General features: G+C 42.4%; 4 protein-coding genes, 1 long non-coding RNA gene and 1 pseudogene across 8 annotated transcripts in view; 3 read left to right on the plus strand and 3 right to left on the minus strand.

The window, feature by feature from the left end:
• The window catches only part of LOC143876973 (BolA-like family protein), a 13,407-nt gene extending 5,710 nt beyond the window's left edge, over positions 1-7,697 (plus strand). Inside the window, exons 2-3 of the mRNA XM_077378657.1 lie at positions 5,119-5,186; positions 7,256-7,697. Of these exons, the coding sequence (XP_077234772.1) occupies positions 5,119-5,186; positions 7,256-7,406 (219 nt within the window). The 3' untranslated portion in view covers positions 7,407-7,697. The remainder of the gene's footprint in view (positions 1-5,118; positions 5,187-7,255) is intronic.
• Positions 7,698-16,188: 8,491 nt separating this feature from the next.
• Positions 16,189-17,979, plus strand: LOC143876875 (uncharacterized). The gene is made up of 5 exons (XM_077378558.1): positions 16,189-16,633; positions 16,781-16,906; positions 16,964-17,174; positions 17,254-17,611; positions 17,713-17,979. The coding sequence occupies exons 1-5, from the start codon at positions 16,189-16,191 to the stop codon at positions 17,977-17,979; spliced, it is 1,407 nt and encodes a 468-aa protein (XP_077234673.1).
• An 18,047-nt stretch (positions 17,980-36,026) lies between these two features.
• LOC143876974 (abscisic acid 8'-hydroxylase CYP707A2-like) lies at positions 36,027-38,906 on the minus strand. Of its 2 annotated transcripts, XR_013250500.1 has the most exons (8): positions 38,627-38,906; positions 38,187-38,505; positions 37,552-37,938; positions 37,270-37,447; positions 37,016-37,122; positions 36,773-36,891; positions 36,238-36,637; positions 36,027-36,207 (listed from the first exon to the last, which is right to left on the minus strand). XR_013250500.1 is itself a non-coding variant. In XM_077378658.1 (7 exons), exons 1-7 carry the CDS (start codon positions 38,818-38,820, stop codon positions 36,544-36,546), a joined length of 1,398 nt encoding a protein of 465 aa, XP_077234773.1. In that variant the 5' UTR covers positions 38,821-38,906; the 3' UTR covers positions 36,027-36,543. The 2 variants fall into 2 exon arrangements, 1 of the variants encoding a protein (XP_077234773.1); XM_077378658.1 differs by having other exon boundaries at positions 36,027-36,637.
• A 9,393-nt stretch (positions 38,907-48,299) lies between these two features.
• Positions 48,300-58,299, plus strand: LOC143876976 (uncharacterized). Of its 2 annotated transcripts, XR_013250502.1 has the most exons (5): positions 48,300-48,457; positions 53,136-53,384; positions 54,139-54,281; positions 54,365-54,542; positions 55,363-58,299. It is a non-coding gene; the product is annotated as an uncharacterized LOC143876976 (long non-coding RNA). The 2 variants fall into 2 exon arrangements; XR_013250501.1 differs by lacking the exon at positions 55,363-58,299 and having other exon boundaries at positions 48,301-48,457; positions 54,365-55,100.
• LOC143876975 (chitin synthase, putative (DUF1218)) lies at positions 56,464-58,230 on the minus strand. The gene is made up of 3 exons (XM_077378660.1): positions 57,746-58,230; positions 57,422-57,627; positions 56,464-57,222 (listed from the first exon to the last, which is right to left on the minus strand). The coding sequence occupies exons 1-3, from the start codon at positions 57,842-57,844 to the stop codon at positions 56,976-56,978; spliced, it is 552 nt and encodes a 183-aa protein (XP_077234775.1). The 5' UTR covers positions 57,845-58,230; the 3' UTR covers positions 56,464-56,975.
• Positions 58,300-61,278: 2,979 nt separating the features above from the next.
• LOC143876877 (protein SAWADEE HOMEODOMAIN HOMOLOG 2-like) overlaps positions 61,279-70,732 on the minus strand; it is a 13,367-nt pseudogene continuing 3,913 nt past the window's right edge. Inside the window, exons 7-10 of the transcript XR_013250490.1 lie at positions 69,753-69,819; positions 62,601-62,744; positions 62,365-62,484; positions 61,279-61,733 (exon numbers count right to left, since the gene is read on the minus strand). The product of XR_013250490.1 is annotated as a protein SAWADEE HOMEODOMAIN HOMOLOG 2-like (transcript). The remainder of the gene's footprint in view (positions 61,734-62,364; positions 62,485-62,600; positions 62,745-69,752; positions 69,820-70,732) is intronic.

Here is a 70,732-nt window from a genome sequence, read left to right on the forward strand (position 1 = left end):
AATCAAGTCCTCCAAGTTGGTCTCTTCTGGAGGTGCAATCAAGGTCAAGCTGATGAAGAGCTATTTTTCCCTGGATGCTCCATGGACTCGGGTTTGTTCTTCTAGATTTGAATCAAGTCCTCCAGGTTGGTCACTTCTAGAGGTGCAATCAAAACTTCGAAGGAGTCAAGCTGATGAAGAGCTATTTTCCCTGGATGCTCCATGTTCGAGTCAACCGGGCTTCGAGAATCTGAATCGTTCCAGTCCAACGATCTGTTATTTTCTCCCTTTCCTTGTTTATCCCACAATGTCAGAATACTGCCAAATTTCCTCCTTTAACTGATTCTGAAATCCAACCTTCTTCTATTCAACCCTCTTTTGAATCTACCTTCAACTCTCCCATCTATCTCTAAAGCGCGAGCTGGGCCGCATTGTGTCATAAAAATGTTCAGGATTGAACTACTTCATGTGGTCGAGGGCCGCTAGGTTGTGTCACAAAAATGTTCAGGATCGAAGGTAAGGGAATGCAGAGTTATGTTGATGGCTCAATTCCATATCCAACTGATGTTGGGAGAGATTTTGAAGCCCCTATTAGTTAAGCCGTTGCGCGCCAGGCCCCGCTTTAGCCATCTTATTATAGTCAGTTTTTCAGTTGCTTGCAGGTCTCCAAACAAAACAACATTGGAATTTGACATAAGAAAGAAAGCTCAAAGTAGCCGGGGACCCAAAATGAGTTATCATCCAAGTTATTGGAGAATGGAAGGTAGGCAAAAGATGAAATTGTATTTGAAAACTAGGATAGATTGTAAACAAAAACCTCCAGAATCTTCAATCAACAGGACTTGTGGGCAATGCATTAGGTTCGGTCTCCTACTGCTGACATTAGGGGTGTAAACGGATCGAATTCGGAGCGGATATGGCTATATTCGAATTTGATTACAGTATACACTATCCGAATTCAGATTCGACGGATATTTAATATCTATTACCGAATTCGTATCCGTCGGATATTGTTCGAATTCGGATATTATCCGTATCCGTTTATCCTGTAAATTCGAACATTTTATTGCAGCACTTTATCTTTTTTCTCCTACTTAGTGCGTGTTTGGCGTACCGTTTAAAACACCGTTTGGCGTTTGAAACACCGTTTTGGGGCCAAATGGCCGTTTGGGAGTGTTTGGGTGCGCAGCCACCGTTTGAAACGCCGTTTGAAACACCGTTTTAAACCCTCAAAACGGCGTTTTGCAAACGGAGGGGGGGGGGAGGTCCGTTTGCAAAACGCCGTTTTGAACTGAGTTTTTGGGCTGTGAGTTTTTACTTGTTTGCCCTCACCAAAACCCATTTTTACGTATATGCTTGCGATTTTATGCGTTACGTCAAATACCAAAAAAGTGGGGGTGTTAATATCATTCTTGAGGACACAAATTTATTAAATTGTTAATATTTAATTCAAAACAAGGGGCTGCTGATATCATTATATGATCACTTAATTTTGATTTTTTAAAGACAAAAGAATTAAAAGAAACCCTAGTTTCTTACTTTCTTCATCTACTTTGTAAAGTTGCAAACCCTCTCACGCCTCAGCGCCTCCACTTGTCCATCAAATCCGGCAAATCCAGCTGTTAAGAAGAAGAAGGAGAAGAACCCCAAAGGTATAACCATTTTTTTTTTTTTTGTGGCAATGATTTAATTTTAGAAGTGTTTGAATGAGATCCTAATGACCTTTTAATATTGGGCTTAATGAGAGAGTAGTTGAGTTACATTGAGGCCAACCAAACAATGCCCTTTTTGGTCATTTTACCACTAAAACTCTGTTTTGGGGCATTTGCAACCAAACACACAATACCTCCGTTTGCCGTTTTGATCTGGCCAACCAAACATGAAAACGCCATTTGGCAAAACACTGTTTTGAACTAAAACACCGTTTTACAAAACGGCGTTTTAAACTCTATTTCAAACGGTACGCCAAACACACCCTTACTCGAATGAATTTTCCAAACCCTAAAACTAGACCTCTACATTCTCTTCACAAAATTAACTCTCAAACCCTAAAATATATGAGATCCTCTTCTTCCTTTTAAAACAAAGGCAGAGAGAGAGGGAGGGAGGCGATGGGGATGGGGATGGATGATAGTGTTGGTAGTGGTCTTTGGGTTTTTCCTTTTTTTTTGTATATGATGGAATGGGTTTGGGCTATTTTTGTTTTTATTTTTATTTTTCTAAAAAGAATATTCACTTTTCTTATAGAAACAAAAGATAGTGTGTCATTACTAAAAATAAATATTAATGATATTATTAATAATAAATAAAAAGGATTTACTTCTCGGATTCGGATGTTAAACGGATCGGATATACCATTTACCAGATTCGCATCCGCTAAGAGTCGGATATCTCATAAACGGATTCGAATAATATCCGCTTTAAACGGATTCGGATAATATTCGCTTTAAACGGATTCGGATGCGGACGGTAATCGAATTTCCGAATATCCATTTACACCCCTAGCTGACATCTGCCAACCAGCACTTACGAGGAGGGTCCATCGGCTCGGGGAGCGGCTTTCGCAAGAGACGGCCAGGAATTTGGAAGGGTTTGTTGGGAAAAGTCTGGTCTAACTGGACCAGATATTCCCACAATGCCAACCTGTAGTGCAACACTTGATGTTGATGTATGGCATCGAAGGCACTGTCAGTCTCCCATCTCTCCATCCCATCTCTCCTTTTCTCTTCTCGTATCTCTTAACCTCTTTGCTACGAACCACCTCCCAATTAGCATCTTCTTCTGCTCTGGATTCTTCTTCTCGTTTGGTCTCTTCGTCACTTGTAGTAGCTTCTCTTGTTTTCCTCATTCTTGCCATTCTCTTCATAGAACTAGTCTGATTTATTTATTTTTGTTACGTTCAGGTTTCTATCTGGAAAAAAATCTAAAAAAATTAAAATTAAAATATTTAATAGTTATAAAATTAAGAACAAAATTAGGACAACAAATAATATTGTGAGTTTATCGTATTATAATTCTAAATTTATGTACAATTATCATATGACAAACTCTTCTAATGTGTGTTATATGTATAGAGAAATTATATGATGTCTGACTGCAATAATAAAGGGCGGAGAGAGACAAAACCTCTCTCCCTTGATTTTAAATCCAAGAGAAAGCCCCGTTTTGACTTTTCCTTGGTTCAAAAACCAAGGCAGCAGGTTTTGTCTCCTTCCGCCCTTTACATTCTCATGGTCGGGCATCATATAATTTCTCATATGTATATATGTATACTAGTAAGACAACCGGTGCGATTCATGACGCAAGAAAAAAAAAATCTATGCTTTGAAATTGTTTAAAAAAGGCGCAAAAGATGGAATTTGGAAATGCAGCTTGTGCCTAAAACCATGGGAAAAAGGCAGTTCTTATAAAATAAATGGAGATTCGTCCCTTCAGTTTGTGAACTTAAGCATCCACCTACTTGTAACCCGATATGACCCTACTCATTGAATAAACAACAACCAAATGAAATTTAATCAAACTGGAGAAGAGAAGCAAAGGTGTGAGGAAGGGTTAAGGACAAGAAGAAGTAGACCAGAGATAAGAAGGAAGAGCAAAAGGCCAACTATCAAACACTAAAAATACTTGGTGACCTTGGTTAACGATTCCGTTTCGTTTTGGGCAGTGGAACGAATTACAAAAAATTGGAACAACATGGTCATCCTATGCAACCCAATCCATCATCACATCAAGTTTGTAAAGATCCAACATTTGCTTATCACTATCAGCTGAAATGCCTGTGTTGATCAGTGCCCAGCCAGATGAAAAAAGTTTTTAGAGACCAACTTATGGCTTTTTTACCAGAATTTTGGTATTTAATAATGTTTAGACTTGATAGAATTTATGAATTTTTAAAATTGGAAAATATCCCATCGTTTGGAAGTTAAGGTTTTGACCCAGGCCGAAAACGGTCGAATTTTGTACTAGAACTGGAAAGTTGACTTTTTATCTGACTTTTTATCCTTGTTTTGTGTGTGTGTGTTTTTCCCGGGGGGGGGGGTAGGTATTCTCCTATTTGCATGTAAATCATGAGGAAATGGAAAAAAAATCAAAAGGGTGTTTGGGTGAAACAAGTCGAATTAGGGTGGAATGATATTGGGGAGTGTTAACGAAACGAAATTGATAACTATGATGGTAACATATGGTAAAGAAAATTTCAATCATAATTTCCAGAACCCAACGGAACCCAATGCCCGAATTCAACTAAATCGAAGACCTCAAAAAATACTCAATAATAAATTATACTTCCTCCAGTTTATGAACATAAGCATCCACCTTCTGGTAATCTGTAACAGTTTGGTCCTTGCACGTAGAATAAACAACAATCAAATGAATCTTAATTAAATAGAGAAGAGAAGAAAAGGAGTTAAGCAGGGTTAAGGAGGGAAAGCATAAGTAGAACATATATAAGAAGGAAGAACAGACTGCCAAGTATCAAACATTGATAGTAAATGATGACATACGGTAAAGAAAATTCCATCCCTAATTTGCAAAACCTAGCATAACACAATGCCCAAATTCAAGTAAATGCAAGACCCCAAAAATCCTCAAGCACGGAAGAAGACAATTTGTAAACCCATTCGCAGCTCTAACTTGCCAAGGGCAACTAAAACCAATGCCTAAACTCATTTGCAAAGAGGGAGAAGCGGGGATTCGCAGACAATGGTTGGAACATTGAGAGAGAAGATGGGTTTTAGGGCCAAGCTCAGACTAGGCAGATAACTAAGCAAAGGTATAACTGAGTCAACTCGGGCGAGTCAGTGATTGCCTCGGCGAGTTTTTAAACAATGCAACCAAGGAAGTCTTTACCACCATGCATACCATTCCTGCTTGATAGCTGACTGCCATGCTAGTATCACATAGCGTGGGATTCAAGTCTTCTTGTTTGACAGCCATCAAGGTTCAGCCCTTTCGACCACAGGTTTGGTTGATAGTCCCTACACACGTCTGAGCTTCTGATATAAAAGATTTAGTGATCATGTATCTCTTCTATAATTTTCTTAGCACCTAGTACCTTTTTTTCCTAATTTTCCTGATTTCTTGAATCCATGTAAACCATAGGGTTCCTGTGCCTGATATCTTGCTTTCACCCTCCAACAGATCAAGGAGCAGTTAAATGCCGATGAAGTCACTGTTACTGATGCATATGGAGATGGTCGGCATGTCAGGTGAAATCAGGATTACCTACTTTACTGAAAACAGTTAAATCCCAAAAGGATGCAAAACAAGCTGGTTCTTGATATGCAAATCTCAGTGTCTTCAGCTTTCTGAGTTTCTTATTCTAATTTATACTCCAGAATCTTAGGGTATTGCACTTGCCCTGCATTGTTTCCTATTTCCTAGGAACAGTTGATTCAATGCTACTCTTTCCTTTTACTATTTAGAAACATATTGCTTTTTTACTTATTAGTAACATGTTCTATACAGTCACGTTCCTATAAAAATGGAGTGATCTTATTTCCTAGAATAGGGTAATCAAAGTGAATATAAATTTTGGGTGATGATAAATTCGCACCCCTTGTAGGATGATTCACACCCCTTTAATGTGAATTGACGTTAAAAAAGTGTTAAAGTCTGACACGTTTTGACATGTTTTGACGTCAGTTCACATTAAAAGGGGTGTGAATCATCCTATAGGGGCCCTAAATTTTATACTTCAAACTAAATTTGTAACTCTACTACTAGTTATGCTAGGTCAGCGAGGAACATAACACCAATACCCCATTCAAATGTATAAAAAAATTGTTCTAAAATAAAACCAAATCCTGAATCTATGATGTAAATCTGGAACATTCCATTTTAGTCTATCAGAGGAAACTTGATTTATCAAACCAAACAATCTGAATGAACTGATTAAGCATGCTTCACCTAGCTGTGTAAGTTCACTGTTACCAAGCCACATACCTGCTCCTGGTGTTCGAGATAGAAGCATCTTATTCAAGATTTGAGGAAGGCAGGCGTGGATGGGGGTGATCACGGGGACAAACGAGTTTGCGACCCACAACCCAAAGCCAATATGGGAAACTTACACAGGTTGCAAACCCTCATTTTAATTTGTTCCTCTCCCCCTACCCTCTTATTCTTCTTCTCCATTAGAATATCTTCGCTGAGAGAAACACAGGACTGCCAAAACTCATGCCCCCAAGCTGCCATCTCAAACCTAAGTAAACAAGTTGTGTGTGTGTGTGTGTGTGTGTGGAGGGCTAGATGTACGCAGGGTGGTCACGTCTAAGGTTGCTCCATTGTGACCTGGCAGTCACGGGTTCGAGTCACAGAAACAGCCTCTATGCAAAGCAAGGGTAAGGGTGCGTACATCTAGCCCTGCCCATACCCCGCAATGGCAGGAGCCTCGTGCACTGGGCCGCCCTGAGTATCTCAAGGGTCATCATTAAAAAGAAAATATTAAATAGGTGGTATTTAATCTAATACGAATTTTAATTTGTTTGTTTTGGATTTGTGTTGATATATAATAACGATGAAACAGGTTATGTATGTGTTTGATGTAGAAAATTCTTCTGTCTACGTAGTTACTGGGTCCGGTGCAGTGTTATGTGTGAAAGCACACAAATTAAGTTGAATGGTTTGTGCTTTTTGTATTTAATCCAATAGAGGCTGCTGATTTTGTTAGCTATTTCATTTCCCTAGCATTTTTTTTATTTGTGTTGATATTTAATAATGATGAAACGAGTTGTGGATCAGAATCAATGTTTAGGGTGGGGTCCACCATTTTACCCCTAATGCTATGGATGAGGTGGGGTCCACCGTCTCCATCCAAACCTATGCATTATGGTGTGGCCCACCATCTTACACCACATGTTTTGGGAAGTTATATATTCACCTCTTTTTTTATTTGGGATAGCCCCCTCTACTGTATTTATGGCTACTTTTTTACACTAGAGGGGGCTGTCCTAATAAAAAAAGGGTGTGTGTGTGTGTTTCATTTCAGCCCAAAAGGAGAAGACTATATACGACTGGGTGTTTTGTGTATGTAAATTCCATTTCACATTTCAGCAATTGTTGGCACATGTGGATCTGTACATGCATGAATCGATATGCCTAAGCATCATATATACTGTTCAGAGCATGTTGTCAGTTTTCATTGCCACGTCACATATGGCTTCCACTTCCAAGAAGTTTGTCTTCTTATAATTTGAACTTTCATGCTACGATATCATAATTTCTTACTCTCCATCCAAGATTTTATTACGTTCATTCATTTTTTTGGCATGTATGGCAGCATTGATGTCATCTCCTCAGCCTTTGAGGGGCAATCTGCTGTGAACAGGCAGAGGTTGGTGTACAAAGCTATATGGGAGGAGCTCCAAAGCACTGTCCATGCGGTTGACCAAATGACTACTCGAACTCCGGCTGAAGCTGCTGAAAAGTGATAAAAACAGGAGGGAAAAAGCTTTCCTGTCCATCTCTTGTGAGGGAAAAAGTTTTCTCGTCCATCTCTTTTGAGAAAGTACTACTCAGTTTGCATCTCTTTGTTTAATCCTTAGTGCACTTGGCTCTAGACAGGTATGCACCACTCACATATTTATATGAACCAATAAGTGACTTGGCCCAATGCATCATTGGTTTTGCTTCCTTTCCGGTGATAGAATTCTACTACTAAGACAAATTCTCTGTTGCAACAATTTTCGGCACTGGTCCGATCTATATCTTTAGTATGACCACATCATTCTTTGCATATCAAAACACCATAACCATCTGTAGTATACATCAAAGGGGATTGAAAGGGTATGGAAATTAATTGCTTCCCTTATCTTCCCACACCCATCCTGCTCGTATGAGCTAGTATGAAATTAGTATCTCTTGCCGCTGCTATATAGTCCTGACTTTTTTTGTTCTTTTTGAGAAAGTACTGTAGGCCCGACTTAGACTAGATTGTTGCTTATTTTCTTGGAGCTAGTAGCACATATGATTTCTTTTGCAATAGGGGAAAGTTTCGTACGCTGCTGGTTGCGACAACTGACAGGGAAGTTGAATTATCAGTTTTCGTTATCTTCTAAATTGGCTGACTAGTGGTATCAACTGTGGCATACGAATAGAGATGTAGGAGGCATGACTAGTACAAATTAAACATATACTAGCAACGAAAGAGATTGGAAAAGTGAACTACTTCCAGGGCTACAGGATAAATGATGCAATTGGGCAAAAGTTGTTTGCATGAGGATGGGCCCAGATGATATCTCATACTGAACTGCTTTCTTTGTGTAAGCAAAGCACCTTCACGTCTTCTAAAGCACTTTTTTGTGTTAGAAAGTAAGACGGAAGAATAGGCCTTGTAACTCTCTGCAGACCATCCTTTCAATCTGTCAAGAAGAAGTGGAATGGTTGGAGTTTGGTTTTGCATGTGCCGTGTTGGCGGCGTTTCCTTCAGATCCATTCCCCGACATAGTGTGCCCGGAGGAGGAAATGCATTTTGGATGTCATGTTAAACATACACTTCCAAACTTCTTATGCATCCTGAACGAGAAGAGAAAAAGAAAGAGGCAAAGGTGGTAGACGGGAAAAGAAAACGATGTGAAAGCCAGGTTCAGTTAGGTAAAGTGATACTAGGTGGGTGGATTACTAATGCGAATGAATCCCTCTGAACTTTTGGAGCTTAACAGGTTAATTTTCCCATAAAATAGTACAAATCAGTGACAAAGGCTGGGTCACATTAATTATGGAAGTACAATGACTTGAGTGAAGCTTTTTGTCATGAGAAATGATATTTTCACGACAACAGAAAAATGATAAGGCGGGCAATTGTTCCTAGCATGGTATTATTAAATGATAAGGCGGGCACTTCAATAGTGTCCATCGTATAAGGCATTTCACAGATGGTCTGTTGCATCTGACAGCAGCCACAGAGTAAATGAAGACAAAATCTGCTGAAAAGTAAGCCTATGTGGCTGCTGTCAGATGCAACAGACAATCCCCGGAATGCCTTTTGCGTTGGATGCTAGCAAATCCCATATTTCATATAGCATATCTTGTGAGATGAATATTTGTGCATGTGCTATCTATTGTTCTCTAATGTGGATGAGTCAGGGCCCGCCCCCTTCTTGAGGCACAAAATCTGTTTGGGTGGGACTAAAACACATCACCATCATTCAATCATGATATAATTTCTGGTGACTAACAAAAGAAATGATAAAACGCATGGGTCTTTTGAGAGAATATCTTACTAATTACGATCATGAATCATGCCCATCACATCAAGAAGTTAGGCATGTTCAACTCCAACTGTTCCAATCACGGATTGTTAAGGTCTGACTGATTATCCCAAGGACGTTCTAACTTGTTAGGCAATAGGCCTTCCTTTAATTATACATATTATACCGGCGTTGATAGGCAATTTGGCATAAAGCCATTTTGCAACTCACTTTTTTCAAGAGAGAACAGCCACCTCGTAGCAGATTTTGTCTTATTTATTTAATTCATCTAAGGTGGCTGGTTCATTCCTCAAAAAGTGAGCTGTGAAATGGCTTTCCGCAAAATTGCCTAGCGAATCCCATATTATACAGACATGGACCAATTACCAATGGGGGACAAACATTAGGCAGAATTATCAACTGGACACAGGCTTTTCAGAAATTACCAATGGGGGACAAAATCTGTCTTTTCAGTAAAAGCTGGGAAAATACCCTTTGGCATATAAAACACGTTTTGACTTTGGAAGGAGGTTTTCAAGTCTCTACGATTGGGGTTATTAGGTATCAAAATGGGGTTACCAATTTTAGAATGGGGTTTTCAAGTCTCTACGATTGGGGTTATTGGTAACCCCATTTTGATACTTGATAACCCCAATCCTAGAGATTTGAAAACCCCATTCCAAAACTCCAATACCCTCGGCCAATTTTCAAGGACTTGATAAGCCCATTCAGAAATTGGTAACCCCATTTTTTATACTAGATAACCCCATTCCTAAAGACTTGAAAACCCTCTTCCAAAACTCCAGAACTCTCGGTCAATTTTCAAGGACTTGAAAACCCCGTTCTGAAATTGGTAACCCCATTTTGATACCTAATAACCCCAATCGTAGAGACTTGAAAACCCCCTTCCAAAGTCAAAACGTGTTTTATATGCCAAAGGGTATTTTCGTCCAGCTTTTACTGAAAAGACAGATTTTGTCCCCCATTGGTAATTTCTGAAAAGCCTGGGTCCAGTTGATAATTCTGCCTAATGTTTGTCCCCCATTGGTAATTTTCCCTACAGACGTTAATAATAGCTACTGATTTTGGAACTTCCATGCTTTGATAATGGGCCGAACTCAACTTGTCATTTCTTCTTAATTTGGCTGCTGAGAGCATTTTGGGAATTGTAATAGCTTTTGACAGCTGGTTCAATAATAAAAGGCAGTGAGTTCAGCTGATTATAAAATATGCTAATGCCAATATCAGTAGCCTTAATATGTATTATCTAAATTCTAGTTTAAATTTTCTTTGCCTTTTCTTATTAGTTTCTTTTATTTGTTGGTGGTTATTTGTGTGCTTGATACAGAATTTAGCAAAGAGCTAAGGGCCTGTCTGGATACCTCAGATTTTGTATTTGGATTTGGAATTGACTTTTCAGTACAAAATGAATAGATCTACCAGCTCATGTTTTTTTTTTTTTTTTTTTTGATTAGTAATCGGGGTTAGGCAGACCCCAAAACCAGATAACAGAAAGGCGACGAAATTACAGTCTAAAGTAGAGAGTTCCTTCATCATCCTCTTTAACATAGTCAATGAGAGGATGAGGAAGGGACAACCCCAGCAAACAGGAACCCTTTAAAGGGCAGTCAGCTTTTGAAAGGAAATCTGCTGGACGGTTTGCTTCTCTCCAAATGTGGGACACCCTCCATGATTCAAATCTAGAGAGGGTATTTTGAAGATGAGCTAGAGCTTGCCTCCTTCTCCACGGACAAGGGAATATGCCTTTGATAACATTTACCGCCAAGAGTGAGTCGGATTCAATCCAAAGATGCTTGATGTCGAAGGAGGAGGAGGCCAATGAGACACCATGAAAGATGGCCTCAAGCTCCAATTCCTGGATTGCCATTAAATCCATATCCTTTGAGAATAAGGCTAGAACAGAGCTTTCTGAGTTACGAAGAAGTCCACCAATGGAGGCTAAGGAATTCGCCAAAGAAGCATCACAGTTGAGTTTGATACACCATGGCGGTGGACGCTCCCACCTACAGCTCCTGGCGGGCTTTTTAGTGTTGAACAGGGGAAGATCAAAAGCCTTCGAGAAGGCCAAATCTCTGCAACTATTATAGCTATCAAGCCCAAGGAAAATGCACCTGCTTCTGATGATATGCTGGATATTATTGAGAATCACTTGCTTATGCATATTGGCACCTCCATATATCCTGTTATTTCTCTCTAGCCAAATATGATAAATTGAGGAAGTAAAAGCTACTCGGATAGCAGTTGAGAGTTGATTTGAACCAGGGTGAGTGGTTCTCATCCATTCCTCTTCAACCAGGAGCTTTCTTTTTGGGTTTCTTCTGTGATTGAATTGCCTCAGCACATTTCTCCATATCCAGGCCGAGAAAGAACAGTTGAAGAACAAATGATCAATACTTTCAGGTTCAGCAGAACACAATGGGCATCTGGTTGCTCTAGCTGGGCCAAGGAAGGATAGCCTATCACGAGTGCTGAGTTTTTGATGGAGGGCTAACCAAGATATAAAACTCATTTTGGGGATGTGCCCCTTGAACCAGATGGAAGAGGTCCAAACTAATTTAGTTCGGTGCTCTCTAATGCCATTCCAGGCACTTTTCAAAGAGAAAGAACCATCAGAGGTATCTTTCCAAATGGGTTCATCTTCAATATTTGGAATAATCAGGGCTTTCTCGAGGATCCGGTTGATGGAGGGGAGCCTATGCAACATGATAGGATCCCAGGTTCCTTTGTGGAGAACTTGATGAACTGAAGTCCGAGGATGAATAGCGTTTAGCTCTATTCCTTCAGGGTACTGATCTAAGATAGGTCCATCTGGGTGCCAGGGCTGAGTCCAGAAATCAATACCCTGTCCTTCGCCAATGATATAACAGATGGACTTCTTTGCTGCCTCTCTGCAATTAAAAACTATCCGAGCTCCCCAAGACATTTTGCTGGGATAGTTAATTGTCCAGAAATTCCTCTTCTTTACATACTTATGATGGAACCAAGAAACCCAGAGGGAATTCTTCTTCTTGATTAAGCTCCATATCTGCTTCATATTGGCAGCTTGATTTAGGTCCTTTAACTTGCGTAACCCCAATCCTCCTTCAGCCTTTGGGGAGCAGATTGTGTCCCAAGCAATTGGGTGATATGATTTTTGAAGGGAAGGACCAGCCCATATGAAATTTCTGAAATTTTTTTCAATCTTCTCCAGAATACCAGCAGGAAGGTGAAAAGATGCTGCCCAAAAAAGGTGAAAAGAGTTTAGAATGGATTTAGTGAGCTCGACTCTTCCAGCTCTAGATAGGAGTTTGTTGGACCAAGCAGCAATTCTCTTATGGATCTTGCTAATGAGGGGAGCACAATCAGCTGCAGTGAGCCTTGAAGTGATGAGAGGAAGGCCTAAATATTTGATGGGGAGATGGCCTTGAGGTATGTTGAGAGAGTCTTTGATGGCCCCCCTACTGCTGATATCTCCTTCAGAGAAGAAAACCTCACTTTTGTTTAAATTTACTTCCAAACCAGAGCACTGCTTGAAACGATTGAAACAATCCTTGATTCCCTTCGCCGAACTAGCAGAAGCATCTGCAAACAAGAGAACATCATCTGCAAATAACAGGTGAGTGATGGAAAGGTTACCTTTAGAAAAGGGAGACTTGATCAAGTTCTGGGTAGCAGCTTCTTCGATAATGACTGAAAGCATTTCCATACATATACAGAATAAAAGAGGGGACAAAGGATCCCCTTGCCTTATACCATTTGAGGAGGTGAAGTACCCACAGGGTGAACCATTCACTAGAACCGAAAAGGAAGCTGTCTGGATGCATTGTTCGATCCACCCGCACCAAATTTGGTTGAAACCAATCTTCCTCATGAATTGTATAAGAGCTTGATGGTTAACATTATCAAAAGCTTTTTTAATATCCATTTTGAGACACATGACAGGAGCTTTGGATTTCAGATGAAAGTTGTGAACCAGATCTTGAGCAAGAAGAATGTTGTCCTGAATGGCTCTGTTTTTTTTATGAAAGCTGATTGATGAGGACTGACTATATTATCCATTGAGGGAGATATAGAGGGAAGCGGTTAATTCCTACTGCAGGGGAGAGGTTGAGGAGCCAAGAGGGTGAAGGAAACTGCCAGTCTGTGGATTTCCAATTTTTTATTTGGAAATCTGATTTTTTTCACTGGCAGTCACTGATTTGGAAATTCTAGGATTCGATCGGGATCCAAATGTCAACGCAAAAAGGGCTGCAAATATGAGAATTTCAAATCAAAATCTCCTCGGAATCCAAATGGGCCCTAAGAGATTGTAAAAATCCAAGGAACTGAGCTGATAAATATTTCATTTACAATAGATCAAGATTATTGTCATGAGTTCATGCACGTAATTAAATAATTAATTTTTTGAACATTGAGGTGAAGTGTGCAACCCAATTTGTACTCCACCAGAAACAACATAACAAGTCCATACGATTTTACGGAAGGGAGTTTACATCAAATGCTTCCAATCAGTAAGTGTTTAAAGGAAGCTTCAACCACCGTGAATCTTTTCCTAATTTAGGGGGTTCTAGTTCAGTCCCTGTGAATCTTTTCACGAAGCACAAATTTAAAAAAAAAAAAATTAAAAAAAAAAATTAAAAAATTAAAATCAAATGAAGCTTTCAACCATTTCCGTGAATCTGTAATCAGACTCAAAAGTATTACAAAAGTAAAAAGAGGGTCCTAGTTATCTTCGCAAGCATATATAATATGAAAATAACCAATTCATAGGTACATATACTTAATATATAAGGGGTCCGGAGAGGATCTCTACAATTCTATATAGTCATGGGGAGATGGGTCGACGAGTGGTGGTGGTGGAAAGGTTGAACATATCATGTTGCTTGGACGGAGCGGATGGCGGGATTGGGACGCCTTTGGGGAGGGAACTGAAAGTTGGAAAACGGTGGACGTTAGCCGCCACTGCATGATTGTTATCCACACCCTTTGATGGGATTCTGTATATTGCAGCAGTGCATGTCAAAGGGTTGATGAGGATGAAAAGGAAGACAGAGATGAGAGAGAGATGTCTTGAAGCCATGGGGAGTGGTAAGATTTTCCTCTCTTTTGGGTTTCCTTTTGACTGATATATTGTTTCTGTTTGGTACAAGTCAAATAGGTAGGGTCCTTTTCCTTGGGGTTTGTTTGACAAGAGGTGGTAGTGATCCAGCGCAATTTCTCTTCCCTGATAGGCTAATAGCTGTTGAAAGCGTCAAAAGCTTGCAGAGTAACGTATGAGAGAAAGATGGGGACCGAGTGAGTGAGTTATTAGGGAGAAGCGGGTTTTGTACACCCGTGCAAATTTGGTAACAAAGTGAGAGTCGAGAATTAAAAGTAATTGTCTTGAATTATGACTTGTGTTAGAGATATTCCTGTTTAGACTTTCACTTGCGTCGGATTGGGCGACTTCTCTCCGTCATTTAAACCCCCCCAATTTCGTATTAATCCAAAAGAGGGATTGCTGCTAAATTAAGGACTTCGTGTTTTCTATAGCTTTAGCAATAACCGGAATTCATATGTTTTACAGGATATAAGTAATTTAAGTATTCAACGACACATACAGAGAATAACAAGTCAACAATTCAAGGGGCTAAAGGAAAACCTGAGGTTTAAAATTTGAATATTATGTGATATAAAACAAAAGAGAGGGATGATAGAGGCAAGGGCGCCTTTGCATAAAGAGCCGGCAAAGGGCCCTTGAATTGATCCATGTCATTCACTGTAACTGATTTTACTTTCTCAACCAATTTTATAAATAACCAAAAGTGACGTGGATCCAAGCAACGGGCCTTTCATGCAAGGGCGTCCTTGCCTCTACCATTCCTCAACAAAAGAGAGATGTGGTTTAGGGGCACTCCATGGAATTTAAATGTACTTATTTACATATGTTAAGTCTCGTACTTCCATCACCATATTGTCATTGCGTTGGTGAACATTAAACAGTTACTGAGATTTCCTGACACCTATCAGTGCATGTAAGCAGCCTGCAAAATAACTGTAATTACCAGCCAATTGTGCTAGTGCTAGTCTAAGCTGAATAAATGGCAAGGCGTCAAAGGGAAGAAAAAGTAGTGTCCCCTCTAAAACGGCACTGGTTAATAATTGATCAATCCTCTTTCTGAGCCAAAACCTAAGCACCACTGCACCACCTACTACAGTGAAAAATTGATCAGTACTACTATCGTGGGCCACACTTCCAAACTGACCCATAGGCCCATCCTATGGTTAGGTACGGACGGAGCCAGGAATTCGGTGTGTGTGTGGTGCCCGGGTCGGGGGGGGGGGGGGGGGGGGGTGGTGTGTGTGTGTGACTGTGTGGAGGAGAGCATTACCTAAACCGATATCTGACCTCAACCCAATCTTTATCCAGCTTTCTGAACCATTTGTGGGTCCGAGACCATTCAAATTTGACATGGGACTATGCGAATCTGAGGAGTTCTATAAAAAAAATTGAAGAATGGTGGGGAGGCTTTCATATGGATGGAAGGGATACACCCTTTGTAGGAAACTAATGGCACTGAAAGTGAAGATAAAGGAGTGGGCTAAAGCTGAGTCTATGGCAAAGGATCTCAGAAAAGGGGAAATTTTAAAGGGGCTCTGTGATCTGGACATGAGAGAGGAATTGCGGGAGCTGAGGGAGGAGGATCATAAAAAACGGGCTGAGTTGAAACTCGAATATGAGGAGATTATTAGAAGGGAGGAGATTAGTTGGAGGTTGAAATCTCGCGCTGTGTGGCTCAAAGAGGGTGACAACAACACCAAGTTCTTCCATAAGATGGCAAGTGCAAGGCGCATGATCAATTCTATAAATTGCTTGCATGTAAATGAGGCAACGATCGAGGAGGAAGGTGAAATTCGGAAGCTAATTGTGGATTATTACCAGCAGTTATACACTTGCAACCAATCTTGGCATCCGAAATCTCCCGGTCTGGTCTTCAAGCAGATTTCGCAGTAAAGAGCGGAATGACTCGAACGGAGTTTCACTATGGAGGAAATCGAAGTTCCGGTGAATTCGATGCCGAAGGACAACGCACCGGGCCCTGACGGATTCCCAATGGATTTTTATCAGAGATTCTGGGGAATGATCAAAATGGAAGTTCTTGACTATATGAATGAATTTCATGGAAGGCGGGTTATCAGTAAGGAGGCCAATACAACTTTTATCACGTTGATACCTAAAAAAGGAGCGGTGGGAATGAAAGATTACATGCCGATAAGCTTGGTTCACAGCATGTACAAGATTCTGGCGAAGGTTCTTGCTCATAGAATAAGTTCGGTAATGGAAGAGATCATCTCTAATTACCAAGGGGCATTTGTAAAGGATCGTCAAATTTTAGATGGGATCTTGATTGCAAATGAAATCCTTGATACGGTGAAAAGAGATGATGGATGCGGATTCTTATTTAAACTTGATCTTGAGAAAGCTTACGGTCACGTCGAGGGGGGGGGGGGGGGGGGGGGGGGGTGGTCCTTCTCGGTAATGATAAACGGTTCGCCAAATGGATTTTCCCAAAGTTCTCGGGGAGTCCGGCAAGGTGATCCGTTGTCTCCATACTTATTTATCTTGATGGCTGAAGTGTTGAGTGAGCTTATCGTGAAGGCTGAACAATGCTCATACATCAAGGGTCTCAAACCGAGCCGAAGTTCCCCCACAGTATCTCATCTACAGTTCACAGACGATACTGTATTATTCCTCGATGCAGGTATGTCCCAAATGAAGAATATGAAGCGCCTACTTCGTTGGTTTCAAATCATTTCAGGGCTTAAAATCAACTTCTCCAAGAGTGTTGTCACCGGCATAAATCTGAATTCGCAGGCTATTGAGATGATGGCTGGCTGTCTTGGCTGCCAACAAGTCTGCTTTCCCATGTCGTACCTTGGACTTCCCCTCGGTTGTGGTATCCCTAAGGCTGCTCAATGGGACCCGGTGGTAGAACGTATTGAAAGAAAGCTCGCTTCATGGAAGAAGAAGTATTTGTCTCTCGGGGGCGGATTACGTTGATCAGGGCTCATTGGCTAATATGCCGGTATACTTTATGTCGTTGTTCAGAGTTCCAGTGAAAATTGAAAAACGAATCGAGAGACTTCAACAAGATTTTCTATGGGAAGGTATGGAAGGGGATAGGAGAAGCAGGCATTTATTAAACTGGAAAAAGATTGTGAAGTCTAAATCGAATGGGGGGATCGGAATAGGGAGGATAAGGCTGGGGAATAAGTCCCTGCTTGGAAAATGGCTATGGAGGTTTGGAGTGGAGAATGAGGCTCTTTGGCACTCAATTATTGTAGAAAAATATGGTGCTGGATGGGGAATTGGTTATGTAACAAGCCTAGCAGGAGAGCTTTGGCTGTCTGGAAGTCGATTAACTCGACTCGGGAGGCATTCTATCCTAATATCAGATTTCGGGCAGGCAAGGGGGAGAAAGTCCGATTTTGGGAAGACTTGTGGTTGGGGGAGACGACGCTATCCAACAAATTCTCTGATATATATCGGTTGGCTGTGAACTCCCAGGCACGAATATGTGATTATCTACAAAGAAACGAGGGCCTTGATCAAAATATTTGGGACATTCGTTTAAGGCGTAATATGAAGGACGAGGAGTTAGATCATTTCACCGAAATGATCCAAATGCTGCGAGACATTACTTATCCAAGAACGTGGAAGATTGCTGGATATGGATCCCAGATCCGGATGGAGGGTTCTCGGCCAAATCTTTCTTCCGGAGGCTGGTGGAAGAGGATAGTAGGCAATCTTGTCGCTCTGTCATATGGCGCTTGACAATCCCTCCCAGAATTAAGGCATTTGTATGGACGGTATCTCATTGCTGCATCAACACGTGCGACCGATTAAAGAAAATGGGCTTCACATGGCTAGTTGTTGTGTGTTGTGTAGCTAGGATGAAGAAACTTTGGACCACGTGTTACTGCATTGTCCCTTCTCCTTCTCGATCTGGATGGAGATCATTCGCTCTTTCGGTATGTGTTGGGTGTTCCAGAGAAGCATCTCCACCGTAATCACCGAATGGAGTGGTGCATTCAATGGCAAGGTTGGGGAATCAATGTGGAGGTCTATACCCTTTGCCATAGTGTGGTGCTTATGGCGTGAAAGGAATAACTGCATCTTCAACAATACCTCTACGGCAAGATATCACATTACCCTCAACATCAAGATTACAGTAATTGAGTGGGAGCGGGCAAAAGGTGGATGCCCCTATTCTGCGGGGGACGTTTTCCGCCATTGGGCAGCGGTAATTGGCGAAAAGAAAAGAAGTAAACCTCTAATAACTCCCACTTGGTCGCCACCCCCCGTCGGATGGTTAAAGCTGAACTTTGACGGGAGCTCACTCGGAAATCCGGGTAAAGCAGGTTTTGGGGGTGTAATCCGCGACCATAGTGGGGAGATCATATTCTTCTACTCTGGACCTGCAGGTTTTTGCGACGCAAATAAAGCAGAAGTTATCGCGTTGCTTTTCGGCCTCAAATGGTACGCAGCAAATAATCTAGGGCCACTGATAGTGGAGGGGGACTCTTCAAACACGATTGCTTGGGCTTCTAACAAAAGCGGTGGACCATGGCGCCTGGGTCCGAAGATTGATGAAATCAGGGACCTCGTACGAATCATCTGCCCTCAGCTAACTCATAGGCTGCGCAGGGCAAATTCAACCGCATATAAGCTGGCAAAAGAAGTAGTGCACAGAGTGGATATCTCGTGTTTACTCTAGGGCTTAACTTTCAGTCGCTTCTGATCTTGGTACTTGTATACTCATTGCCAATGTAACGACTTATGAATTGTAGCTGGGGACATCTTGTCCCTGTATGTACGTTTTCTGTTATTGGAATAAATTCTCGTTACCTTTCAAAAAAAAAAAAACAAAAAATCAATAACTTTTTATTTTGTAGGTAAACTGGGATTGAACCTCAAACTTTAGATTGAAGAACAAAACCATGACCATTGAGCCAGAAGCTCAATCCCAATCAAAGTTTTTGTACACAGTAAAAAAACAAATTAAAAGTTCAGACAAATTGCAAATAAAATTGCTTTCAATTTAAAAAAAATAATATATCATTAACATTTATTTTTTGAGGAATGCTAGTGTCAAGCAATGAAATTGTCGCTTGAATGTACTTTGATCTCTGTTGGCTATTAATTCACCATTTTAACAGCTAATATAGAGGCGTTTCTTTCCCAATTAGCGCTGCCTTAATTGCCGCTAGAACAATTTGAAAAATGCGCTGATTCTTCAGTTGAGAGATCTAACGTGGCTACTTCTATTTTCACTTCATTTTTGTCAAAAGCAGCAAGTGAGTTTTCCCTTCATTTATTTCTTCTACTCATGTCCCTATTAACAACACAGCATCTTCCCAGAGATAGTCCCATCCTAGAAAAAGGAGAAGGAGAAGCTTGGGGTGCGTTCTTTAACCTTCTTTTAGAGTGATTTTCCATTTTTTTAGCCTAAAAAAAATATTGACAAGTGTGTTCCTTAGCAATTTCAACAACGCATATAAGAACTCATCCTAATTTCTAGGCATTATTTTCTGAGCAAAAGTTTCTTGCTCCAGGAATCGAGCACTATCTCACAATCTTTCTTTCTCTCCACTCAACTTCTAGCATGAAACATGTCCACTCTCCAACTTTCTATGGTGAAACCGCGTTTTCCACGTCTCCTCCCACATAAAATTGAGAATTTTTAAGGATAGTTAAAAAAAAAACACACAATCTTTAGATAAAGATTAATCCTAATTTTTAGAACCAAAATCCGGAGAATGGTTAAAGAACCTAGCCTTGGTTTTCGTTTTATCTTCCTTCTTTGAAGCCAAAGCTCAAGTCCTTCATTAAAGCTTTTCACCAAGCTATGTTTAACTTCAGACCATCAGAGCCAAACCACACATGGGTCTGCATTCGAGATGCCAAAACCAACTCCTTCAGAGAAGTTAAACAGAGCTACCCCTCCAACAGCTTAACCTAAACTGGTCGTTTCACATACTTTCGAAGACTACTTGAGATGCCTAACTGTCATAATGCTGATCATGTCCTTGTGACTCTAGAGAGGGCTTCCAAATTTATCTTCTCCTTGTCAATTTTCCTATAACAAGCAAATTTACCTTCTCCCTGCATATAAATTTTGGATTCCCGCATTAGGGAGGGAGGGAGAAAATCAATTATTTGAATTTCAAGAAGAGAGGGAGAGATGGTGTCAAGGAGTCTTGATCTAACATGCCACCAACCACATCAACGTTTGACTAAGCTTGCTAACACTAAAAGGCAATATACTATATAAGAAGGCTGAATCTGCAGTCACATCCCTGCATTGGCGGAGCCAGGATTTATTCATGAGGGGGGCAAGCTAATACAGGCTTATACATAAGGGGGGCAGGCCTTCAAATTTTAAAGGGGGCTGGGCCAATTGAGTTGGGCCTATTAAGGATTTGGCCCAACTCAACACGGGCAACTGCCCCCCTTATGCTACATGAATCTCCGCCCCTGATTGTGGCCATCCCTGCCCATAATTTTCCACACTCAAGTCTCATCTTGCACTCGAGGTTGTGACCGATTTCTATCTTATTTTTAATACTATTGATGGATGTAAAAATCAACATATCATTTTTGTGCTCTCTCTGTCTCTCTCTAATAAGGAAAACAATTGAAACAAGAATGTTGTAAGATTTTCCAAAGCATCTACCTTGGATCATGTTTGGTTTGGTAAAACAATGATTGAAAAGAAAATCTTTTTGAAAGTTTTCACTACTTTCCTTTGTTTGGTTGCACGGGGAATGGAAAGACACTTCTATCTGGAAAGAAAAACGCCTATTTTTTGTCATAAAAATTTTCATCTTAAAATCCTGAATGCGGCTTTCCTTCCGGTCTGAAAAGAAATGTGGGGCAACATTGGACATCTGAGGTCCATTGGTTTTTGCAATTAATTAGCATATAACTTGTTATGATATATGTGGGAGAGAGAGAGACACATGGGGTCGATTTAAGATATATGGGAGTCGATCTATCACTGCCGTATTTGTGAGGTGTATTAGTTTAGGCTGTTGGGCCGTCTATCTTAGCCCCACTAGTAGGTCGGTGTTTAGTTAAGATACACGGGAGTCCATATCTGTTTTGCGATTAGGCCCTCTATCTTAGCCCCACTAGTAGGTCGGTATTACTCATCATTATACATGACTCTATTGTGTTAGTGTAGGCTCCACTGGTAGATTAGTAATTACTATACATGCGAGCTCCATTATACTTTGGCCATCATGGTGTCCATCTTAGCTCTAATAGTATTCGCATACACGAGTTTAATATCGCTTTGGCCGTTAGGCACTTAGGCCCAACTTTCATACTACTCAATAATAGATGCGAGCCATCGTAGGCTGATAGTAGATAACCTTTTAGTATACATGCGGTGTCCAATGAGTATGAGTGAAGTGCCCATCTTTCTTTTTAAGTAATAGGCACCTACCTAAGTAGAAGAAATACTTTTATCGTTCAAAATTTCCTTTGCCTGTCGCAGCAGGCCCTCGATGTTAACTCGTGTACCAGAAGCAAAGATATGATCGTCATTTCACTATAAAAAGGGAGTGGTACCTCCCTTGATATTTGATCCACCAGCAGCTCACTTCTTCAGATGTAATCAGGGGCAGTACTTCTGTTGTACAATTAATATCGATCTACATATGCATTCACCATATAATTTCCCAAGGAAAAAAAATGATCATCAGTGTGGTTCAATCAACAGGGAAGGTTACTGTTAGGCCTAAAATCGGTAACAGGTTATGGTAGGGCTGGGTGGTCCGAGCTAACAAGCCACGACTGAGGGACTGGTTGAGTCCTGCGCTGCACAAGAGTACAGACAAGAAAGAAAAGAGTCAGAGGACCAACCCGGAGTGATACTCCGGACGGGCGCTTCGACACTCAAGTCAGTATGAGCAGGAGTGCAGAGCAATGTCAGAGCAAAAGCTTAGAGTTTTGGTTCTCAGATTTTCAGGACCCTCACCTTAGTACAAGTGAAGGCTATTTATAGTGATTCTGAGCCACCTGTCTAGGACAGGTGGTAGTTCTGAGCCACCTGTCCAAGACAGGTGGTGGCCTCTGTATGGACCAGGTCTCATACCTAAGGAGGGCAGGTGGAGGTCCCTGATTGGTCCAGGTGCCACACCTAGTGGAGACAGGTGTTGGCCTTCCAACGGTCCTTGTGAGGGCCACGTGCCAGCAGCTAATTGGATGCTGAGTTCGGACCCCTCAGTGCTGAGTCCGGATTCCCTCAGTGCTGAGTCCGGATTCCCTCAGTGCTGAGTCCGGACCCCATCAGTTGCCCCCTGGTTCTTCAAGCCATGAAAGTGGCTAGAAGAAGCAAAGAGAAGGTAAGGACAGCGTCGGGCCGGCCTTAAGGCCTCCAGGCAGCTTAGGCCGGGCTCAGACTCAGCTAGGAGAAATAGTGGCCGGACAGGAGACTCCGGGCGCCCTGGCCTGGCCTTGGAGTTTGGCCTGAAGGAGTAAGGCCGGACAGAAGGCATTCGGCTATCCAGTACGGCTAAATTTTTGACCAGAGGTCTGGGCGGCCAGGCTTCCTGGACGTCCTTGGTTCAGGAGGTTATGTGATCCTGTTCGGCTAAGGCTGTGAACGGCCAGCCGGGCAGGTCTTTGCTTGTAGCGCTTTTTGTCGTCTAGCGCTTTTGTCGTCTAGCGAACGCGCCATATCCTGTCCGGACAGCCGGACAGGTCTTTTGTCTTCTAGCGCTTTTGTCGTCTAGCGAACGCGCCATATCCTGTCCGGACAGCCGGACAGGTCTTTTGTCTTCTAGATGGGCCATATCCTGTCCGGACAGTCTTTTGTCGTCTAGCGCTTTTGTCGTCTAGCGAACGCGCCATCTGTCCGGACAGGTCTTTTGTCTTCTAGCGCTTTTGTCGTCTAGCGAACGCGCCATATCCTGTCCGGACAGCCGGACAGGTCTTTTGTCGTCTAGCGCTTTTGTCGTCTAGAGAACGCGCCATATCCTGTCCGGACAGCCGGACAGGTCTTTTGTCTTCTAGCGAACGCGCCATATCCTGTCCGGACAGCCGGTCAGGTCTTTTGTCTTCTAGCGCTTTTGTCGTCTAGCGAACGCGCCATATCCTGTCCGGACAGCCGGACAGGTCTTTTGTCTTCTAGCGCTTTTGTCGTCCAGCGGACGCGCCATATCCTGTCCGGACAGCCGGACAGGTCTTTTGTCTTCTGAACGCGCCATATCCTGTCCGGACAGCCGGACAGGTCTTTTGTCTTCTGAACGCGCCATATCCTGTCCGGACAGCCGGACAGGTCTTTTGTCTTCTAGCGCTTTTGTCGTCTAGCGAACGCGCCATATCCTGTCCGGAAAGCCGGACAGGTCTTTTGTCTTCTAGCGCTTAGGGACCTGTGCCTTGTATTTAATGCAAACGGCGCATTTAATGCGGACGGCGCATTTAATGCGAACGGCGCATTTAATGCGAACGGCGTATTTAATGCGACAGGCGACGTGGCGCACTCCGGCTGGCGGGAAAGGGGCGGGATTTTTCCCGCTCTTCCCAACCTCTCTATAAATACTGAAGTTTACTCTTCATTTCTTACTTTTCATCTTTTACTCTCCTCCTCTTCTGTTCGGCTATTCAAGTTTTCTGCCCGCTTCGGATCAGTGAGCCCGGAGGTCCTCGTCCAACACTTCAGTTCGGTAATCTTTTTTAGCTTTTCTTTTCTTCCCTTTTTTATGTCTAGCACTAGTTCGGAGACGGACTCCAGCTCAAAGGAGTCCGGTTCGACCAGTACCACCACGGGGTCCGGGGCGTCGGAGAGGGCGGTGCCGGCCTCACCTATAGTGGAGGCCGGTATTGAGGGCGAAGAGCTAGTAATCGTAATAGACGAGGAGAGCGGTGAGGAAATGAGTGTGGACTTAGACACAATCCCGGCCTGTGGGGACGGACCGGACCGGGTAGAAACCAGCGACGATGATGAGGACGTCGAAGCGGCAGTTCCTCGATCGTCGCGCATGCCAGTCGAGGGATAGCGGAGGCACAGATGGAAGCCAACCCACAGTATAACATCGGGGCCCTATACGAGGTGAACCATCTGTGGCCGAGCAGGCTTCAGATCGTCAGGGACAAATACTGTATTCCTAGCCGGTACATTCTGAGGGCGGCTGTCGAAGGGGATCGGGCCAGCAACGATAGTGCAGACCTCTGCGTATATGAAGAGGCCTTACGGGCCGGGCTTAGGCTCCCCTTCCACCCCTTTTTTGCGGACGTACTGAATTATTACGGGCTGGCAGTTACACAGGTCGTCCCTAACTCTTGGAGAACGCTGGTCGGCTTCTTGTACCTTCTTGAAGTCCGGCTCCGTAGGAACCCCACCGTGCCCGTCTTCAGGATGTGTGCGCACCTGAAGAGGCATAAGGACGGCGGCTGGATCTACATTAGCCAGAGGCCTGAAATGAGGATGATCACTGGGATACCTTCTTCCATTCACACATGGAAGAACAGGTTCTTCTATGTAAAGGACACCGTGCCGGGCTCGCACTGGCCGTTCTCATTACAATGGAGAACGCCGGACACTCGCCGCCTTAGTAAGAAACCAGCCCTCGAGGACTATGACCATATGACCTTCGCTCTGATCAAAGAAGAGCTCAAGCGAGGTCCAATACACTGCTCAGAGTTCGAAGATGAGGCCGAGCTGGTCGCACTCGGGGTCAGTCGTGCGACGCCGGCACGTACGTAGATTTTTTAGGATAACATTTTGTTTTTCTGAAGTGTTCTTCAAGTTTCATAGTTCTGACTGCACTCCGTTCTCTTTTGCAGAAATGGTGAAGCAGATGTCCCTTTTGGACAGAATCAAGCAGACCTCTGGCGCGTCCCCAGCGCAGGAGCAGCCCCAAACAAAGGGCAAGAAGAGGAAGGTGCCGGAGTCGACTCCACCGATGGTCGCACTGGCTAAGCCTCTGAAAAGCAGCCGGGCGACGCATAAGCTTGCCCTATCGAGCCGGGCAGATACCCCGGGTCAGAGCTCCAAGTCCGGAGCGGCGACAGGGCCAAAACACGGCAGGGCAGTACTGGGTATTCCGGCCGCCGCATCGGTTGGAGGCGACAACGTCTTCCGCCCGAACTGGGCCGTGCAGAAAACGGACACTGGTCTGGGGGATACCCGGGTGGCCACAGAGTTGATGTACAAGGGCGTCCTCCCACGCGACCGGTTAGAAGTCGAAAAAGAGCTGCCGGAGACCTGCGAAGCGGCAATCAGCTCCGCCCTCTATCAACTCCAGGTCTACTCAAGGGATATGGCTAAGAAGCGATATCTCTTCTCTGAGACGATCACAAGGATCGAGTCTGAAAAGGCCCAGCTCCAGAAGGAGAACGGCGAGCTCAATGAAGCCGTCCAGATCAAAGAAGCCGAACTCAACAGCTTACAGGACGAACTGCAGAGGGTCAAAAACCAGGCCGTGCAGGATCTCCTAAGTTCGGCAGAGAGGGCCGGAAGGAAGGAGAAGGCGGCCGTGGAGAAGGCCGTGAAGGAAACCGAGGAGAGGAAGGAGGCTCAGCACTTCGACTTAGGCCTCCAGGCTTACAGGGCGGGTTTCCTTCTCTGCTCCGAGCAGGTGAAGAGGCTTCACCCCGGCATCTCCTTGGACGGGCTGACCGTTCCGTATGCACCTCCGGAGGAGGAAGATGAAGAGGAAGACGAACCGGACTCCTCCCGGCCTATTGAGGTGGATGCGGAAGTGACTGTGGCCGCAGTCTCCTCTGCTGAGGGCGGCGAGCTGGCAACCCTCACTCCCACAGAGGTCGTCACCGAGGTGGTGGCCGACGAGGAGGCCTGAGTAGCAGCCTTCTTTCTTTTTGGTGATATGTTTTTTTGCACAGGTTGTAATGCCCATTCTTTGTAAGCCAGCTCGGCGAAGAGAGCAATTTTGTAATATGAATACTGAATACAAATACACTTTTGTTCAGCTGTCTGTACGGCATTCTTATTTTTTGTACGCATTATTTCTGTGCTGCGTCATTGACCGAGTCTGGGAACTAAGTATGCAAACACATAGATTCTTTAGAAGTGGTTTCCACTGCGGGCGTCCTGGCTGGAACTGATCTCCAAGCCACTAGGATGAGCCGGAGTGCACCACTACTGCTCGTCCTAAGTCTGCGAGAACCGAGCTGGAAGCTTGGTACTCAAACACTTAGGAAGTATTTGAAGGTGGTTTCCACTGCGGGCGTCCTGGCTGGAACTGATCTCCAAGCCACTAGGATGAGCCGGAGTGCACCACTACTGCTCGTCCTAAGTCTGCGAGAACCGAGCTGGAAGCTTGGTACTCAAACACTTAGGAAGTATTTGAAGGTGGTTTCCACTGCGGGCGTCCTGGCTGGAACTGATCTCCAAGCCACTAGGATGAGCCGGAGTGCACCACTACTGCTCGTCCTAAGACTGCGAGAACCGAGCTGGAAGCTTGGTACTCAAACACTTAGGAAGTATTTGAAGGTGGTTTCCACTGCGGGCGTCCTGGCTGGAACTGATCTCCAAGCCACTAGGATGAGCCGGAGTGCACCACTACTGCTCGTCCTAAGTCTGCGAGAACCGAGCTGGAAGCTTGGTACTCAAACACTTAGGAAGTATTTGAAGGTGGTTTCCACTGCGGGCGTCCTGGCTGGAACTGATCTCCAAGCCACTAGGATGAGCCGGAGTGCACCACTACTGCTCGTCCTAAGTCTGCGAGAACCGAGCTGGAAGCGTGGTACTCAAACACTTAGGAAATATTTGAAGGTGGTTCCCACTGCGGGCGTCCTGGCTGGAACTGATCTCCAAGCCACTAGGATGAGCCGGAGTGCACCACTACTGCTCGTCCTAAGACTGCGAGAACCGAGCTGGAAGCTTGGTACTCAAACACTTAGGAGATATTTGAAGGTGGTTTCCACTGCGGGCGTCCTGGCTGGAACTGATCTCCAAGCCACTAGGATGAGCCGGAGTGCACCACTACTGCTCGTCCTAAGTCTGCGAGAACCGAGCTGGAAGCTTGGTACTCAAACACTTAGGAAGTATTTGAAGGTGGTTTCCACTGCGGGCGTCCTGGCTGGAACTGATCTCCAAGCCACTAGGATGAGCCGGAGTGCACCACTACTGCTCGTCCTAAGTCTGCGAGAACCGAGCTGGAAGCTTGGTACTCAAACACTTAGGAAGTATTTGAAGGTGGTTTCCACTGCGGGCGTCCTGGCTGGAACTGATCTCCAAGCCACTAGGATGAGCCGGAGTGCACCACTACTGCTCGTCCTAAGTCTGCGAGAACCGAGCTGGAAGCTTGGTACTCAAACACTTAGGAAATATTTGAAGGTGGTTTCCACTGCGGGCGTCCTGGCTGGAACTGATCTCCAAGCCACTAGGATGAGCCGGAGTGCACCACTACTGCTCGTCCTAAGACTGCGAGAACCGAGCTGGAAGCTTGGTACTCAAACACTTAGGAGATATAAGTGACTCAAAGAGGGACACTTGTTCGGGAAACTTATTTTATTCATTCCAGAACTTGGATGATTACAGCAGTTCTTTACAAGCCTATGAAAGCAAACAAAATTACTGATAGTAGATCCGAAGATTTCTAGAATTCCAGGCGTGCGGTAGCATCTGTTCGTCGAGGGACTCTAACCGATAGCTTCCTGGGCGGATGACTTCTTTGATTCGGTACGGTCCTTCCCAGGTCGGAGAGAGCTTGCCCACGCTTCTTGGCTGGGAAACGGAGGCCTTCCTCAGGACTAGGTGGCCGGCACAGAATTCTCTTGGTCGGATCTTGACGTCATGATATCTGGATACTTTCTGCTTATAGGCCGCCGACCTGATCTGAGATTCCTCACGGACTTCTTCAAGCAAGTCAAGGTTGGCACGGAGTCCGTCCCCGTTGAGCTGCTCACTGAAATGGACGATCCTTGGGGAGGGGACGCCGATGTCAACCGGGATCACTGCTTCTGTTCCGAAGGAGAGATTGAAAGGTGACTCGCCTGTGGCCGTCCGCGGAGTAGTCCGATACGCCCAGAGCACATGATACAGTTCGTCTGCCCAACGCCCGGCCTTGCCATCCAGTCTCTTCTTTATCCCCTGCAAGAGGGTCCTGTTCGTCACCTCTGTTTGCCCATTCGTCTGAGGATGTGCCACAGATGTGAATCTCTGCTCTATGTGCAGGTTAGAACAAAACTTTCGGAAGTTCCTCGAGTTGAACTGCTTGCCATTGTCCGTTATGAGGACCTGGGGGATTTCGAACCTGCACACCACTGATTTCCAGAAGAAGTTCTGTACATTCTGCTCTGTGATCTTGGCCAGAGGCTCTGCTTCTACCCATTTGGTGAAATAATCAATGGTGACAACGACGAACTCACGGCCTCCCGAGGCCGGCGGAAAGGGGCCCAGAATATCCATTCCCCATACTGCGAAGGGAAGAGGACTGATGATCGGGGCCATCGGAACGGGTGGCTGGTGGACGGTCGGAGAGAACTTCTGGCACTTCTCACACTTTTTCACAAGGCTCAGCGCGTCCTTCCTCAATGTAGGCCAGTACAGACCTCTCAGGAGGATTTTAATGGCCAGGGCCTTGCCCCCGAGGTGCTCTCCGCAGATTCCTTCATGGGTTTCCTGCAGGGCTAACAAGGCATCACTGGGGCGAAGACACTTTAGATACGGGAGGGTATACGACCTCTTGTATAGAATCCCGCCATCCAGTGAAAACCTCGCTGCCCTCTGCGTGACCTTACGGGCCTCCTTTCTCTCTCCCGGGAGCTCTCCGCTGCGCAGATACCTGATTATCTCATCCATCCAGCACGGCTCATCGTCAATCTGCATCACCACGACGGACTGGGCATCGATACTGGACCTCTTCAGAAACTCCATGCGAATTTCTCTGAGGGCGATGTAACCTGAGGCTGCAAGCTTTGATAGCACATCTGCCTTTACATTCTCTGCTCGGGGGATTCTGACGACCTCAAAGCTCTTGAAATGAACGGCCAGACTGCGAACCCTTCCCAAGTACTTGATCATTCGCTCTTCACGGGCTTCATATACTCCCTGGATCTGACAGACGACCAGCTGTGAATCGCAGTACGCCCTTAACCTCTGAGCACGGGTTTGCACAGCGAGATTCATCCCGGCTATGAGCGCTTCATATTCTGCTTCATTGTTGGACGCACGGAAACCAAACCTCAGGGCATAGTTCAGGACGAAGTCCTCTGGTCCAGTGAGAACTAGTCCTGCACCACACCCTGTCTTATTCGATGACCCGTCCACATAAACTTCCCAGAGCGGCTCTTCGTCAAAAACTGGGTGCGCGATGACGGACTCAGTCCCGGGGGCGGTGATGCTCTGGAAACGACTCGAGGCTCCGGTACAGCCAGCTCTGCTTCTGGAGACAGAACTGCTACCAGCCCGGGGTCTGGGTCCGGAACTGTGCACTCGGCTATGAAGTCAGCGAGAATCTGAGCTTTGATCGCCGGCCTGGGTAGATACTTGATGTCAAACTCACTGAGCTCCACGGCCCACTTGACAAGTCGGCCCGAAGTGTCTGGTCGGTGGAGGATCTGTCTGAGAGGCTGCCCTGTCAGGACCTTGATCGTGTGCGCCTGGAAGTACGGCCTTAGCTTCCGGGCCGCCATAATGAGGGCGCACACGAGCTTCTCTACTCGCTGATATCTGGTCTCTGCATCATGGAGGACCTTGCTGACATAGTAGATCGGCTTTTGCTGGTTAGACTCTTCTTTGATCAGTACTGCTGCAACTGCCAAGGGTCCCGCTGAGAGGTACAGAATCAGCTCTTCTCCTGGCTCCGGCGTGGACAACAAGGGGGGGAGGATAAGTACTGCTTCAGCTCCTCGAACGCTGCTTGACATTCCGGAGTCCAGGGCGCGGTTTTTATACCTTTGATCGCATTGAAGAACGGGAGGCATCTCTCGGCGGATTTAGAAATAAACCGCCCCAGAGCTGCCACCAGCCCGGTCAGCCGCTGTACTTCTCTGATAGTGTTGGGAGGAGTCAGCTCCATTACTGCCTTGATCTTCTCCGGATTCGCCTCTATTCCTCTCTGGCTTACCATGAAGCCCAGGAATTTGCCTGCTCCGACGCCAAACGTACATTTGGTCGGATTAAGCTTCATGTTGTGTTCCCTCAAGACTTGGAAGGCCTCTTCGAGGTCGGAGACGTGGTTGGAAGCACTTCTGCTCTTCACTAGCATATCATCAACGTAGACCTCCATGTTCCGACCGATCTGATTTCTGAACAGCTTGTTGACGAGACGCTGGTAAGTGGCTCCTGCATTCTTCAGTCCGAAAGGCATCACCCGATAGCAATAAGTCCCCTGGTCGGTAACGAATGATGTCTTCGGGATGTCTGACTCGTACATTCTGATTTGATTGTATCTTGAGAAAGCATCCATGAAACTGAGCAGCTCGTGACCTGCTGTAGCGTCAATGAGCTGGTCTATTTTTGGGAGTGGGTAGCTGTCCTTTGGGCAGGCCTTATTCAGGTCTGTGAAGTCTATACAGGTCCTCCACTTCCCATTGGACTTTTTCACCAGCACCACATTCGCGAGCCAGTCCGGATACTGGATCTCACGGATGAAATCGGCCTTCAAAAGCCTCTCCACCTCTTCTCTGATGGCTCTCCGCCTTTCTGGTGCAAAGTGTCTCCGCTTCTGCTTCACGGGCTTGCATGTTTGATCGACACCGAGCTCGTGGGTGCTAATCGACGGGTCAATGCCGGGCATGTCTGAAGGAGTCCAGGCAAAGACATCTGCATTGGCTCTGAGGAACTGAGCGAGATTCTGCTGCGCGGCCTCTGGCAGGGCAGAGCCGATCTGGACAACCCTCTGTTCGTCATCGTTGTTCAATTGAATAGAGATGAGATCCTCTGCGGGCTCGTTGACTGTGACCTGCGCTTCGTCTCTTAGATCGTACAGCTCGATTGGAAGAGACTCAGACGCATTCTTCCCTCTCAGCGCTGCCGCATAGCATTGTCTCGATTGAGGCTGATCCCCTCTGACTTCACCTACGCCTCCTGGCGTAATGAACTTCATTTTCTGATGATAAGCGGAGGGAATAGCTCGGAGGAGGTTCTGGCCAGGGCGTCCTAGAATGGCATTATAGGCTGACTTGGCCTTAACCACCAGGAAGGTCACCATAGCGAAGGACTGGCGGGGCGGCTCCCCGATGAGAACTGGAAGCTCAATCTGCCCTTCGACCTTGACAACTTCTCCTGAGAACCCGAACAGATCCGAGTTGGCCGGCTTCAGACGGTCAGCTCCGATCATCATCTGTTCGAAGGCGTGATAGTAGAGGATGTCGGCGGAGCTCCCGTTGTCGACCAGGATCTTCTTCATTTCCCAGTTCGCCACTAGCATGGTGACGACCAGGGCATCATCGTGCGGGAGGATCAGACCGTCAAGATCTGCCTCCGAAAAGGATATCTCATTTTCCGGTTCGGCCTTCTTGCTGCAGGTATGGACGGCGTTGACCTGTCGGGCATAGGACCTGCGGGCCGATGAAGAGGTTCCTCCCGCGGTCGGCCCTCCTGAAATGGTACCAATAACACCATGAGGTTGAGGTTGAGGTTGAGGTTGCGGTACCTGAGGAGGGAGAACGGCCGGGGCAGGAGCTTGGATGCGGTCGCCCAGGGGTTGGGCGTCTCGAGGGCTTCTGTCTCTGGGCCTCGGGTTGTCCTGGCGCTCCCTTCTGCTGTCATTATTTTTTAAGTACCTCCCGAGGTACCCTCTGCTTATCAGCTGCTCGATCTCCTCCTTGAGAAGAATGCAGGCATTGGTGTCGTGGCCGTGGTTCTTATGGAACCGGCAATACCTGGACATATCTTGCGTGCCCGCCTCTGGTGTCTGCTTCTTCGGCCATCGGATGAAGTCTTCCTTCCGAATGGCTGCCAAAATTTGAGCCCTGGATGCGGTGAGCAGCGTGTAGCGCTCCCTCGTCGGGGGGCTCCTCTCCTTTCGAGGCCGGGGGGAGCTCCTTTCCTTCCGGGACGGACTGCTCTCCTTCCTCTGGGGCCTGTCGTCCCTACGTTGCTTGGCGGGGTTCTTCTCCTCTGGTCTTCTCTTGCTGACGGAATCCAGGGCAGCGAGAGTTTCCTCGACGGAAATGTACTCTTCCGCCCCGGTCATCAGATCTGCCAAGGACTACGGATTGCGTCGAGCGACTGCTCTTCTGAAGTCGGTGGACCGGGCTCCGGCCAGAAGAGCATTCGTTGCCGCGGAGGGGTCCAGGTTGGGTACCTGCAGGGCCTCCCTGTTGAACCAGCCAACGAACGCTTTTAAGGCCTCACCGTCTTCCTGCCTCAGGGCCATCAGTGAAGCCGTTGTTTTTCGAGGTCTTCTGCTGCTCATGAAATGTCGGGCCAGGTCGTCCCCGAAGTCGTCGAAATTGTCCACAGACTTGGGCTTCAGCCGCGAGTACCAGTCTCTCGCGGCTCCAGTTAATGTGGTGGGGAGTGCCCTGCAAAGGAACCCGTCCGACGCCCCGTGGAGAAGCATCGTGGTCCTGAAGGTCTGCAGATGATCCACGGGATCGGTGGTCCCATCGTACTGCGGGATCTGCGGCATCTTGAAGCCCAAGGGGACTGCCGCACCGAGTACCCTGTCTGTGAAAGGGGGATTGCTACTGAAGATCCTTGAAACAGGGCGGCCATGATCTCTAGCCAGCTCTTCGATTCTATTATCGATCTTCTGGATTCTCAGTAACATCGGATCATCCCTCTGTTCGGCCAGACGGGCAGGTCTACTCCTTACGGCTGATGGGCTCCTTGCGGATCCGGATTGGCTGAGGGGACTCCTTCGCCGGTGCCGCGATCCCTCTCCGTGCATGGGGTCTCTCTTGCTGCCACGTTTCTGCACGGAGGGAGATCGTGACCGGTGATGCTGACGAGGCTCAGGGCGCACATTCCTGTCCCGCGAGCGGTGGTCTCTTCTTGTGGAGTGACGAGTTTGGTCCCGGGGTGGAGACGCGCGTTCTCTGCGGGAGCTTTCTCCCCTCTGAACGGGTCGAGAAACCTCGACTGGGTGTTGCTGGAGTGCGGGGGCCGCATTCCTAAACTGCGCAACTACAGCAGTCATTTCTTGAAAAAGGGCCCGCATCTCCCTTGGGGTCGGGGTAGGGTCTGAACGGTCCGAGTGGGGCGAAGTCCGCTCCACGGCCGCCCCGACCTCCACCTGCGAGGCCAGCCGCTCACTTCGTCCTTCACGGGGGGCCGTAGCCCGAGTAGCCCGAGAAGTCGGAGGTGCTCGCTTGCCGGTCTGTCCTACCATTTTTTTATCTGAGTGAGATTTCGAACAGCTTTTTGTTGCGTAGTCCCACGGATGGCGCCAAATCTGTTAGGCCTAAAATCGGTAACAGGTTATGGTAGGGCTGGGTGGTCCGAGCTAACAAGCCACGACTGAGGGACTGGTTGAGTCCTGCGCTGCACAAGAGTACAGACAAGAAAGAAAAGAGTCAGAGGACCAACCCGGAGTGATACTCCGGACGGGCGCTTCGACACTCAAGTCAGTATGAGCAGGAGTGCAGAGCAATGTCAGAGCAAAAGCTTAGAGTTTTGGTTCTCAGATTTTCAGGACCCTCACCTTAGTACAAGTGAAGGCTATTTATAGTGATTCTGAGCCACCTGTCTAGGACAGGTGGTAGTTCTGAGCCACCTGTCCAAGACAGGTGGTGGCCTCTGTATGGACCAGGTCTCATACCTAAGGAGGGCAGGTGGAGGTCCCTGATTGGTCCAGGTGCCACACCTAGTGGAGACAGGTGTTGGCCTTCCAACGGTCCTTGTGAGGGCCACGTGCCAGCAGCTAATTGGATGCTGAGTTCGGACCCCTCAGTGCTGAGTCCGGATTCCCTCAGTGCTGAGTCCGGATTCCCTCAGTGCTGAGTCCGGACCCCATCAGTTACTTAAGCTCGTCACCACTAGTTTCGCACAAAATTTGAAAGGCATCCTCAGTAGAAGGCTCTTTTCCGTCTCATTATTAATGAAGTGTTCATAATTAGAAAAAAAAAACTCAGGTTTTTACTGGCTTACATCATCAGAAGTAATTTTTTTTTTTTTTTTCATCTCAGCCACTCACAAAAAGTTAAAAGGTTAATGAAAAAGAAAGGTTGATTTTAGTGAAACCAAGGCAGCGCAATGGAGCTTAAATCACCTCTCAAAATGGAGGGCTCTCTTAAAATGATAAGATATACACTTCTGTGGGACTGATATCCACTAGCGAAGATATTGGCACTGCCATACTTTGTTAATGGCTCTACCCACTTTGCTTTACACTTATTTTAATTTGCTTTCACTGCTGCTCTTCAATTTTGAAATCCAAAAACTCTCAAGAGGGAACCCCAAACCAAAACACAGCAGTTGAAATCAGGAAGACCTGGACATCTTTCGAAATCAAGTCAGTCCAGGATTCCAATACTTAGAACACAGAAAGATGAAGGCGGCAAAAATTTCATTGAATTCAAAGAAGACGAAATCCAAGAGACAAACAAGAGGTGGAGCAACTGTCTAATAGGATATTTTCTGGGGGGACACCCTTATTTTTCTCACCCTCAGGCAAAGCTTAAGTAGGAAGTGGAAACTCAAAGGTGAGTCCCAAATGTTTACTATGCAAAAGGGGTTCTTCCTGTTCAAGTTTAGTTGTCCAGAAGATTGTGACCATGTTCTAGAGTCATGCCAAACATATGCTGGTAGACCACTCATCCTCCCGAAGTGGACACTCCATTGTAAACTGACAATCAAACATCTGAAGCAACCAGACTCAACTTTGTTTGGATCTGCATAGAGGTAGGGGTCGGAGCAACCTACCCAAAAACCATTGAATTCGAACTCCATCGGGCATCCATAACCAGAATATTGAGTGTGAAGGAGACCTACAGCATGTGAAAAATGCAGAAGCTTCAATCATACTCCGGCAGCTTGCCTAAGAATGGAGAAGAAAGTTGAAAAGAAACAACAAATGGAATGGAAGCCCATCCCAAAGCATCAGTCTGGCAATTCAGAAGAGCAAATTCAGGAGAAACTGTGCCATGGCAATGGGATTGAAAATGTGATAACCCCTCTGAAAAATAGATTCTCCTACCTAGAGGCAACAACTTGTAATGGCTCCGAGAGTGGAGAAGCAAACTACTCACAGGGAGAAATTACCCCGAGAACTCTAAAGATGAAGAAAGTGGTCCAGCAGAGGAAGAACCCCACTCTCCAGAAAGCCCTCCCCAGAACCACGTTCCGAGAAGCACTTCGGTTGCTCTTGAGCATGCCCCCCTCCCCTTAAATTCCCCAAATTCCTCTGCTAAAGATGAGTTGGATACGGATATAGAGCCTCCGCATGATCCAACAGACATAGAAGGTCCGAAAGAAGCTCGAAAAAAGAAAGTTTCCTAGGCTGATTAGTGTCATTTAGCTGATCTGATCCTAGTTGAGCAAGAGGACGGTGAATAAGAGAGTCCAGGACATGAGGAATCAAATGATTGATGGCATGAAGTTTCCAAGAAAAATTTCCTAAGACACTCACAAAGAGTCCAACATACTCCTATCAAATTAGCTGATTATTTAACTTGTGAGTATTGAGCATTTCTATCTATTAAAGTTGGTATTCGTCTATCGTGTATTTTGGATCTCCCTCTCTCTTATGTTCCAAGTTAGGGATGGCTTATTGTGCCCATAATTGTAACATCTTTCTCTTTATCAAATAAACTGGTAGGGGTCCTCTCAAACCCCGGCTTACCCATTAAAAAAAAAACCATCCGATTAGAAGTGTAAAAGTAAAACAAAGTGAATATCTTCATTATTACCTTTTCATTTATTACCATTATGGATTTAGCTCCATTATCAAATATGGTAGTGAAAATATCAGTCCCCATTTCTTTTTATTGCTTTTCATTTATTAGCATTAAGCATGGATTCATTGAGACACAAACATGACATCAATGTAAATCCACTGACTTGCCCCACAATTTGTGGTTCTTTCTTTCAGATATTACATAAAAAGCAGAGCTGGTTTCCATGCTCTCTCTCTCTCTCTCTCTCTCTCTCTCTCTCTCTCTCTCTACCTCTCTACGTCCTTCAACGAATTCCCTTTCTTTTAATGTTATGCAAGGCCTCTAATGTCATCCCCTTCGGGTCGATGAGCATTAAGTCTTGCTTTATTTATCTTTCCATAAGTTGCTTTTCCTTGCCTGTGTCGGGTCTCTTAGCCAAAAGAAACAAAACCGAGGGATTCAAACTTCCAAGCAGCCCATCTCATGAATTAAGTGCAATCAATCAGTTGAGTCTGAGTGCAACATCACATCCTCCCTTTTCCTTTCCTAAAGGAGGCTATCTATGTTTGGCAACGTATTTGGTACCACCCATTCTGTTTATGTCTTTAGAGAGATTCTGATGGGTAATCCATTCAGTGGGAGTGCAAATGGGGCATACTGAATTCCATTCTGTGGACCCAACGCGGACCACCTGCAAATAAATCATATCATGAGAATGAGGACGGGAATTGAAAGAGAAGAGGGTGATGGATTCCAGGTCTAATGCTGGAAACTGGTCTCACCCACAACTGAATAAGTTTTGGGTGTGGTCAGCTTCCTGGGTTACCTGTACTTTGTTGTCAGATGATGAAGAATGACCGATATCTCCAGCTTTGCTAACTCATTCCCTGGGCAGGAGTGGGTCCCATTGCCAAAAGGCAAGAAGGTATTGGGCTTTGGTGCAGCCTGTTGCATACAAATACAAAAAATGATTTTAGGAAGGAAAGGAATACAAAGGAAAACTCACTCAATAGTCAATAGTAAGGCCTAGAGAGATATTTTAAAAAAAGGGTGCCCCATCTCTTTATACCTCAAATCTGGAGGGGTCGAATTTCTCTGGATCAGGGAAGTTGTCTGGACTGTGGTGAATGTTCCTAAACAAGGGTAAAACTTTCCATCCTTTTGGTATGAGGTATCCTGAAGAGGAAGCAGAATGAAACAGTGAGAAGAGATTGAAATTTTCTGTAGGCAAAACCTTAATTATTAAGAATAAGAAATGACCCAAGCCATTTCTTCTTCTTGTTTTTTTTTTTCCTAAATATTGGGACTCTCTTTTGTGCTAACCTTCATATTCAACATCTTCCACTGCTTCTCTGAAAGTGAATGACAAAATTGAAGCAACCCTCATTGTCTCGTGAATCACCCTCGAAGTTACAGCCATCTTTTTAGTATCTGACCAACTCAGAACCTTCTCTTCATCACCCTTATCTTCTTTATACCTCATGATTGCTTCTTGCTCTTCCTATAATTGACAATCCAAATGAAATCTCTTAAAACAATTTTTTTTTGTTATATTTGAAAGTTTAACACTGAAAGAAAGGAAAGTGGGAGGAGTAGGATGCTTACGGTGAGAGCTTGTAGGATGCTTGGGTTCTCTCCAAGGTACTTAACAATCCAAGTGAGAACGCTTGCAGTGGTGTCCCTTGCCGCGAAGATGACTCCGATGATGTTGTCGGCGATCTGGTCGTCAGTGAGAGCTTCTTTCTCGCCCATGAAAGATGCCAGCAAGTCATTACCCTCTTCCTTGCTCTGCCTCCTACAAGACAGGATCTTGGCCAGTATCAGGGCCAGCTGCTTCCTTGCCTTCATTGCCCTGTGGAAGAGAGTCCCTGGCAGGTTGATGGGCATCGAATTATAGCCCTTCTCTAGAATATAATAACACTCTTTGATTTCTTCTCTATACAGCATCTCATCCTTTCCAAATATGGAAAGTAGTGCCACATTGAATGCATACTGCGCGCATTAAGAAGAAGAAGAGAGAGATGAATTATATAAAAGTTGTGGAAAATTAAAAGCAATGATTGACCTTCTGCCCCTATTGACTCAGAATTCCTGAAATTTCGTTACATTAATTCAGCACTAAAACTTCATGAGAAAGGAAGAATTTGGGATCTGAAAAACAGAGAGAGAGAGAGAGAGAGAGAGAGAGAGAGAGAGAGAGAGAGAGAGAGAGAGAGAGAGAGAGAGAGAATTAAGGTCACCGTCTTCATTTCTTGGAAAGTGTTAATTGATCGTCCTTCCCATGAGTGGAGGGTGTCAACCGCAATCGTCTCAACGTCAGAAACGTAGCTCTTAATGGCGTCGGGCATGAATGCCCTGAGAACAAGTTTCCTCAATTTGGAGTGATAGTCTCCTTGTTGGAAGAAGAGAGCTTGGCGACCCAGCATCCTCTCTTTACTGGCAGGAAAGGTAGGCTTGAAGAGATGGGCTCGACTCACCAACACGAATTTCACAGCGTCAGGGTTGGAGATCATCACACAAGGACAACCCAGTATGTGGGTCTTGAAAATAGACCCATGCCTGAAAGCCACAAAAAATTAAGAAGTGAGAAATTAAGGAACCACCTCTTCAGTTTTGAAGTATTGTCTTATGGTGTAGAGAAATAAAGAAAAAGGAAAAGAGAAGAGGGCGACCCACCAACCTCTTCTGTTTAGAAGCAAAGAAGACGTTCGGGTTTTGAGAGTAGAGTTGGAAGGTTTCTCCAATGTAAGGCCAACCTAAAGAACCCGGAGGCAAGGGCAACTTATTCAGGCGGCCACAAGTCAATTTTCGAACTAGATAGTAGCAGCAGCAGAGAAACAAGGGAATGAGGGATAGGAAGATAGTAGGAGTCATCGAATTGAGGAAGGGCGGGTATGCAAGAAGATAAATAAATATATATAAGATAATAGTAGTAGTAGTTTTAAAGATGTAGTGTGAATCAAAGAAGGTGAATGAGAGGGGTATTTATAGGTAAAGAGGAGTGACAGCTCGAATCCTCCCCCCTCCCCCCTGCGCTGCGGAATCTCTTTCTCTACAGCTCACTCGGAGCACGTGTCTCGGTCAGGATGTTGACTGTGAGAAGAAGGCCTACGGAAACCGTCCATTAATTACTATTCCTTCTTCTTTATCTTAATTAATTAATAATCCCTATTTAAAAAGTCTAGTTTGTCTCCTTCTGACTTTTCATCGATAGCGAGTGTGTCATTCAGTGTATACTCACAAAAATCTGGTATAAGTAGGGATGCCAATTTCAATTCCACCTGTTACCTATATATCCCAACATTTTCTTTCTGCCTCCGACCACCGTTTTGTGTAATTAAGGACCCTAAAAAGACAAACTGCTTACTCATCGCTTTTTCATTTATTTTCTTCTAAGATGGTCATGGATCTAACTAAAAACACAGGTCGAACCATTATCATTCTCACCGATTTACAAGGCCACCATGTTGTGACCGACGTAGATGGAGATAGAGGAATACTCGAGATTTGGGAGGGGGGAGAAATTAGGACCAATTTTTTCTCTCAAACTTGTATAACACATATAGGGGGATCAGGTTCAGCTGAGTCGGGTTAAACCAGGCCTCAACACTAACCCAATTCAAAGTAAAATCAGATGATCTTTCCTAACCCTATACCAACTCCAGATTTTTTAAATGCCAACCCAACTCGAGCAAAACTCGGGTTGAACCCAATGGGTTTTTGCAACACTAAGACCTAGCACTCTCTATGGACATCTAAATGCCTTGCATTTGCCCCATGTTTAATTCATGCCACTAGGTTTACATCACAGTATTTCATGTGCTCCAATCAAAAGATTGCCTTCTTTATAACTGCCAATTGTAGCTTTTTCAGGAAATAAATGTTCTTTATATCCAAGATTGCATTCTAAATGGCAAGAAGATGAAGTTTCATTCGACAAGTTTAAATGAGATCGTATAGATTGCCTCCCCATGCGTTAGAGAAATACAGACGGACTGCAGCGGATAAACTTTCCCTTTCTATCCGTGAATCAAAAAACTAGCTAAGAAAAAAAAACCCACAAAGCATATAATGGAATCCACGAAGCACAATCAGGGACACGAGATTTAACGTGGAAAACCCTCTAACGTGAAGGGAAAAACCACGGGACAAACAGAAATCCACTAAAAGGATAAGAGGGTTACAATGCCTTTCTTAAGTTTTCCCAAAACTTGAGGCTTGCGATAAGAATGGAAAAATAACAATAAAATTTTGGAGGAAATATAAACTTACCTCACAAGCCTCTTGTGAGAGAACTCTTTCCTTCTCTAAGAACAACTTCAAACCCTTAGATTTTAACTTCTTTTTCCCTCTTCTTTATTGCCATTTTACAAACACTTCAATCTTGGATAATATTAGGGTTCCCAAAACCCCTAAGTTTTTTTTTTTGCCCCGAGACAAAATCATAAATAACCACAAGAAAAAGACGAATAGAAGGAGAAGAAGAGAAGAGAAAAGAAAGAGAAGAATAAGAGAAGAGGAAAAAAAGAAGAACAGAAGAGGAGAGAGAGAGAGAGAGAGAGAGAGAGAGAGAAGAAAACTTGAAGAAGAAAATTCAAAAAAGAAAAGAAAACTAGACGAAAAAAATTCAAAGGAGTTTGTGACTTTGATTGAAGAAATCATAAGAAAGTAATTAGTTATGTTCAATGAATCATAAATGAAGTTTCTTTATTTATTGTTCTTAATTATGTATATGATATTGATTTTGAAGAGTTTCATAAGATTGGTATACAACATGGTTGAATGAATGCATGAATGAAACATAATTGTTATATGTTTGTCATGAATTATGGAATCACTTGTTTTGCACACATGATTATAAAATATCTTATGAAACACTAGTGTTGTGCTCATATGGATGTGAATACTTTGTATATGAGTGCCTGTGCCGTGATATTAATAGTGAGGCCTATACTTGTATTTTGGTTTAATGTTTTTGATCTATGGAACTACCGACTAGATGAATGAAAGTAATCTTAGTGTTCTTTGATTATATGAACATTGGAATTTATAAGAAGCATTATACATTTGATTTATTTTGAATGACTATAACAGTTAAATAGTTCACTGTACTTGTGAATATTGTTCAGTCAAGTTATTTATTTATAGGACATTAGTTGTTATAAATGTTTAGTTTATTGTATGTGATATCGAATGCCTTAAGTGCTTGTAAGGTTCACCTTGCAGGTGTGCGACGCTAGAGCGCGCGCCCGGCCTGGACCTTGTGTCGGGGCGTGACAGCTGGATCGGCCTAGTGTTCTGCTAGGCAAGGGGTTGAATCAATGCTTCGAGTGCTATTATGTCATCGAGAAGACTGAATAATCCATCAACTTGCCTAGTGAAATGATCCATAAAAGATTGAAATGACCTCAACTTCTTACGAAAAGACCGTCAACGACAACTCATTTTAATATTCATTCATACGTTATGGGATAATCATTTGGAAGCATTATGGAGTATGATCTTTTCTTTGTAGAGGAGTTTCTTAATTATGCAGAGTGGTAATTTTCTTTCTCAGATTCTCTAAAGACATCTTAATAATATATCAAATTTCGGTGTCCCACTGGACGTGCCAATTTTGTTTGGGCTTGGATTATCTAATGGGTGTCGGTGCGGGCGTGCCAAGGAAAGGTATTTCCCAAAATTTGGGCAGGAAAAGGATAATTGAGCCTTCACGACTCCTAAAGATTAGATATCAAATGATTGAGAGGAAGAGGGGAATGCCACTTCTTCCTTAGGCTCTACCAATTCTCTTGATACACTATTAAAATGGGCTTAAAAGCAATAGAACACAAACAACCACTAGTGCATGGAAGAACAACTCACCTTAGAAGATGATTCCTTTCAATGTCTTGGTACCACAGAAATAAGTTTCTGATACTGCCAGAAATCAATTACAAGAAGTCCGGTGTTGCCGGCGGACGATTACAAATCTCGGTACTGCCGGAATTAGTGACTACGAACTATCATGGCTACAAATTAAGATAATGCAGGAAAGTAAAGTAAATTAAGATATATATAGTTGTTTGATGTTGTGTGTGATCCCTTCTCTTAAAGCGGCCTTGTCTTTTTATAGCAAACTCCTTGTGGCAGTTATTCTCCACAATAATTTCTCCTTCGAAATTTGAATAGCACTTTCACACCCCTACTTGCAAATTCCAAAAGACACTTCATTTTGAAAAATAACTACCTATAACCTCCCTTTTGAACAGGTTATCATATATGAAAACAATAATTGTCATACATCTCTTGGAGAATTTCAAAACGGGTGTAAACCATATAGTCTACAAGATCATGACCTAATTCACCAGACACATTTTAGATGACCAATGCTTGGGAAATGGTTATTAACATCGAGCCATTGTGAGGCGTCTAGTCACATGCTAATTAACATGACTCGATGCTTTATTACTGCCACTGACTATACATTTATAAGGCTTTTGCCAAAGCCTGGTATTACTCATAAATAATATTTGGTTATTGCTTGAGAAATGGTCTCCACTCCCTTATTTTGGTAATAACACTTCTCACTTTACTAAATACTTCCTTGGTTGGCTGTTTATTGACTTTTAGGAATTGTGGCATCCTCTAATAGCTAATTTGACTAGTGTAAATGCATGGAAGAAGGTTGTTAAATGCCTACTTTTAAGATTTAAAAATGAGGGCTGCTAGCAAAACGGGATATTGTTGGAGAAGAAAAGATTAAACTCTTGTTGCGACACATGCGCAAGAAGAAAATGAAGTGAGTTCGGATCCCCATGAAATGCAAAAACACTGGAAATGACCAAATCGTTAGTCAATTCCTTAAAAATTATAGGTATTAGAATAGTTGTTTACAAGAGAAAATTAAGGAGAATAATTCAATATTTTAATTTGATAAGTCTAGGCTAGGATGTTAGAAATGTATTTAGGATTTAAAAAGGATTAGAATTGTTTTTGTTTATCTCTTAATTAAACCCTTCTTAAGGGTGTCTTGTAAGCAACAATCCTCATAAATATAGTGAACTCTATGTTTTTAAAATCTTTTCCAATTTATATTCTTATAATTACTTTTGGGCACTGATAAATTTGGCCCCTTCGAGTCCCTTCTCCCCCTCTTAAATGCCATTTTAAAGTAAAAAAATTAAAGTCTATTGGTTACCTACGACGCTCAAATCTTCCAAGTCCTCATTCTAAGCTCGTCGAAACAACCGATGACACCCCTGACAATATGTGAATAACTGGGGAAGCCAAATGTTGAAAAGAATGGTGCCGATAAGCGGTTCCATCACACAAAACCCCCAATTTTCGTCTGAAAAGTCGTAGAGAGACATGCCTATTGCTGCCTGTTTTGATTGGTCGATTCAATGGGGTTGAAGGGGGTGTCATAGAGAGAGAGATGTGTTTACTCTACCCGCAGTAATAAGATTAGCTTCCCGAAGGTGCGATCATACCCGCATAAATGCATTGGATCCCATCAAAACGCCAAAGTTAAGCATACGTGTATGTGCAAGACTAGTACTAGGATGGGTGACTTCCTATGAAGTCCTTGTGTTATACCCCTGTCTCTTTGAAAGTGTAATTTGGGATTGGGCCTGTAGCTCAATGGTTTAGACTTAGTTTCCCATCCTTGAGGTCGCAGGTTCGATCCCAGCTTACCTAACAAAAAAGAAAAAGATTGGCTAACTGATCGAGTTTAACTTTCTGTGTTAAAGTGGCATTAAAGTGGGGCAGATGTGGACTGGGAAGGGGGCGAATTTATCTGTGCCCTTACTTTTTTGTGTTCATGCATTATTCTACTTCCACTATTCTAGACTCACAGGAGCCCTTGCAAAAAAAGGGTACAAGGGCTCTCCCATTGGTCAATTTCCATTTATGATGGCACTGTCATAAGTGAAAATTAACCATTGGGAGAGCCCTTGTATCCTATTTTTGCAAGGGCTCCTGTGACTCTAGCATTCCGCTCCTAACAATTACATTTTTGTCATTTACAAGAGGAATGATAGAATGAAGGGCGCCCTTGCAAAAAGCAGCTTCAAGGGCGCCTCCATTGGTCAGTTTCAGCAAAAGTTAAATAGTTCCATTTACAAACTACAAATCTCCACATTTATTCTTGTATGATTAATTGCTATAAATGCATATTTTATTATTAATTTGTGTATTTCAAGAATCGCATAGCTCATTATTTTTTATCTTCCTTATACGCACTTCAATTTTTCAAATATTATTTTTTTATTTAAATGTTAGGCTTGTTTATACAATCCATTCAAAGTAGTCACTGTTGGCTTTGATATTACATCCTTTAATTGTGCCATGCAATTTAATTAGCCAGTTGATGGATTTACTCATTCATTTCAACCACATAGATTTATTTGTGCTTGTCAAATACCCAAAAAAAGTTACTTTTGTTAGATTTTGATTTTTAAAATCTTATTTTTGGTCAAAAGATAGTGTTTGTAAAATATTTTCTAAGTGTGTTTTGAAAAAGAAAACACTTTTCTTTGGAAAAAGTTGCTTTTTGCAAGAGAAAGAGAAGAGTGCAAAAGTAGTGTGAAAAAGATAGTCCCGTACCGACTCATAAGAAAGAAAAAGTTTGGCTTATAAAGCTTTACTCTTTTCTCTACTTTATTATGGTGCACAATGGGTCTTAGCCTTGGGTTGAACCGGTTGCATTGTTCTGCACACGCGCACGCGCATGCGTGGGCAATGGGCTATATGACGCTTTTTTAGGCGCACTTCGCATGCCGCATCGTAGCGAGGAGCGATTGGAGCCTTTCATTTTTTCCGATTTGATCCGGACTGTTAGACATGATCTAATGGTCAGCCTTTCATTTTTTTTATTTGATCCGGACCGTTGGACACGATCTAATGGTCAGAATTCAAACCCGCTGAAAGGATGTCCAGAAAGGGTGTTTTCCAACGGAAAAAGCCATAGAAGCTCTATAACAACAGTAGAAAATACTCATTCTATACAGAATTCGGATTTCTACTTTGTCATACCCAAAATTGTTATTTCCAACACAATTCTCTCTCTCTAAACCCCTACAAAGTTTATGTTTTTACTGTTTTAGAAGTTCTCTTCAAGTATTCTGTTTTCTGCAGAAACAGAACACTTGGGTCTCAATTACTTGAAAAATTCAAAGGTGATTCAGGCTTGATTCCGTTCAGTGCAGAATGTCGTCAAGCAATCGATTTGGAACCGGGCTTCATTGTATCTTGGAGGTGAGTTCGTGGTCCCCTTTGCACACTACTGGTGGGGGCGAATATCGTCTTAAGGAGAGCGTTTTCGCGACTTGAAGCATCTTCTTATATTCTAATCAACCATGTACGGATTATTTCCAACAAGTTTTATCTCTCTAATTTCTTTTCTTTTTTGTTTTTACAATAGTTTGGCTATTATTATTTATTTTTATACTTGGTAAGGTAAAATTCATTGCTTTCAGTTCATTTCCGTGAATGCTTATCCAAAACCATCATTGTTGAACATATGATTACAAAAGTTACATTGCTTTTAATATTCACTTGGAATTTAGCTAGATACCAAAATGTGATCTGGAATTGCACTATAATTACAAAGGTTTAAATTAAAGTGTTAATTAATAGAAGGAGTAGTGGGGTTGTTGTGATATTATGCACAAAAGGTTAGAAGTACGGTGTCAAAAGGTCCGCTAAAAGCAAATTCAGTGCAGATTCATTGTGTGGTTGCTGTACTCTTTTATTGTACTTGGGTTACAGCTATCCATAGGCATTTGTTTTTGTATGGTTATAATAGATTATGTGTCGCCTCTTACGGAGATCTCTGCGATTTTAATGTTATGTAGACCCCTCCACTCCACCTGTATTTTGATTGTAGCCGGATATATACAAATCAACAATGCAAATGTTGGATTTTTATATTTATGGATGGTCACATAAAACTGCCCAAAAAAAGGAAAAGGAAAAGGAATGAGGGAAAAGATGTTCCGAAGGTCATGTCATTCATCATCGCCTTCTGTTTTTTGGTTTCCTAACAAAATCACTTTTATTGCCTTCACACGTCGTCACCAATCACCATGCAAAGTAAAATCTCACCTTGTTTTTGTTGAAATCTTGTTTCCACTCAGACTGCACTACAAAAAAAACTCACCTCACCGCTGCTTTAATTAGAAGATCGGATCTCCCACTTCTACCACCACATTCAAATATTAGTATAGAAAATATGTCTAGCCCTTTTATCCACATGATTCTAAATCTTTGATCGAGCTCGATGGGAAACTCTTCCTGAGGATGAACTTCAATCGCCACTGATTTTTGTATTCATCAGATCAATGGCCCCGATCGTAAACCAAATTTAATATTATGATTGATCGATCGATACCATGCACATCATGCATTAGTCTATGCATGTATGCCGTTCCTCACACATACATATACATGTTCTCATTTTAATACGAATGCAACGAACGTGCACACATGTATGTATGCATATAGATATGGATGTATGATTTTCTGTGTGCGGAATGAAACCAGGATGCCAGCAACGAATACCACCCACGTAATGGTTATGGTCACCATCTCAGCTGAAATGAGGCCCACACAGCTCTGGCTTCTTTTGGTAAGCTGCCCCTATCAATTTATCAATTCCTTGTGCCGGTAGGGGTTGTATTAAATTAGGCGCAACCAAAATATCAAACAATTAAGCCCTCCCCCACACCCCATATTTTTCTGAAATTGCCAGTGCTGGAAGCCACTCCGAACCTACATGTGATGACGTAGGCTACTAGAAAATAAATAAAAATGAAGAAGGAAAAGGGTTCTAGTATAAAGTATGATATACCTCCACATATTCATGTATCATTCTTTCTCTCATCACCATACAGTTAGGGTGTTGCTGTTGCCGACTTTCCCCATTACTTCCTATGTTTTGACTTTAAAATTGTTTATCGTAATCCCATACTTACACATGCCTTGACCTGTATAATTTTATTAGAACAGAAGACATATATATAAAGGAGCTTTTTATATGTCCAAATTTTATATAGAGTGAAAAGAAGTCAAAACCATGTAGCACTAGTAATGCTTAATCTATCACCTTTTCTTTTACTAAATAGATATACTTGGTATTTGATTGCCTATTTTATGAACACCTTGTTGTTTACGCGAGATTAGGAGCATTACTTAAAGCGATCAGCTTAGGTTCTTAATTATTTGTAGGGTGCGTCGTCTGAATCTGTAGCATCACTCCGGCGTAATATTAGGGTCACGAGTTTATAGATATGGAGATGTGGTACACGGGTATTGCGTATCTAAATAAAATGTGAGAGATGGTGCAGAGCTATGACTATGACTATGAGTTTGAGCCTTTGAGGTGAGGTGGACCTTATCTCTCTTTCTCTCTCATACAACTACATAGTTGACTTACAGATTTAAAACTCAAGCACATATCCCAAGTGTCAGTGAGTCGTGGCCGTTTTTCCTTCTTCGGCCCAGACCAGACAAGATTTAATTTTCTTGCTAGTCTGAACAACTATATTCTCTAATCAACGTATAGTCAGTTGCGTTCTTGAATTGCCACGTGAAAGGTTTTAGGCTTTCAGTGGGTTTTGTACCAAGGGTAAGAATGATCATCATTCGACGGCCAGATTTGTAAGGACAAGCACGTCTATGGTCGCAACAATCATACGTGAAATAGCTTAAAAGCAAGCTCACTGGCCAACACTTTGTAAACCCACCTTAAAACTGATGTAGACAAGTCACATTAGTTTGTTTAAGGAGTCCCGGTCCTATATTATTTGCTTGTTAGCTAGAGAACAATATCAGATCTCACAAGATCTGATTATTAGATTGTTTAGGTTCTAGATTGGGCAGCCAAATTTAGATTTAGTGGTTGGAATAGATTAGGATAATCTCTGTAACGTACCCCCACATTAAACATGATTTGACTCCAACAGTTGGTTTTGGACTTACAATCAGTTGTCATCATCAATAAAGCATGGCCACATGCTCTTTGGCAATTGGCATAAAAGTTTTGAATTTCTTCTATTCATCGCAAGGACCTTCTCGGACAAAAAATTCTTTGACAATTCCTAAAAAATAATTTCGAATTCACATTAAGGACCAAGGAAGGTGTCTTGAATTTAAGAAGAGATTGTGAGTCCAAAACTGATTATGGAGCCTAAATTGGTTGTGTCCAATAATAATCAGTTTAGAACTCAGAATGGGTTCTCAAAACGAGCTAAATTGGTTTTGTGTCTAATAATCAGTTTTGAGCTCACACAATCAGTTATCAAAATCGAAAACAGAGAGGGGGTAAACCGTAAACCGTAAACCGTAAACGTAATAATTTTAAAGTGTAATAGTTAGTACTGAGAAGTTCTCAAAATCCAAAACAGGGAATAGCTATTGTAGGGCATTGGGGAATCTGGCAAAGCATCTGGTTCTCCTCCTACACGAACGAGGAGGGCATGCTGCATCCTTTTTATAATAAAGAATCCAGCAGTGGCTTGTACAAATGGTACGCCTCCTCCTCCTCCTCCTTCAAAGTTCAAACACAAATACAAAATTGGCTTTACTTATTCAATCGATCCACGAGAGGAGCTAGGCGATTGGGATCCCTCCCCAACACCTCTAATCTAATGATACCACTTGTATCAGACCTAAATTTAGAGGGCCATCTAGGAGTTGTTGTGATCTTCTAATCATACCACTTGTTTGTTCCTTCAATTTTGTGACCTAGACTAGACATTTTACCCAACCTCTGTTTTTTCTTGCTCGCTTTTGTTTTCCTTTTTCAGGTGGTTTATTTGCATTGTCTAATGTTCCCAGCCTCTACTATAAAATATTAGTTTCCTTTTATTTTTATCTTGTTTCCCAAGTATCCCTTCGGATTTGGGAAGTTTGGATTGTTTCCTAAATAGTAGAAATTCTAATTCTCCATTTCAAAAAAAGAAAAAAAGAAATGATAATTGTATAAGTATGTAATCTCTTTCTTTTTAACGTAGGAATGGAAAAGCAAGGACTGTTTTAGGAGATTTGGCCATCTCGAATAAGCCTACATTGTTTCTTTCTCTCTTATTTTTACTTTTATCCAAGGGGTCGTATCATAGATGTTCAAAATTGAGGAGCTTGGCATTTCTTGGGGGTTAATGAAGTCCTCCGTCTTGTTATTGATTCACTTTTGTAGTGGTTGTCGGGGGAAACAATATCGCTAAATGGTAGGGGGGCTCATTGGTCTTGATGTAAGATGGTTGTGGGCTCTTGATTTCGGTCTCTGCTCTTATAATCTTTTCGATTTGCTCATTAAGGTGTAACACTTTTATTCACTCTCCCTGGACTTGCTACTGGAACGATTGGCATCGAGTTTTTCTATCTTGTTTCCCATGTAAGTGGGGAGTCTATACCCATTTTCCTAGTTTGACTATGAGTAGCTTTAGGTTTAGGGTTTACGAAGCCTACGCATATAAGGTTATTGTAAACCTTTACCATTCTAAAAAAGGTATTCTAAAAAAGGTTATTGTGAACCTTACGAGAACATTGTGTATTTAGAGTTGAGAAGGGTCTCGTGTAGGGAAAACAAGCAAGGGTGTAAGAACATTTAGAGAGATTGTGGAGATGGGTTTTGGGATTGATCTAGGTTTAGATTAACTGAGAAAATCATTATAATCGTCTTCTTTTTTGCTCATAGTGAATTTCTCATCGACATCCTTGTGGACATAGGCACTATTGCCAAACCACGTAAAATCTTTGTATTCTTCTGTGTTTGATGTTTCTTCTTTATTTCTAGCCCTGTGGGTGTGTGTGTTACTGTGAAATAACAATCGCCAAGGTTTGCGACTTGGGTGAAGGGAGAAAAAGAGCTAGATATTCAATATATTCAATATGTAGGCAGAATTTGATTGGAAGTGGAGAGTTTCTGTTCTTTGTTTTATTGTTTGGAAACGAGAAGAGATTCATCTTGAGGAGATTTCAATCGATTAAAGGCTGTTTGGATCTTGTTTTCACAGCATTGGGATTGCAATGTTTTTTTTTTTTTTGAATGGCCAAGAATTGCATTAATAAAAGACCGAGGATGGTCGAATAAAAATACAAAGAGGAGAAAAGAGAGATAACAATTAATCACAGAGTGAGCAATAGCTAAAAACTAAAAATCAAGGAGGAAGGTATTAAAGCTTAAGGCTATCCTCCGGTGTTACGAGATGGTGACGGGTCAGAGATCTAATTTTCATAAGTGTAAAATCTAGGGCATTCATATATCTGAGGGTGAGATTACTATGCTCGCTGGCCTTCTTGGTTGTACTGTGGATAAGCTTTTGACATCATATTTAGGCCTTCCATTGGGTGTGGGAAGACATAGGAAGAGGGAGTGAGACCAGATTGTGAAAAGGGTGGAGAAAAGATTGGATTGATCGAATCATTAAAAAAAAGAAAGATTGGGTTCATGGAAGCTCCATTTGGTGTCTCTGTGGGGCAGAATTACCCTCATTAAAGCCGTCCATGTTAATATTCCCATCTAGGAGTTATCAATCTTCAAATGTCCCATAAGTGTGATAACACAAATAGAGCAAATTGAGAGGAATTGTCTTTGTGGGTGGGGGCATTGAAGAGAAGCAGAAAATGCACTTGGTCAGTTGGCAAGCCCTTTAGAGCAGGTGGCCTTAGGGGTGGCCAACCGATTCGGTTCTCGGTTCTCGGTCCCTTTTTTTTCGGTTCTCGGTTCCATGAACCGTAAGAACCGTACCGAACCGTAGTACACAGTAGGACCGAACCGAACCGGACCGAACATAATCGGTTCGGTCCGGTCCGGTTCTTCGGTTCTAATGGCTAATTATTAATTATTAATTATAATTTATAAAAACTTTTAATTAAAGTTATAATATAAGTTACTTTCTTATTATAATAATAGTATTAACTATTACTTATTAATATTATAAGTAATTTATATTATTAAGTATATGTATAATAGAAATATAAAAATATTATATATATATATTCAAAGTTCGGTTCTTCGGTTCCGGAACCGAACCGAGAACATTAGACCCGGAACCGAACCAAATAAGTTCGGTTCTTCATCAGTGGAACCGAACCGGACCAAAAATATTTTTTTAGAGTTCGGTTCCGGTTCGGTTCTTCGGTTCTGGCCACCTCTAGGTGGCCTGGGGATCAGAAGATGAGTATTAATAAGGCATTGCTTGCGAAATGGCTCTGGAGGTTTGGGATGAGCGAGGGCGAGGGGAATCATCAACTACTCATATGCATTTAATGCAATTATTCTAGGGTTTTGCTAAGAGCACTTGGGCTATCAATCTAGTTTGATTCAAGTTTTTAAATTTCGGTTTCAGAATGCATTTCGGTACTCACCGAAACCGAAATTTTTGCCAAACTTTTGAAATTTCGTTCAAAATCCCACGAAATAAAAAAAGTAATATGTTATCCCGCCTGAAATTTCGCCCGAAGTTTCAGGGAAATATTAAATAATTAATAACATGTATTTTTCAAAGTGATTTTCCTACAATTTCGGACCGAAATTTCAGAAAAAAGAAATTTCGACTGAAATTTCGAAATTTCTGTCGAAATAAAGTAACGTTTCTGGTATACCCAATTTCGATTTTGGAATCGACCGAAACCCGAAATTTCGGTCAAAATTTAAAACCTTGGTTTGATCTGAGATCGTACAGATGGATTGATTTAATCTAAAGTCTAAACCATAGGATTGATATTGAGATCAACTTAATTTTAACTTGGATCGTCCAGGTTAAACCCAAACTGAAATTTCTGAGATACATCGAAGTGTTAGATCTGAGTTTTTTTGAGAAAGTGCGTGAAAACTCAATTTTGACCAATTTTTTTTTGACAATTTTGCATAAATTAAGATTGAATTAAATTTTCTGTATGGGTATCAAAGTAACATGGATTAATATTGGATACTAGTTCAACAAGAACTAGTTAATGGTTATATCTTCCCAATTGGTCCTGAGATTGACTTAAATTTCCTGTATGGGTATCAGAGTAACATGGATTAATATTGGATAGTAGTTCAACAAGAACTAGTTAATGGTTATATCTTCCCAATTGGTCCTGCAACCGTCTGATTCGATTCTCTATGACAGTGTAAACTTGTTCCTATTCCAGTCATTTTCCACGAAAAATTCAATGATTTGTAGACACGGATTCGTGTGTCTAAGTGTCGACACGGATACAAAGTGTCTGTTACGGCAACCCCTTAAAAATTTAGAAACAGGGATTTGCATGCACATGTTCTTACGTATAAAATTACGGATTACTAATGATTTGCATCAAAATAAATAGGATATTCATTTAACAGACTAATAAATCGAAATCTAAGGATTGAGCAACTATGAGTCTCAACGAAACATGAAATAATCAAATAACTATGCATTCATCAATCTAATCTAGTTGTCTTTAATCCCCTTTCTCCTAATTAATTTAGGTGTCTTAAAAATAGAGATTCTCTGTATACAGGGCAGTCATTGCCCATTGATGTGCACTTGTAATCTTTTTCTCTTCTAATATAATTTTCTTTATTTTCTTCAAAAAAGGAAAAAAGAAAAAGAATGGGAGGTATGAAGTAAGGTATGAAGTAACCATATCTGATGCATCAGATGGACACCAAGACGTTGATATTATGCTGCCAAAACCCAAACTTTTTAAGGAGGTGAATCTGCCAAGCTTGATCAACCATTAATGAGTAATCCTAAGTTATCAGGATAAGCATGCATCCACACACTCCTCTGCACTTACACTTTTCTGATGGGACATTGATAGCTTTTTTGGGAATTTTAACAGGCTCCAGCTGCTAAGGAAGTGCTAAATTAAAAGAATAGATTATCAGAACAAGAGTGACTGTTAAAATTTGGCATGATACTAATCTCATTTTGTCCTATATGTCAAAGAGTAAAAGCAAAACAAGTAAGACAAATGGACATGGTGGGAATAGCCTAAACGTATGTTGTTAGTGTGTGCAGGTGTTGTTAGCGCACTTAAAGTGCGTGCATTTTTATGCCTATTGCATGAGTCATCAGGTGGGTACAGATGTTTATGGGATTTAATCTGCAAACACTGCTAATCTTGAGGACAATAAGGAAGTATGGAAATGAAATGCTAGTGTGATTTCTTTTAAAATTCCTTGTTTAGTCCTAATGAATTTGCAATTCATGTTTCCTTGAATTTTGTAGCCCCAACATTCTGCGACTTTGGTTCACTGAAGAAATTGATTTTGTAGTTATGAATTAGAAGTTTTAAAAGGATGAACTATGGGACATCTTGGCAAGGCAAAGCCAAGGGATAAAACAAGAGATGAGACAGAAGATTATCCAATTCACCATAATTTGGAGGATGATGAGGGTTGCGGCCAGGTCTCCAAGATTGAAACAAAAGTCAGTTTGAGGATATTGACATTTGTGGATGCTATGTTTTTGCTTCAGGTACTATGATTATAGTAACTTGTAACTGTAGATTCTCTTGGAAACCCGAGGTTTTTTTTTGTTTTTGAAAGAAGGTATTTTGAACAAAGTCTACCTTAAAATACAAAACATAAGAGCCCAAATTCAGAAAGCCACCAAAAAAAAGAGTTAGGGAGAGGAATTTACCAGTAGTTCTTATTCTTTTCTTCTCTTCTTCTCTGTCTCTTATTCAGCCCCAGAATTCAAAACCGAAATGCTTAGCCAGTTACAGTTCTTAGCTTTTTATGCTGATGACTAGCATTTAATCTTGAGAAAAGTCTTTCTTCTAGACCAACTAAAAAATCTATTAGCACATTTGGGGTGGGAATAAAATCCCAAGTTATCATGAGATGATGAATATGTTCTCAACAGAGATCTTGAAAATACCAAACTAATAATTAAAGAGTATATGGACTGGAAAAAATAGCCGATTATGTCACATGGTTGGAATGACAGTTGCACATATGATAAGTTGGGCAATGTTGATGGAAAAAGGGGAAAGATAGTACCCGTCTAAACAGTAGAAAACAGAACAAGATGTCCTGGCCTAACAGAACAAAAAAAGCAAGAAAGACCAAGCTTTACACAATAGGGTAATTAAGAATCCAGGGTAAAATCTTTTTATTGATCATTATTAGAACCTACTCTGACTAGAATTCTTTTCCTTATTGTCTGCAGCCTGTATATATTAAGGATGAGTTCTTTAAAACGCTTTCTTGCAATGCTTCAACTGCAGGGCTTGGAACGGATGGACTAACTTGTCCGAAAGAATGAAGCTCAATACAGAGGTCGTCAGATTCTTTTTTTTTCCCCATCCAAGACTGGAAAACCCAGAAACTAAAGCATCAGTGAAGATTTACTGGTCCATTCAAAAAAAAAGTGAAGATTTACTGGTTTTGACTTTTTTTTTTTTTTTTTTTTTCCTATTTGGCTCGCTGACTTTTGGTGATTTTCCGGCATAGGCATTATTGACGTCGCGGTGGGAATTCCAGGGGCTTATATAATTGGGGAAGGATATATGGCTATGGTGGGAGGGGGTGTGGGGAGGGTACACACATACAACGAAGCTTGAATTTCAGTTTCTTTCAAGGCACATGTTTTCATGGAGGTGTCTGGCAACTAAAGTTCACCGGAACTCAGGTAACTCGTGTTTGGTAGACTGGGTTTCATATCTGCTACAGCATCCCTGCTTAAATTTTAGCGTGCTGAAGGGTAAATTTTCAGGCAAGCAATGAGAATGTATGCCTTCAAGAAACTTCCACTAAATGTTTACGTGAGAATATGCCTACTTACTGGTTGGTGAGAGGGTCCGCTTCTCTCCCCTCCCGAGGGCCTTCTCTTTCCATGTATTGGAGGCTCTGTTTCTTTAGATGTAAAATGGGCGTAAAATTTGTTTTACGCCTAAAGAAACAGAATGAAATTGCCAATTGCAATTACATATTCTAAACGAAACCAGCTTTAGAATCAGTTTACACGTATTCATCTCAACACATCACTTTGTAGTATTGTGGATAGGGACGGCTCCTCGGTTGCTGAGGACGTGTATAATGAAGTTTTTGAGAGAAAATTTCAATGTCAGCTTGGGACCGTTTTAAATGAAATAGGGGGGAACATTTTAGAGGAAATGAAGTTTCTTCTGTTGTGTCTTTATAAAAGCCAACGGCTTAGCTGGTTTGTTTGATAAGTCTGTTTTTAGTATGGTTCTATTAGTTGTGAGCTAATCTCTGCATATATTATAATCTTCTTTTTTCTGCTTGGATAAAATCTCTCCTACCAAAAAAAAAATGAAATGATTTAAGTCAGTCCGCAGAGAAGGATTTCTGTTAATTGTGAGATTGTGGTAGACTGTTTTCCACTCACATCACAATGTAAATTATATGAGCTATACATCATTTATGCTTGATTCTTTTTACTAAGAAACAGAAATCCGTAAGTAATTGATTGATGACACTTTGAACAGCGTACCTATGGTTTGTTTCTTCATTGTTTTGGGATGGTCGAGATCCAAAAACGGTGCCAAATGTCTAAATATTGGGACCTCATGGAAACCTTTGTTCTTGGATGAAATATTACCAGAACAAAAATTGGTGAACAACCGGTAAACTTATTGATGACTGCTAGCCAATCCTAGTAAGAACTTATTAATTAATTCTATCTCGTGGTGACCACCCTCATTAGGTGTTGCTTTATGGCTGTTTATAATAGGCTGAGTGTTGGCTTCCGTCTCTGCCCAGTGGTTATGAGACTCAAGTCTGATCCTAATAATATTTTCTGTTGAATCACTGATTTTAGGAATCCCAATAACCAGCTTTTGACGCTGGCTTGTTAGGCTTGGCTTATCTTTTTTTATAGTTTATTGGTTGTTATGGAGTCCTAGTATGTTAGCTTGTTTCCTAAGTTGTTTGCTGAGTTGTAATAGAGTACTATTGTGTTAGGATTCTAATTACTATATGTTGAACGACTGAAATGAGAAGGCAAGCAGAAATTTAATTTGACTTGTGTTTTTGTTTTTAGCACGGGAGGTTTGGCTCATTTTAACGAGCCTCTCCATATCTTCTTCTTCTTTCTATCTTCCATCTTGCAGGTATCTATCATATTCTTAAAGAAGAGAAAATCTGTCTTCTAAAGCGACCTCTCACTGGAGTGAATTGACTCATGGTGAGCTAAATAAGGCCAGTTTTTTCATACTTGAGATGATTTACAATGGTTGTTGTTAGGGTAAAATATTGAGGTGAGGGATGATGGGGCAGGTGAGGTGGCTGGCCAGACCGCCCCAAATCTTGGCGCAGGCTAACCTCAACTGTAATGAAATTAGAATGAAAGAAGGTTTGTTCTCCACCAGGGATGGGCCACAAGCTAAAAAACACGCCATTAGATGGTCCCAACTTTTTGATTTAAATGAATTTCGTCTTCTCTTGTTAACTGTCTGATAGCGTGCTGCTTAAATCGTGGAGCCCAACTGTTGGCTACTTTTGATCATTGTATTTGCATATTTATGCCTGTCTATGGTGGAGATTGGGGGACGCATGACTTGTGAAGGTCTTGCCATCCATCAAATCAGTTTTTTTGCGTGAAAATAAAGATTTAATGTGGGGTGGGGAAGAGGGGACATGAGGCTAATCAAAGCTTAGATTTGGTCCTGCTGCTCTTTCATGCTGGTACGTTGCTGTATTTCGGGGTTTGAGTCTAGCTTTCCTACGCTACCATAAACGAAAATAGAAGAAAAAAGAGAACTGAAAAAAAATGAAGATCACGGTGCTCAGAATTTTGGACAAAATTCCTGCAGAGATGGGTCTGAAACTCTTCCAGTTGATGTATTTTTACATGCAATAGGATAGGATGGGGAGCAAGCAACAGCAGCCCAAGCCTGTCTTTATTGAGCATACAAATGTAAGAATGATTGTATGTTTGAAGCTGCCATATCATCAAATATCTGTTGGCAGATTCTTCTCTTAGTGTGGTTTTTGTCTCGCTTTCTGGAATCTGACTACTTGTTGCTTTCCTGCAAGAAGAAGAACAAATTCCAAGTGTGGGAGTTGTGGCCTCCCCTCATCATCCCTCTAAAACTTATGCTTATCTCCCATCTTCTTTGCCTTGCATCCTCCCCTGCTCTTCCTGCCTTTGGTGGTCTCTCGTTCTTGTTGTCAGAGTGACGCCCAGTATGAAAATGACCATAGCTAGCGAGAGAAGAGCTGCACCAATATACACACCGTCTTTGACAACGTAGCACTCCCCGTCTAACCATCCATATCCGTACATCTGGCTCTTGTTCATGCTTGTCCCCACCCCCAATAAAAATATTGCAAATCCAAAGCTCACCCTATCATCAACCCATAAATATATATAAATGATCAATTTATTCGGGTTTTATATATTAAAGAAAATGGGCGGTGTGTGTGTCGTGTATCAAAACTTATCTCGTGGGTTGAAATGGTTATTAAGAGAAAATCCAAGGTGTGTAAGATAGATAGATACATGTAGTAGAGACGTGAAAGGCAGAGAAGATGGTGATGGCCTACCAAGAGAGAAGTAAGAGAGTGATTGACATGATTCTTGTCCTGGGATTAATACAGACATGTTCGTCTTTTGAGCAAAATTGGGTAGCAATAATGGAGATTCCAATAATCTGAGCGGCCAATAGGCAGATTGAAGCTGCAATACCCAACCCGAACGCTGGGCTCCCTGGCAAAGAACACCGCTTCCCATCCGATTTCATATCCTTTGACTTGAAATTAAAAACCATTTACATCATCAGCCAACAACAATAAAAAAGAAAAAAAAGAAGAATCTGAGGGAGCGCCCTCCCTAGTAGTGCAATTAAAAGGGTGTGGGGACTTAATTACCTTGCTTCTCTTGAATTCGGCAGCAATACATGTTGAGAAGGCGAGCAAGGCAAGGAAGAGGAGCATGGAGAAGACCATATCGTATCTGATCTTCTTCATTGGAGGGTTTTGGAGAAAATCTGATCGATCCCCACAAGCCTAAAGGTTGGGTTATCCAGTGGAAAAGGTATATATGGCTTCCTTGGTGGTTGTTGTTGTTTAACAAATTTCGTCTCAAGTACGTCTTCTTTTTATTGCTTAGAGAAATGGGCAGGCACCCCACCCCCTCTCAAAACTGTATCTGGGGAAGGAGAGAATATGTCTAGCTTCTTGGGTCCTCTCTTCCACCATTGACACGGCCGGTCAACTGGCCCAAGGTCCGAAGAAAATATGGAGAGGAGAGAGAATTATGGTTTTCCTAAGCGGACAAATTCGTTTTTCCATGTAGTTGTTTACTGTCACAATCACATTTATGATAACTTTTCTTTGGCCTTGCAGAGCATCATCTGAAGTCAAGTTGTTAGTGGTTGGCCTAGTTTTTTTTTTTGGGATTAAGATTCTTCATTTACATCTTCCTTTTCATGTTATTTTCCTGCTTCTTGAGGTAAGATTTGACCCCTTTACTCATTATTGTTGGAGGAATTTAAAAAGAGAAAAGATTCGAAAGCAAGTGGTGATCTTTTTCTCTAGAGTCCGGTGTTAAGGCTTTCTATAGTGGGTAAGGAGAAAATTAGAGAGAACATGGATCGTCACGGTGCCTCTCTTCTTTGGGTTGCCATCCCCACTATACACGTGGGTACATGTTTAGGATGATCCAGGACCATTGATCTGTTGGGCCAACATGAGATTGGGGTGCGCAGTACTGATTGCACAGTAGTAGAGTTTCTGGTGTCATTCAGTTGAAATTTTGGGCCAGGCCAATCCACATGGTGGGTCCCATAAACCACGATCCAGATCGCCCTAAATGTGTGCCACATGTACAGTGATGGTGAAGCCATGGTAGAGACCCATGAAAAGATATATGGCTTTACCAGCTCAGATTAAGTCATCAAAGAGAGGCTCTTTTAAGGCTTTTCTCCAAGTCAATGACTACAGCACTAACTCATTTCTATATCTACAAAAATATAGAGATTTGCTAGGGACCATTGCAGAAGTCATTTCACGAACCGGCTGATACATGAGAGAGAAGCCACACAGGCTCACTTTTGTCTTATTTATATAATTCATCCTAAGTGGCTACTCTCATGCAACGGCCGGTCCGTGAAATGCCTTCTCTGATGGTCCCTAGCAAATCCCAAAAATATAAATTTTTTTTTTTTTGTTTCATGTTAGTGTTGCCATTAATTATACACAAGTATGCAACTCATGCGACCGTCCTTGATTGCCACAAACACTGAAAAGTGAGCCTATGTGGCTGCTCTCTCATGCAACCATCAGACAGGAAGTGCCTTTCTGCAAAGTTCTCTAGCAAATTATTTTTCATGGTGAAATTTTTTTACACCTCATGCATGGCATGGGTAGGGCCCATCATCTTACAACATATTTTTTGGCAAGACGACATGGAGCAGTTTACACACGCACATACATGTGGTACCCTTCATTTTACACCATGTTTTTATACCACCGCCGAACCCGTGTATTACAGTGGGATCCACAATTTTATGCCCATGAATGGGCCCAGCATCTCCATGGAAATCCTTGAAAAGAGTAGGATCCACCATTTTACCTCATGTTTTGATGGGGTTGGTCCCACCAACTCCACTCTTTACACCTCATGTTTTGATGGGTGGGGCCCATTATTTTACACTAATGCATGGACCAAGAATTAATGCTATCAATGGTATATTTTGGTCCAAAGATGCCCTGAGCATCGTCCATGTTGTGATAGGTAGGGAATTAATCGGAAGAAGCATCGGAAAAATGTACGAGTCTGCATCGTTCATGTTGTGATAGCCCGACATAATTAATGCCATACATATTGTTATTATTGTATAGCAGAGATCAGAAGGGTTAACTGCCATTCAAAAAAACAAAAAAGTAGGGTTAACCGACTGATCTTCAAATACTAGTATTTTTGTGCGGTTGTCACAAATATCATTTTATATTATGCGTTTTTATATGGTGTAAGGGCTTCCAACAATAAGGCCCTTGTACAACCTTGATATTTGATCCAACAGCAGCTCACTTTTCCTGTTGGATCAAATATCAAGGTTGGAGTCGAAAAGTGAGCTGTTGTTGGATCAAATATCAAGGTTGGAGCCGAAAAGTGAGCTGTTGTTGGATCAAATATCAAGGTTGGAGCCTCCACCGTACAAGGCCCTTATTGTTGTAAAGCCTTACGCCATATAATTTCTCATATTATATAGCCTCTGGTTACTCAATACAGCCAGATTTGTCTTTTCTTTTTGGCTTAATTTTATTTTCGTGTCCAATCTTTTCGATTTCTCTTTCATTTCTGGAACATATAGAGGTTCCATTCATTGACCACCTTTTTTCCTTTGGTCCCTGCAATCCTCTTTCTTGGAAGCGTAGTTTCTATAGCTAGACCAGGAGAGGTGTGCGTCCGGCCCCACTTGCCTTTCTTTGATCCTTTAGATAGAAAGGAAGTGGATGGGCTATTGTCCATGGTAGGGGAAGTTGATGGAAGAGTTGCACCATTTCCATGAGTCCAACAGAAGTTTTAGTACTTCTTTCATTGTTGTCCTAATGATATAAAGAACTTTGTCCCTTCAGTCTAGTTAATGGAGTTCAGAAAATAATCTCTAAAGTCCTTTCCATAATAATAGAGAAGGTTATGGCAAACTCTGAACACTAGATATGATCCCAAAATAAGAGGGGTTAACGTCAGCTAAATCTGATTGCTCCAAGCCCAAAGTGGATCTGCTGAGGGATCTAATACATAAGCATTCTTTTTGGCATGTGATCGAGGGACACTATATTAGAGACGACATCCTAGCGTTACCCAACTCTGCATAGCTTGTTTCAAAATATTTTATATTTTTCAATGAAACTGAAAAGAAGATGAAACCTGGTTTCATTTCCTGTGAAAGAAGTTTTGATTCACAAATTTGATGATGCAGAGTCAGCCAGAGCTATTAATGTGCTATGCTGATTCACCAGCATCCAAGCAAACATTTTGATCTGATGGATACGAAGAGTATTCTCTGTTGACCAAAAGTAATAGAAAATTTGAATTTTATTGCATAACATAAAATTTGTTTTTTCTTTACCATTTAAAAAATATAAAAAAACATATACTGCAAACGGGTTTATTTCACAAATACTCTCTGTCTTGACTAAAGAGTATCCTTAGAAAGAGGCATCGGATCCCATAAGTGGCATGAACAATGTGGTTTTAAGTTGCACTTGGATTAAAATCTTGCATTTCAAGAACATGACCGAGATGACAATTCCCACCAAAGACTCTAGTCAAGATTGACAGACCCCACAAAAGTCGAAAGAACATTCTTTTCTTTACCTGTGTAAACTTCACTATCCAGTCCATGTTTAGAGACCTACAAACTGTGATTATACAATTCTATAAGTGTATAAAATTCATTAATCCAGTCCATGTTTAGAGACACACAAGCTAAGATTATATACAAACAAAATATGAAATTGAAAAAGAACGTACAGTAATTAATCCCTATATCCCTTGAATATTTAAGTTGCTGCCACTGGTCATTGCAGCATCCCCCATGTGGGCATCTTGAATTGTAGGATTATTCTCAACCTTCATTGCCGGAGTAATTTCCATAGCTGCAGACTTACTTTGGTGCGGGAGACAAGTTGAAGTAACAGTCTCCTCTGCGGTGGCATCAATCAGATTCTGATGCTTTCGTGCCCTGTGGGCTGTCGAATTGAAATCCCTCAAAGAAGAGCTGACCAGAGACGAATCTTTCAAAGAATTCCTCAGACCCACAGAAGCTAGCTCCTTCGAAGCATGCAGTTATTGCAACCGATAATCAGTTTCTGGTCGACGACAGACCTTTCTCAGGGGAACTATTTCCTGTAGTTCAAAAAAAAAAAAAAAAAACCCGGCATTAATCACATAAAACTTAGCAGCTTATCAGATAGAGATTCATACACTACATCGATGAGCAGCACTGCAGCATATAAGCCTTTTCATGGCAACTACACTTAAGTTTTCCTCGAGTATAAAATATTTGTCAATAGGTTGAAGTGTGCACTAAGTACTTAACCAGTTCGTACTCGTATCATCTGCAAGTGCCTGAAATTGCAGATGTACTAAGAAATCAATCATATATTTCAATGGGAGAGGTAAGAACTATCTGTTAGAATTTCATCTCGAGCAGCTCGAGTTGATCAATCTCACCAATGAGTAACTGTCGTTTCCTACCAGCAGCAAGCTTGAAATTAAGCACGCACAAGAACGAGCATAAAAAGAATTACTCGAATAATAAGAGATTTTCAGGAATCCCATGGCAATTCAAGACAGACCTGGTTGATGCCAGAGTCCAAATAGTCTAAACACAACAAAAATGACCATTGAAGTGTTAGTGAGTTGGACATCCAACTCATAGCCATGAATGGACGTACACTGACATTTGGTAGCATAGTTTAATGACATCAACAGGCAGTCTTCCAAACGGGACTGATAAAAAAACGCATGTGTGTACCTCTGACTGATCATGATCATAACGAAGTAGAAACCTACAACGACATCCATGTACATCATGTCTTCGTCTCTGTGCATCAAGGACATGGGCATCAAAGTAAGGAGCCTGCTCTTTATCTTCCTGAATATTTCGAGAGGAAAGAAAACATTGTCATAACAAATAAAACATGGATCTAGGGTGTATTCTAACAAGGAATGGAACATGATCTTATAACAATTCATATGAAATGATGCCACCTGAAAACAGAGAATAAGGTCTCCCGGAAGTACTAAGACACATTCCGTAGCCTCACATGGAAGGGGCCGCTGCCTCACACACTTGCACACATTAACCCACTCATCCTCCTCAGCACCAAATCCTGCAAACTGAACACGAACTTCCTGAAATAAACAGCGTTACAAGAGAGAATGAGGTACAAGAGCATATGATCTAGAAGGATAGCTGGGAAAATAATTGCAGTTTAACACATTCTTAGTTTGTTCTGCACTCACTACCAAGTTTTATTTCTTTTCGGATTTAATGAGTCATTACCAAGGTTTTAAATTTCCCAGAAATTTCTCCGAAATGACCGAAATGATTCCATTTCCATGCCCACCGAAACGAAATCTACACGATTTCATTTTACAAAATTTTGATCGAAAATCCCAAAATTTGACCGAAATTCTCAAAATTAGACCGAAATGGTTGGAACGACAAAAAATGGAAAGTTGTTATTACTTGCATTTCATTAATGTAGAGATTGATATTTGGTAGGCAACATCATTGAACTGCACATCAAGTAACTGTATCTTACGCATGGGGTGTCAGATCGGCATGGGACCAATGATACCTCGTAACTCTATATGGTATTGACATAGAGTTGGGGTCCTTAGAGGAGAGAATGGTCATTGTATTTTCCTATACTTCTTTATTGACATGCACGACAACGCATGTCACTAGGTGTTCGATGTGATTAAGTTATTATGAATGGTTTTTCTTCTTTTTTTTGTTGTGGTTTCTAAGTATGTATTTGTGCTTATTTTACTTCCTCAGATTGCTGTGTTTCCTCGCCAGCGCACATTAGCTGCGGGGTGCATGTTAGAAGTCGGGCTCTTTTTGAATTTCAAAATTTAGCTTTTCCGCCATTGAGTGACAGCTGGCCTTTTAGCAGACAACGGATGGATTGCTCACACCCAAGTGGTAAAGAGAGTACGACTTATTTTACCCATGAGCCGGAAAAGATGGCAGCCGTAAGAGGTCCTTTGGATAATGAAATGTCTCGGGAGTTTTCCTTTAACAGATAAGAATCGATCTGAATCTAGTTCAACCGGCAGTACAAAACTGCAGGTTAGCCCTTTTCTAGCGCACCCGAGTGAAGGGACCTCCTACGGTCAAGATGTTTTCGCCCGTCTCCCTTTGATGGGTCCTTCACTTGTGGGCCTAGCCTTCCTAAGCTTTTTGTACTTATTCTCGCGGGCAATGGTAGATGACCGGGAGTTGGGCTTACATAATGGGCCTTTTATGGGTGATAAGATTACGCATGGCCAAAGTCCAGCCAGTCTGTCTTTTTCGACTTCTCCACAATCCTCTATAAACTGGTTCTCTCTCGTAGTCTCTTTACTACGATCAGATTCTTCTTCCTACTTTACGGCGTCTATGGCGGATGCTGTATCTGGCCCTGAGTCAAATCCCCTTCCCATATCCTCCCGATTTCCATCTATTAGTGAAGCGGCAACTGTTTTAAACTTTGAGGAAGAAGTCGCAAGGCCTGGTGGATCGACGAACACATTTTCGATAGTTGTTTTGTTAACAGAAGGCAGAGGAGAGATGACTTCTAAGTCTGAATAGTGCGGATAACTTCCCACGCTCGATCGAGATGGAGTACAGAACTTCTTTGGGTTTACGAAGTCATCTTGTGGGTGAAGGAGTCAATGGATGAGATCAAGCGAAGATAAGATGGTCTTGATGGAGATCCCGCGGAAGCATCTATTGGGGCAGTCGCCCTCCTCTCAGGTATTAATGAACTGTCTATTGATTGCTCTCTTGAATTTCCTTCACTCTTTAGTGAAATGTAGGAAACAGGGCAAGTCACAAGCATCACTCAAGAGGTTGTTTCCAGTTCTCCAATACTCCCCGGATCCTATCCAGAATATTTCATCCCAGTCTGTTTTGGATCTGAGTGAATTTGCGAAGGGAAGGAATGGTGGATCAGAAGAGGCTAATAATAGGGAAAGTTCAGTTGTAGCAGTCTAGCCTTGGTTTTGCAGCAAAAGGAAGAGGCGGTGCCTGTAGCGTGGCAAGGTGCAGATGAGGAAATTATTGAAATTTTCGTAAATCATGTCATTGCAACTAGAAAAATCTTGAGGCTGGCAGATGGAGGACTGGAGGAAAATTTGAGGGCCTATGCCGAAAAGCGGAAGAGAGAGCATTTCCAAAAGTTTCATATTAAAATTTCAACATTTGCACAATTTTTTTATAGATTAAAAAATTTCATCATCTGCATATGTTACCTTACGTTTCCATGGTTTTACAAGATTTCCATCGAAACCGAAATGTTTCTGCTTCCATGCCAACCAAACCAAAATTTAAAACCTTGGTCATTACAACTGTGCTTGTCTAACAACAGATTAGCATGATGGAACCTTCCTTCTTAAAGAGACCAATTTATGTTATAAGAGAATATCTCTGATATATAACCAAAAATAAAATCCATTTCTTTCATTCAACAAATTGTATTTGTTGAAGGCAAAAGTAGATTTGGAGTATTACCGGGTCACCTGTCTCAAACATTCTATGAGAAACAAAGGTTGAGACATCATACCAGTGAAATGAAAACACAAATGAGTTAGATTAAATGCATAATAAATGCTACCATTAAGCTTTTGTAGATTTGGTACGACGTGAGTCTTCCCAGAAAAATTTGTTGATCTCCTTCAAGCTTGGTCTCTATCCCCATGGAAGAAGAGAGGCACGATTCTATGGAATGCATCCTTATTGGCTATCGTTTGGGTTCTATGAAAGGAAAGGAATGCAACAATTTTTAAGGGGAGCTCAAGAAGTTCTGCTTTACTTTTTTCTAAAGTATTAGCTTTAGTGATATCTTGGGTGAAAGCTCTTCCGTCATTTAGTTTCATCCCTGCTTTCAATTTAAGGGAAGGTTGCAGAGAGGTAAGGGAAGGTTGCAGAGAGGCACGTACAAGCTCGGAAATTAAGGGAAAAGTCGCACAAGAGTGGGTACCCCCTGTCCAGAGTCTTCTAAAACTAAACTTTGATGGGTCGAGTTTGGGCAACCCGGGGCCGGCTGGTATTGATGGGGTGTTGAGAAATTAAATTGTAGAGGTAATTTGGGCCTTTGCCGGTCCTATTGGGGTAATAGATGTGACGGAGGCGGAGGTCCATGCAGTCCATCAAGGAATAAAACTATTGGCTAGAGATCAAGCAGCTAATGTAGTGGTTGAACTGCTTGAAAGAGGTTCTTTGAATGCTATTATATGGCTTTAAGGGCCTCATTCTCATCCTTGGAGATTTGATAGCCTCTTTGACGAGATGCTTGAATGGGCGGGCTTCTCTTCCTTAGTCTTCATTCATGTCTACTGCTCGGCGAATCAAGTGAAGGATGGTCTAGCTAGGCTGGGTGTTAATGGTGATGAGCTAGCTTTGTTTGACCACCTTCCTCCTTGAGTTTTTCTTTTGCTTTGTAGTTTCCCCCTTTTATTTTCCTTTTGTTTTCTCTGTTGTATTTTGACCATCTCGGTCCTTTCAGTAATATTATTGGCTACCATTAAAAAAATTCTACCATTAATAAATAAATGCTGGTTCAGAGGAGTCTAGGTTCTGAAACAAACTAAACTTTAATACTTTGAAGTAAAAAAACACACATTACAGAAGCAGACAGTGCCAAAGTTTGATATGGATTCATACTAGCTAAGAAGCACGCGTACTCTCCGGAGGCCCACGCACTCGTGTCGGGTGCGGGTGCTCTTGGGTACTCTTTGGGTGCGTACCCGGTACACACCCGGCTCAGGTGCCCTTGGGTGCGCACCCGGTTCAAATTAAATCTAAAATTATAGATTAACAATAGAACAATAGAGGGGCTGTCCACATTAACAAAAGCAGGGGGAGTGAATATATCAATATATATATATATATATATATATATATATATATATATATATATATATATATATGAGAATAGAGTTCCTAAGGTGTCACCTCATATAGCTTATATGAGGTGGCGCTTAAAAACATAAGGGGCCCACTTTGTTTGGATGATCCAAAGCATTCATATGATAGGCCCTCACATAGATAGGGTGTGCCCAAAAAATCAACTTCATAAGATCATCCTAACCCTTCCATTTGTGGAGGTTGAAATGGATGGGTATAAACCTCCATAAATTTGCCCATTTTTAACCTCCATAAATGGAAGGGTTAGGATGATCCTATGGACCTGATTTTTTGTAGGCACCATACCCATCTGAGGGCCTTTCAAATGAGTGGTTTCGATCACCCCAAAAATGTGGGCCCCTTATGTTTTGTGAGCGCCACCTCATATAAGCTATATGAGGTGACACCTTAGGAACTCTATTCTCTCTCTCTCTCTCTCTCTATATATATATATATATATATATATATATATATATATATATATATATATATATAGAAAACGGTTCCTACACATATGTGTAGAGAGTTCTCTACACACTAGCTTAAAATACAGTGGGGGCCCACATTGTTTGGGTGATCCAAGCCATCCATTTTAAAGACCCTCACATAGATAGGGTGTCTACAAAAAATCAGATCCATAGGATCATCCCAACCCTACGATTTGTGGAGGTAAAATGGATGTCTTTAAACCTTCACAAATTAGTCCATTTTTTGCCTCCACAGTTCGAATGGTTAGGATGATCCTATGGATCTGATTTTTTGTGTATACCCTATCTATGTGAGGGCCTTAAAAATGAATGGTTTGGATCACCCAAATAATGTGGCCCCCACTGTATTTTAAGCTAGTGTGTAGATAACTTATCTACACATATGTGTAGGAACTGTTTTCTCATATATATATATATATATATATAGGAAATTGTTGGTGGGCTTAAGCTCACCAAGCTTATGGTGCGCTTAAGCGCCCAATCACATGGGGGCCCACTTTGTTAGGATGATCCAAAGCATTCATTTGAAAGGCCCTTACATAGATGGGGGTTGTACCAAAAATCAGCTCCATAGAATCATCCTAACCCATCCATTTGTGGAGGTCAAAATGGACAGACATTGTTTGTCCACAAATCTGCCCATTTTTGTCCTCCACAAATGGAGGGGTTAGGATGATTCTATGGAGCTGATTTTTGGTACACCTCCTATCTACGATAGGGCCTTGCAAATGAATGGTTTGGATCACCACAGAAAATGTGGGACCCATGTGATTGGGCGCTTAAGCGCACCATAAGCTTGGTGAGCTTAAGCGCACCAACAATTTCCTCATATATATATATATATATATATATATAATTAAAAATCTAACAACTTAGAAGTAATATTCGATTTTGGTGAAGTTATTGTTATTTGATTGTTCTCCCATTAAATTGTTTGAATTCTTTTATTTTTATAAATATATAACAAAATATAAAAATATATTATATTCAGCGTACCCCCAACGTACCCGTATCCTATATTTTTTTAAAATCACGTATCCACGTATCCGTATCGTGTCGTACCCGCACCCCGTACTCGTATCCGTGCTTCATTGCCTACTAGACAAGCATTGAAGAAAATAGATACATCTATTTTTTTAAAATTGACAAACATATTCATACCAGCAAAATTACAATGGGGACCGGTAGTCCCACCAGATTTACATAGTATGAATTGCCCAGGAGCATTTCCCTTGGCCCAAAAGAAAAACCCATTATCCCTTACATTACCGAATAACCTCAATTGAATCGAATTCAGCAAAAGTGCCATATTTGTGGGCCCAACCAAGTCAAGATCGTGACCTGCCATGTCACACAGATTTCTCCGCCACAATCCAGCAGCTGGCAAATTCGATTTTCAAAAATCCCGCTCGAAGGCCCAGAGCTATTGTGCGCCCCTAACCGACACGATAGCCAACCACCCAACATCATCATCCGATCTCTGGCGGCCTTCACCTCGAACCACCATCAAACACCGGCGGCTCCCCAGTAAAAATATATCAAATCCTTCCAGCATCCTCTCCAAAAACTTATTCCACTAACTCAAAAATTAGACTCCTCCCCACTAGAATCAAATCATTCAAATCCCATCCGAAAGTATACTCCAACCTAACAACTATAATACTACCATCATTTTCCCCCTTCAAACTCTAATCTCTAAACCCTGACCCTAACAACTATAATACTCCCCTCATCCTTTCCCCTTCAAATCCTAATCTCTACACCCTAACCCTAACGACTATGATACTCCTCTCATCCTTCCTCCTTCAAATCCTAATCTCCAAACCGTAACCCTAAAGACTATAATACTCCTCTCCTCCTTCTCCCTTCAACCCTAACCCTAACAACCCTAATACTCCCCTCCTCCTCCTCTTTCAAACCCTAACCTTACATAGCTACTAATGCGTCTCATTGCCACCGTCCGTCCAACACCTCCATCACCTCCACATCCAACCTCCTCCTTTTTTTCCTGAATCCGGCCCTCATTTTCATTACTTCGACCCCTTCCACAGCCTTTGACGACTCCCCCACCCACTTTCTCCATCAACCCTAACCAGATACGAGCCTTTCGCCATTAAATCCGGCCTTCTCGAGCCCAGATCTGGCCATTCCGCCCCTCCATCCACCATCTTTGGTAATTCCTGCGAGATCTGCCCATCTCCGGGCAACATCCGATCACCATCTTCTCCCTTGCCTATCAAGAGAGAGAGAGAGAGAGAGAGAGAGAGAGAGAGAGAGAGAGAGAGAGATGAAGCCACCCCCCTCCCTAGGGATTCCGTAGACCTAGGGAGGCAGCTAGGAGTCAAGGTGGCAAACGGGCAGTGCCGTGCCAGCACTGCACGAAACTTCTCGGCCTGATGTGGCTCGCGGGCCAAGCACAGCATGGCACGTTTCGTCCACGGGCCGTGCCAGCACGGCACGAAAAAGTTGAAGGTTAGGCACGGCACGGCCCACGGCCCGCAGCCGGTATCGTGCCGGCCCGAGAAAATAGCCCTAAATACTCACTTTTACATTGATTTTACAGTGCCGGGCCGCTTGTCGTTCCCTGCCGCGGGCCTAAACCCCACAGCCCGGCACGACCCGCGACTTCGTGCCGTGTCGGCACAGCCCGCGTCACTGTAGCTATCAGTGCCGGGCCGAGGGTCGGCACGGCCTGTTTGCCACCTTGAGCTGGGAGCATCTTCTCATATACTCGAGAAGACTCCAGGAAATACATACATCTGGAATATACTTCAGATAGAAAGCCTCCTTATGCCTCGGGCAAGAGGCATACACCATTCTACACCTTTTGACAACCCAATAATGTCAAAATCGATAGCAAAAAATAGTTTTTTTCTCATACCATGATACCTTAAGCATAGAGGCACTGTTTAAAAACTCCTCGGGTCAATCATCGACTCCAAGTTGACCCCCTTTCACCTTACCCGAGTACTCATCTTGACCCCCTTTCACCTTACCCGAGTACTCATCTGAGCATGAGTTATGCACCACCAATTCAATAAAAACTCCTTTGACTCACCACAGTTAATGAAAAATCAACCTTGTGAAACGCTGGCTCGCTTGAGCCGACTCTCTTTTACCTTGGCCGAGTTGCTGTATATGTCCAAGTTTTGAAACACTGGTTAGATGGGTTGACTAGGGTTTAATCACCGATTTGAAATATATTACATTTTCTGTTCTAGGGCTTGTATAAAATATCTTAAAGAATCAAAGTATAGAAGAGAGAAGACGAGAAGACGAAGTCTAAACTCGGTTTGTGATTGCACTAATTTGAAAATCTGAAAAGAAACCCCATCATGCCCATAAGGTAATCCAGACAACTCCACTACACCCTATCACAAATTTCCTCCGTATCCACCTTACAGACCACCTCCCTATTCCAAATTTTATGGTATAAATCCATACTCATTTGTGGTCATAACCTCATCAAGAATACACATGCCTGGAATAAAAGCACTTGATGCCGCAAAGACCCCCCCCCCGCCCAAAAAAAAAGAAAAAAAAGAAAGAAAACCTCACTTTCTAAGCCAATTAGTAAGAACCTTCGCTAAAATTTTATACACTTCCCACCAAACTAATACGGTAGAAATCAATTAAACATTCTACCCCATCCTTCTCAGGGGTAAGTAAACCAAATGTAGCATGTGTATTTCTATCTAAGAGAAGCCCCTACTAGAACTCAGCGAAGTAAGTCATCA

The sequence above is a fragment of the Tasmannia lanceolata genome, unplaced genomic scaffold (assembly GCF_043159265.1).
Source record: "Tasmannia lanceolata isolate RefF3 unplaced genomic scaffold, GAP_Taslan_0.1 ptg000005l, whole genome shotgun sequence".
Classification (NCBI taxonomy): Eukaryota; Viridiplantae; Streptophyta; class Magnoliopsida; order Canellales; family Winteraceae; genus Tasmannia; species Tasmannia lanceolata.

Coding starts and splice junctions, on each gene's coding strand:
- LOC143876875 (XM_077378558.1), top strand. CDS start 16,189: ATGGAGGAAATCGAAGTTCCGGTGAATTCGATGCCGAAGGACAACGCA. Junction 16,634..16,780: donor TGATCTTGAGAAAGCTTACG/GTCACGTCGAGG, acceptor TGATGGCTGAAG/TGTTGAGTGAGCTTATCGTG. Junction 17,175..17,253: donor CTCGCTTCATGGAAGAAGAA/GTATTTGTCTCT, acceptor GTCGTTGTTCAG/AGTTCCAGTGAAAATTGAAA.
- LOC143876975 (XM_077378660.1), bottom strand. CDS start 57,844: ATGAAGAAGATCAGATACGATATGGTCTTCTCCATGCTCCTCTTCCTT. Junction 57,628..57,745: donor CCGAATTCAAGAGAAGCAAG/GTAATTAAGTCC, acceptor TTTAATTTCAAG/TCAAAGGATATGAAATCGGA. Junction 57,223..57,421: donor ACTCTCTTACTTCTCTCTTG/GTAGGCCATCAC, acceptor GGTTGATGATAG/GGTGAGCTTTGGATTTGCAA.
- LOC143876974 (XM_077378658.1), bottom strand. CDS start 38,820: ATGACTCCTACTATCTTCCTATCCCTCATTCCCTTGTTTCTCTGCTGC. Junction 37,939..38,186: donor CTTTCCAAGAAATGAAGACG/GTGACCTTAATT, acceptor TAATGCGCGCAG/TATGCATTCAATGTGGCACT. Junction 36,892..37,015: donor TCGACCCCTCCAGATTTGAG/GTATAAAGAGAT, acceptor TGTATGCAACAG/GCTGCACCAAAGCCCAATAC.